Here is a 71,874-nt window from a genome sequence, read left to right on the forward strand (position 1 = left end):
GTTATCCCTCCTAGTTTCTCCTGCTGTCTTCTTCAGCTACATCTGTTTCTCTGCATTTCCTCATTTTATAGTGTGTGGGATGCAGTTATCTCTGAACAGGACTAGGCAACCGTACTCCCGTTACGCTGTGCTTGTGTGTGGGATGCAGTTGTCTCTGAACAGGACTAGGCAACCGTACTCCCGTTACGCTGTGCTTGTGTGTGGGATGCAGTTGTCTCTGAACAGGACTCGGCAACCGTACTCCCGTTACGCTGTGCTTGTGTGTGGGATGCAGTTGTCTCTGAACAGGACTCGGCAACCGTACTCCCGTTACGCTGTGCTTGTGTGTGGGATGCAGTTGTCTCTGAACAGGACTAGGCAACCGTACACCTGTTACGCTGTGCTTGTGTGTGGGATGCAGTTATCTCTGAACAGGACTAGGCAACCGTACTCCCGTTACGCTGTGCTTGTGTGTGGGATGCAGTTGTCTCTGAACAGGACTCGGCAACCGTACTCCCGTTACGCTGTGCTTGTGTGTGGGATGCAGTTGTCTCTGAACAGGACTAGGCAACCGTACACCTGTTATGCTGTGCTTGTGTGTGGGATGCAGTTATCTCTGAACAGGACTAGGCAACCGTACTCCCGTTACGCTGTGCTTGTGTGTGGGATGCAGTTCTCTCTGAACAGGACTAGGCAACCGTACACCCGTTATGCTGTGCTTGTGTGTGGGATGCAGTTGTCTCTGAACAGGACTAGGCAACCGTACTCCCGTTACGCTGTGCTTGTGTGTGGGATGCAGTTGTCTCTGAACAGGACTAGGCAACTGTACTCCTGTTACGCTGTGCTTGACGCTCTGCATTGATGTACACTGGACCCAGGTTTCCCTGGTGGACTGCTTGGGCCGTTCTTGTCATCTGGCTCTGAAGACTTTGTTCACAGAGGTGCACTTGCCCGATGGGGAAGCCAGAGATCTGGGGTCCTCTGCTGAGGCCACTCTCATCTGCTTATCTTCCCTGACATACCTAACAGATGAAGCTCAGGTGAGTGATGCACCTCAGGCCACAGTGTGGACCGTGTACAATTCTTCAAGCTCCAGCTTCAACTCTCCTTCTTATTGCTCTCTTAGGACAGTGTATTTAGACGGAAGTAAATGAAAATAATATTATTAGGGGATAAGATTAAAATCAATCCCATCTGTAAAAAAGGAAGTAGATTATTTGCAAACTGTAATACTTTATTTTTAATGAAGAATCACCTTAAAACTTGGAACCCAGATACAAGATAATTACTTCATTCCGCAAATGTTTAGTAGCAAACTCTATGCCAGGACTGTACTAGGTACTAGGGATACATGGTTGAATACATAGTATAAGATGCCTTGGAGTGTCAGGTAGTTTCATATAAATGGCTCATGCAGTATATAGACGTTGTGGTAAAAAGAGACTTCTGAGATGCACAGAGGACAGACAATAAAGGGTCTTTGAGTGGTGGATAAATGTGTTTGGACGTTTCACTCAGGGCTGCTGAAGTTTTTGAAGGTCAGTGGCCTCAGGGTTTTGGCGTTTTCAGGCCCTGCTAAGTAGTTTGTTTCTAGCTGGTATCGGTCACCATTACTACTCATCTATTGGCTTTGTCTGATTCAGCAATCCCACCACTGGGTATTTACGCAAAGGAAAAGAAATCGATGTATCAGAAAGATACCTGTACTTGTATGTTTGTTGCAACACTATTCACAGTAGCACAGATATAAACCAAACTAAATCTCCATCAACAGGTGATTGGAGAAAGAAAATGTAGAAAATATACACAATGAAATACTATTCAGGCATAAAAAACAATAAAATCATAACTTTTGCAGACACATGGATGGAACTGGAGGCCATTATTGTAAGTGAAGCAAGCCAGACACAGAGTAAATATCATATTTTATCCCTCATAAGTGGGTGCTAAAAGATGTGTACGTATTGACGTAGAGAGTGGAATGATAACAGAGACTCAGCAGGGTGAGGGGATGGATGGGGTGAATAGTGAGAGGTTACTTAATGGGTACAATGTGCATTATTCTGGTGATGGATACTGTAAAAGCCCTGACTTCACTATACAATCCATGCTGACAGCAAAATGGCACTTGTAACCCATAAATTTATACACAAAAATCTTAGACCTCTCTCTTCTCTCATAAGCCTCAGAGCTCAGTGATCCCCTTGGATCTCCTCAGCCTGCTGAGTTTTGACTTTCCTACCTAAGGTGATTTGGGGCAGAGACAAGGGGGTGTTTCAGGAAGACGCTCTCAGGCACGCTGCTTCTGAAGAAACATTAGAGACTCTTCTGGTGGCCTTTATCTAGTCACTGCTTTAAGCAAGGAATAAAACATCTGTGGCTAACATTTTAAAAACTGTGTTTCCCGCTCACCCTTCAGACCTGACAGAAGAGATTTTTAGAGTTTTAAGGGAACAACTTTTTCTGGACCCAAAAGGGCACAGTCGTGCAAAGGCCAGTGTCACGTAAGTACCTCTTCCCCATCTGTAACATAACTCTCAGATACTGTTCCCACAGCTGGAATCAGTACAATGTTTTGACTGAGGTATTGGAAAAGCCTATGAACTCGTTATCATTTGAACATATGAGTAATGTAAAATTTAGACAGAATTTTGTTTGAAAGGATTATTTATGCAATTTTTAGTTAACTGATTTATACTGTAGTTATTTCAAACAATAAAAATCAGGTTGTTGTGTTATAAGCTAGAAATATTTACAATAACACATGGTCTTGATTATCTCACATGATGAATTGAGGATTAAAGCAAAATAATTAATCTTAGGGAACTTTGTGACAGTTTCTGTTTCACTTTGTCTAATAATGACTTCAAACTGTTGTGCATATACAGAGAACTCCTGACTAAAGAGACTTGTTTCGACTATTGCACTATGTTGTTTATTGTAACTTTTTAAGATCTAGAGGAACATACATTTAGTCTCAGGTGACCAACTAAATGTTATGGAGTCAGCTTCTGTGTTATGTGCTGAACGTTGAAGGAACAGTGGAGACAAGGCTGCTGCCCTCGCAGAGTCTGGGGGAGAAAACCTGATGGAGTGTGTCAGGGAACATGCTGGGAGCATCCCAGGACGCCAGAAGCACACACAGATGAAACACCTGCCTCAGACCAGGGGAGGGTCAGACAAGGAGAGGATGGAACACCTGCCTCAGAACGGGGGAGGACCAGACAAGGAGAGGTGTCAGGAAAAACTAGGAAAGTGGGAGAAAACCTGATGGAGTGTGGCACGGAGCATGCTGGGAGCATCCCAGGATACCAAAAGCGCACACAGATAGAACACCTGCCTTAGACCGGGGCAGGGTCAGACAGGGAGAGGTGTCAGGAAAAACAAGGAAAGTTTGATCTGCAGGAATAGAAACACACTTGAGAAATCCATGGGGAATGAAAAGAGAATGACTGAGCAGCAGCAGATTGTCAAGAAGGAAACCAAGAAGGAGCAGCCAAAGAGGTTGATGGAGAACCAGGAGAAAGAAGGTGTCACTGAAACCAATGGAAGGAAAGTGTTTCAACATTTCTGGAAAAAAAAATGACATGCTCTGTCTTAACCTTGCTGTTTTATGAATCAGATAGCCACATTCCAGGTTCTGAGAAGTCCAGCACTAAAGATGTTTCTTTTAGTTTGCTTAACCCAGCATTTGCCAGAATAATCTGGGCTCAGCGTGAGTGTGTGTGAGTGTGTGTGTGTGTGTCCGCCTGTGTGTTCCACTAATATCTCACTGGGGCTACTGCTCTGTACAACATAATTTTTAAAACACTGGTTTTATCCATCCTATGTTCAGCTGCAGCAATGCTTATGAAGATCAACTTTGATCATGTGTCTAAGTTACTAAAGAAAACAAAACAAACTAATTAATAAAGCTCACCATGCAGTGACTCCTCATACCCGTACGACGGCGCCCACCTGGCTTGGCCTGGGTGCCTGTGCTGACCTGGCCGTGCTGTCTTCTGCCTGCTGCTTTGCCTCCCGTTTCCTCCTGGAGAATGTAGAGGTTCTCTGAGCTTTGGCGTATCTGGAACATGTGTCGTTCTCATAAAGGGGACCATGTTTTCTGAGTCCACTTTAATCTCTTTTAAGGGTATGGAACTTTCCTTAAAGCTTTTGGTCAGGTCTCACTCTCTATGCAGTCTTCCTGCCACTTCTACAATGTACATACTTTTACCGATACATTAATTATGCTTTACCAGCCCAGGTTTTTTACTTATATGTCATTTTAGATCATCATCTTTTTTTCTTAGAGCTTAGTTCACTTATTTATTCAGTCTTTCCACAATATAATTGTATGTCATATAATTTTATACTTATTTTCATTGGGGTTTATATTATCTTTTCTGTAAACATGGAGGCTTTCTAAATAGATCTTCATTAATGTTGAAAGAACAAGGTTTTACATCTTGGTCTCAGCCAAAAGTAGTTCCTCGTATGCCCAGGAGGGATAAAACAGTTGCATTGTTGTATTAGATATTCTTAGAGAGAAAGAGAACCATGTGAAATGGAAAACTGCTAACTTTGCCTCAGGGATACCAGGTTGATTCACTGAGAAAGTTTGAATTGGTTTAGAAAGCATGGTTCTGAGTTTTCTAGGAGAAGGAAAAAAGTTGGGGTAGGTAGGGCATAAGAAGTAATGCCCACATCAAAAAGTTAGAAAGATCTGAAACTAACAACCTAACATCACAACTGAAAGAATTAGAGAAGCAAGAAGAACTCAACCACAAAACTTCTAGAAGACAAGAAATAAGTAAAATCAGAGCTTAACTGAAAGAAATTGAGACATGAAAAACTGTTCAAGAAATCACTTAATCAAGATTTTTTGAAAAAAATAAGATAGGGCACTAGCTAGACTCATAAAGAAGAAAAGAGAAAAGATTCAAATAAACAAAATTAGAAATGAAGGGACTGTTACCACTGACCCCAGAGAAACAAAAGTAACCAGCAACTACTATGAACACATCTACACACACAAACTAGAAACCCCAGAAGAGATGGATAAATTTCTGGCCACATACACCCTCTCAAGACTGAACCAGGAAGAAATTGAGTCCCTGAACAGACCAATAACGAGCTCCAAAAAGTGAATGAGTAGTAAATAGCCCACCAAAAAAAAAAAAAAAGCCAAGGACCTGATAGATTAACAGTCAAATTTTAACAGATGTACAAAGAAGAGCCAGTACCATTCCTACTAAAACTACTTCAAGAAATAGAGAAGGAGAGACTCCTCCCCAACTTATTCTATGAGGCCAGCATCATCCTGATACCAAAGCCTGGCAGTGACACAACAAAAAAAGAAAGCTTCAGGCCAGTGTCCTTGATGACCATCCATTCAATAATCCACAACAAAATCCTGGCAAACTGAATCCAGCAACACAACGAAAGGCTAATTCACCACAGTAAAGTAGGCTTCTTCCCTGGAATGGAAGATTGGTCCCTCATGGGCAAATCAATAAAATGTGATTCATAACATAAATAAAACTAAAGACAAGAACCACGTAATTGTCTCAATAGATGCAGAAAAGGCTTCCAGTAAAATTCAACAACGCTTCATGTTAAAAACTCTCAATAAATGAGGTATTGAAGGAACATACCTCAAAATAATAAAGGACACCTATGACAAACTCACAGCCAACATTATACTAAATGGGCAAAATCTGGAAGCATTCTCCTTGAAACCCACCCAAGACAAGGATGCCCTCTCTCACCACTCCTATTCAAGATAGTATTAGAAGTCCTTGCTGGAACAATCAGATAAGATAAAGAAATAACGAGTATTTAGATAGAAAGAGAAGTCCAACTACCTCTGTTTGCAGACAACATAATTCTCTATCTAAACCCTGTAGTTGTGACCCAAAAGCTCCTTAAGCTGATAAACAACTTCCACAAAGTTTCAGGATACAAAATCAATGTACAAAATTTGCTAGCATTCCTATACACCAAGAAGAGCCAAACTAAGAGCCAAATAAGAGAGGCAATTTCATTCACAATTTCCACACAAAGAATAAAATACGTAGGAATACAGCTAACCAGGGAGGTGAAAAATCTCTACAATGAAAATTACAAAACACTGCTCAAAGAAGTCAGAGAAGACACAAATGAAAAAATCATTCCATGTTAATGGAGAGAAAGAATTAATATCATTTAAATGGTCATACTTTCCAGAGCTATTCCTATTAAACTACCAATGACATACTTCACGGAAGTAGAAAAAGGTATTTGAAAATTCATATAGAACCAAGAAAGAACCTAAGTAGCCAAGGCAATCCTAAGCAAGAAGAACAAAGCTTGAGGCATCACATTACCTGACTTCAAACTATACTACAGCACTACAGTAACCAAAACAGCATGGTGCTGATGATACTTAAACAGACACATACACCAATGGAACAGAACAGAGAGCCCAGAAATAAGACTACATACCTACAACTATCTAATCTTTGACAAAGCTGGCAAAAACAAGCAATGGGGAAAATATTCTGTATTCAATAAATAGTGCTGGGATAACTGGCTAGCCATATGCAGAAGATTGAAGTTGGACTTCTTCCTTATACCATACACAGAAATCAACTCAAGATGGATTAAATACTTAAATGTAAAACCCAAAACTATAAAAGCCCTGGAAGACAACGTAGGCAATACCATCCTGGACATAGAAATAGGCAAAGATTTCATGATAAAGACACCAAAAACAATTACAACAAATGGAACTATTGACAAGTGGGATCTAACTAAACTCAAAAGCTTCTGCTCAGCAAAAGAAATTATGGATACAGTGAACAGACAACCTACAGAAGGAGAAAAATTATTTACAAACTACATATCTGACAAAGATCTAATATTCAATATGAGGAACTTAAATTTACAAGAGAAAAACAAACAGTCCTATCAAAAAGTGGCTAAAGAATTGTCTATTCATGTCCTTAGTCTACTTTTTGATAGGATTGTTTTTGTCTTGCTAATTTGTTTGAGCTCATTGTATATTCTGAATATTAGGTCTTTGTGAGATATACAGATTGTGAAGATTTTCTCCCATTCTGTGGATTGTCTGTTTACTCTGTTGACTGTTCCTTTTGCTGTGAAAAAGCTCTTTAGTTTAATTAAATCCCACCTATTTATCTTTGTTTTTCTTGCTGTTGGGTTCTTGATCATGAAATCCTTGCCTAAGCCAATGTCTAGAAGGGTTTCTTTGATGTCGTCATCTAGAATTTTTATAGTTTCAGGTCTTAGATTTAAGTCTTTGATCCATCTTGAGTTGATTTTTGTATAAGGTGAGAGATGAAGATCCAGTTTCATTCTCCTACATGTGACTTGCCAATTAATCCCAGCACCATTTGTTGGGTAGGGTGTTCTTTCCCCACTTCGTTTTTGTTTTCTTTGTCAAAGATGAGTTGGCTGTAAATATTTGGGTTAATTTCTGGGTTCTCCACTATGTTCCATTTGGCTGTGTGCCTGTTTTTATACCAGAACCATGCTGTTTTGGTGACTATGGTCTTATGATATAGTTTGAAATCAGGTAATGTGATGCCTTCTGATTTGTTCTTTTTGTTTAGTGTTGCTTTGGCTATGCGGGCTCTTTTTTGGTTCCATATGAAGTTTAGTATTGTTTTTTTTTTTGTTCTATGAAGAATGATGATGGTATTTTGATGGCAATTGCATTGATTTTGTAGATTGCTTTTGGTAGTATGGTCATAGACAATTCTCAGAAGATACACAAATGGCCAACAAACATATGAAAAAATGCTCAACATCACTAATGATCAGGGGAATGCAAATTACAACCACAATGCAATACCACCTTACTCCTGCAAGAATGGTCATAAAAAAGAATAATAATAGATGTTGGTGTGAATGTGGTGAAAAGGGAGCATTTCTCCAGTGCTGGTGGGAATGTAAACTAGTACAATCACTGTAGACAACAGTGTGGAGATTCCTTAAAGAACTAAAAGTAGAAGTACCATTTGATCCACCAATCCCACTACTGGCTATGTACCCAGAGGAAAAAAAAAAAGTCATTATACAAAAAACATACTTGCACACACATATTTATAGCAGCACAATTTGCAATTGCAAATGTGTAGAACCAATCCAAATGCCCATCAATCAACGAGTGGATGAAGAAACTGTGGTATATATGTACGATGGAATACTACTCAGCCATAAAAAGGAATGAATTAGTGGCAGTTGCAGCAACCTGGATGGGACTGAAGACTATTATTCTAAGTGAAGTAACTCAGAATGGAAAACCAAAGATCATATATTCTTACTTACAATTTGGAGCTAAGCTATAAGGATGCAAAAGCATAATAAGGACACAATGGACTTTGAGGACTCAGGGAGAAAGGGGAGAAGGTGGTGAGGGATAAAAGGCTATAAATTGGGTTCGGTGTATACTGATGAGGTGATGGATGCACCAAAATTTTACAAATCACTAATAAAGAACTTACTAATGTAACCAAATACCACCTGTTGCCCCAAAACCTATGGAAATAAACAAAAAATTTTTAAGTGGGCAAAGGACAGGAATGCTTTTCAAAAGAATACATATGTGTGACCAACAACCATAGAATACAAAGCTCAGTATCACTGACCATTAGAGAAATGCAAATCCAAGGCACAGTGAGACACCATCTCACACCAGTCAGAATGGCTACTATTCAAGTCAAAACACAACAGATGCTGGCAAGGTTGTGGAGAAACAGAACATACACTGTTGGTGGGAATGTACATTGGTCCCACTGCTGTGGAAAGCACAACAGTGCTTTCCTCGAAAGAGCTAAAAGCAGAACTATCACTGAACCCAGCAATCTCATTACTGGGTATACACCCAGAAATCTCATTACTGGGTATACACCCAGAGGTATATAAATTGTTCTATTGTAAAGACACAAGCACATAAGTGTTTATTGCAACACTATTCTCAATAGTAAAGGCATGGAATCAACCTAAATGCCCAGTGATGACAGATTGGATACAGATAATATGGCACATTGTGGAGGAAAAGTTAAATATTAAATTTGACCTCAACTGAACAGGGACACAAACAATGGTCACTAAGTCCTGGAACGAGTTGTGTGAGCCCCTTGAGGCATCCATCCAGTGCTGTTTCGGAGAAATAGTTATTGAAAAACAACAGACAATTGCAAAAACTAGTTGACCTTTTTGTGTTCCTTGAGCCCAGATGCAAAGGGCCCTCATGACTGGGTCTCATGACAAACAATTTGTTACAAAAAGAGCTAGTTTCCCAGACCACACCAAAGCTTCATGGGACCTCTCCTCATCTATGCACGGACTAGTGGCCAACTCTGGAGCCCAGGCTCTTGCTTCCCAGCCTGGTGATGAATCCTCCATAGTCTGGTGAGTGTAAATTTATATATATATACACACACACACACACACACACACACACCCCTTTTCCCTTCTCCCCTTCCCATTACAATTTGTTTATTATTTATATCATTGGTTTATTAGGTGATTTGCTTATTATATCTATATTGTCATATACTTGGGATAAAGTCTGTTTACCCTTAAAAGTATTGTGTGTTTCTTTTCTTCTTTCCTCACACATTTCCCATACAGAACACACATATGCACCATGGAATACTACACAGCTACATGTTCTCACTTATAAGTGGGAGCTAAATAACGAGAACTTATGAACACAAAGAAGGAAACAACAGACAGCAGACACTGGGGTCTACCTGAGGGGAAGGTGGGAGGCGGGAGAGGAAGAGAAAAGATAACTATGGGGTACTGGGCTTAATACCTGGGTTATGAAATAATCTGTATAACAAGCCTCTGTGATATGAGTTTATGTAACAAACCTTCACATGTACCCCCGAGCCTAAAATAAAAAAATCCTTTATGAAAGCTATAAGATCTGCTCCTATGTGTTTGTATGTCTATATGTGTTACATGTATGTGATAATATTTTGTAAATAAAGCTCGTTCTTAAGTCAGTAAAATAGAAATGGCTTTACAATTATCATATATAATTAGATACTTGCTTGATTTAACTATGATCTTATGTCTTTTGTTGAGAATTTCTGGATTCAGGGGGTCTTGAAATGTGACCATGATGAAGTATGGAGACATGTTCTCAGTGCCTAGACCAGCAGCTACAAGCCAGAATCAAGCCCAGTCGGCCCCTTCTTTCTGTGCTTTTCCTGTTCTGCCTTCTGGCTATTTTAGGAGGGGTTGGATCCTCCAGTTACAGCCTTCACAGCTCTGTCTTTAGTCCTGATGGACTCAGGCAGGCCCTGATCTTCATAGTTTTCCGGGGTGCCATGTGGCTACTTGGGACCTAGAATTACTGAGGGAAGGCATTAGGGATGCTGCCTGTGTCACATTTCCAAAATTCAGTTCAGTAATTTAAACTCTTACAGTCATGTTAAATTAAGTAATAAATAACCATAAAATATCTGGAGTCAGTTGTAAGCTAAAATAGTGAAATATTAACCTTTAAAAATGAGTTTAGGTCTATCTACCATGACATGTTACTTGTATATGGCATAGAAAACCTAAATATCTTTAGTTCTGTTAATAAACAGCAATTTGAAGAACTATATTTCTTAAAAGCGATAAAAGGGTTTTTATCTAAAAATACTGATGTTTAAGATAGTTAAAAATCACTTTTTAGGGTTTTCACTGAGAATTGGGGCTCCTAAGACTTGATTACTAGATATGAGAGAAACAATTCTGCATACACAGTATATAAAAAGCAAGATATGCTTTTTTTTTTTTTTTTCTTTTTTGAGAACGAGTCTTGTTCTGTTGCCCAGGCTGGCATGCAGTGGCATGATCTCAGCTCAGTGCAACCTCTGCCTCCCCAGTTCAAGCGATTCACCTGCCTCAGCCTCCCAAGTAGCTGGGATTACAGGTGCCCACCACCACACCCGGCTAATTTTTGTATTTTTAGTAAAGACGGAGTTTCACCATGTTGGCCAGGATGGTCTTGAACCTCTGACCTCAAATGATGCACCCGCCTTGGCCTCCCAAAATGCTGGGATTACAGGCTTGTGAACATATGCTTTTGATGATAAAACTTATAAAGACATAAAAGTGTGTTTTAATTTTTTTTTTTTGTTTGAAGTTACTTAAAGGTTTCAAATTGAAGAAGTGAAAAAAAAAAAACTAGATAAAACCAGATAAATATGGAAAGTTGGGGGAAAATGCAAAGCATAGGTTCACAAAAATCTGGGATTAAAAGATGACAACATTTGATAAATTTATTTTATTTTTTAAATATCTTTTTTTTTTTTTTTGAGACAGAGTCTAGCTCTGTCGCCCAGGCTGGAGTGCAGTGACCGGATCTCAGCTCACTGCAAGCTCCGCCTCCCAGGTTCACGCCATTCTCCTGCCTCAGCCTCCTGAGTAGCTGGGACTACAGGCGCCCACCATCTCGCCCAGCTAGTTTTTTTGTATTTTTTAAGTAGAGACGGGGTTTCACAGTGGTAGCCAGGATGGTCTCGATCTCCTGACCTCGTGATCCGCCTGTCTCGGCCTCCCAAAGTGCTGGGATTACAGGCTTGAGCCACCGCACCCGGCCTTTTAAAATATCTTAAATATCTTTTAAATATCTTAAATATCTTTTAAATCTATTTTATTTTAAGTTTAGAGGCTGGGCACTATGGCTCATGCCTGAAAATAATAAAATGTTCTTGTCAATTGTGTCTAACTAGAACAACTTAAAGTCATTTCCACTGTAAATTGCTTAATTCTGAGGCAGTTTCTGAAAACTTCACAAGCTTGCAAAATCCTAGAGTATTGTGTCTTTAATGAGGTTCATGAAAGTATGGAGAAGGCCCTGAGAAGCACTCTTGAATACAAGTTTTTGAGAAGTTTAGAATTATTTTATTTGAACTGGGTAAGAATTCCCAGAACTTTAATGAAGAGACTGACTGGTTTATAAAACTGTTAACCCAAGCAGAATAAAAATCAATTGAATACCAAGAAAATACTTTGCCAGATTTTCATGCCAAATCAGCCAGTATTCAAATTGTCTGGATAAAGAATTTGAATGAGCTGCAGAGTCCAGGTCAAATGATCTATGATAATCCCTGGTTAGTCCGTGCCATGCACCGAAGTTGAAGAAACAGTCCAATGTTAAGCATGGAGAACCAGGATGTCTTCCTTGTCCTTCCCGAGTTCTGAAAGCTTTTCTTATTAAAAGTTCTGCATTCTGCTTCCTGGGTGTGAGGGGAAAGCAAGCCGGCAGAAAGAAGGCTCCACTGCTCGTCCCTCCTGCAAGGACACCAGATGAACAACTATTAATATCCACATAGAAAAGACATTTATAAGAACCAAAAATCAGGTGAGTACTCAAAGTACCTGGTTTTAACCTCATATCACTGAAAGAGACACTAAAGAGAGAGAAAAAACAGTCCTGAATCACGGGTGCTACCATTTCCTCACCCCCAGCAATGATGGCGTGGTGCAGACATCACTCTGGGTTCTGCCGGAGGGAGACCACAGCAACTGTGAGGCACTGAACTCTGTGCTGTCCTATTAGAGCAGAAAGGAAAACCAGACCAAATGCAGTTAATGTCCATCCACAGAGGGATCATTTAAACCAGTCCTAGCCAGAGGGGAATCAGATTCCAGTGGTTGGAACTTGAGTGTTTGGAAACCTGGCAACTGAGGGCTCCAGGACTCTGTGTATCTAACAAAACTTGAAAGGCAGCCCAGGCCATCAGGACTGCAACTCTTAGGTGAGGCCTAGGGCTGAACTGGGCCCAGGGACAGTGGACTTGGTGGGGGGGGAGGGCATGCAACATACTGAGACACGAGCTGGGGCAGCCAAAGGAGTTCTGGCATTATTACTCCCCTAACACTAGGCTGCACAGCTCCTGGCTCCAACAGGGACCCCATCCTTCTGCTTGAGAAGAGGAGGCAAAAGAGTAGAGAGGAATTTTTCTTTCATCCTGGAGACCAGTTCAGCCACAGCAAGATAGTGCACTGGTCAGAATCCTGAGGCCTCCTTTCCAGGCCCTGGCTCCTAGACATTCCTAGACACACCCTGGGCCAGAAGGAAACCTGCTGCCTTGAAGAAAGAAACAAGTGCTGACAGCATTTATCACCTGCAAACTTGAAAACCTTTGGGCTCTGAATAACCAGCAGCCATACCCAGGTACTATGTCAAGGGCCTTGGATGACCCTCATCGACTTGCTAGATTTAGGGGACACTCAGCACATTACCAGCTGTGGTGACTAAAAGGCAAAATTCCTTCTTAGGAAAAGTAGAGGGAAAATTAAAGGGGACTTTGTCTTCTCCCTTAGGTACCAGCAAGGCCAGAGGTGGGTAGAGCACCAAGCGAGCTTTCGGAACCCCTGATTCTAGGACTTGATTCTTGGTTGACATGTATGAAGCTGCCCAGGGCCAGTAGGGAGCCCACTGCCCTGAAAACGGCAAGTCCCAAGCCAGGCAGCATTCATTACAAGCTGACAAGAGGCTTTGGGCCTTAACGGAACATTGGTGGTAGCCTGGCAGTACTCACTGTGGCCTGGGGTGGTGGTGGCTACTCTGCCTTTAGAAAAGGAAGGGAGGAATAGGAAGGACTATGTCTTGTGGTTTGAGTGCCAGATCAGTTGCAATGCAATAGAATGTCAAGTGGACTTCTAACATTTTTGACTCTATTCCGTGACCTGAATGGCACTTCTGGACCCAGCCAAGGACTGAGGAACCTCACTGCCCTAAAGGAAAGGACACAGGCCTGGCTGGCTTTGCCATCTGCTAATCGTAGAGACCAAAGGTCTTGAGTGAACATAGGCAGTCTTCAGAAAGTGCATGCAGCAGGACTTAAGCAAGACCCAGTGCTGTGCTAGCTTCAGGTCTGATCCAGGGCAGTCATAGTGGTGGTGGCCAGGGGTGCTTGTGTCTTTCTTCTCCCAGCTTTAGGTGGCTTAGAACAGAAAGAAAGACTCTGTATCTTTGAGAGAAAATAAGGGTAGGGAACAAGAGCCTTTAACTAGTAATCCAGAAAATTCTCCTGGATCTTGTTGAAGGCTGTCAAGGTGGTACTTCTATGAGTCTGGAAGAATTACAGCATTATTGGGTATAAGGTGCCCCATAAAGCAGATATGGCTTAGATCACAACACCCAAGTCTTTTCAAATATGTGAAAAGCCTTCCCAAGAAAGACAGTTACAAATAAGCCCAGACAGTGAAGACTACAGTAAATACTCACCTTTTCTCTTTTTTAATTTTATTTTTTAAACCTCTCATATAGTGCTGCATGCCTAAGATTTTAATGTCCAGACAATGAAGAACATTTACTAGCATCAACACCATCCAGGAAAACATGACTTCATCAAGTGAACTAAATAAGGCACCGGGGACAAATCCTGGAGAAGAAGAAATATGTGACCTTTCAGACAGAGAATTCAAAATATCTGTATTAAAAAAAAAAAAAACTGAGAGAAATTTAAGATAACAGAGTAAAGAAATTCCTAATTTTAACAGCTAAACTCAACAAAGAGATTAAAATACTTACAATAAATTAAGCAGAAATTCTGGAGCTGAAAAATGCAATTGGCATGCTGAAGAATGCAGTACAGCCATTTAATAGCAGAATGGATCAAGCAGAAGAAATAGTGAGCTTGAAGACAGGCTATTCGAAAATACGTAGAAGAAACAAACAAACAAAAAGAATAAAAACAACGCATCATGCCTACAGGATCTAGAAAATAGTCTGACAAAGACAGATCTAAGAGTTACTGGTTTTAAAGAAGATGTAGAGAAAGAGGGAGGGGTAGAAAAATTTATTCAAAGGGATGATAACAGAGAACTTTCCAAACCTAGAGAAAGATATCCATATCCAACTACAAAAATGTTATAGAACATGAAGCAGATTTAACCCAAAAAAGACTACTTCAAAGCATTCAATAATCGATCTTCCAAAAGTCAAAGATAGAAAAGTTCTAAAGGAAGAAAGAGAAAAGAAACAAATAACATACAGGGGAGCTCCAACACGTCTGGCAGCAGACTTTGCAGTGGAAACCCCACTGGCCAGGAGAGAGAAGCAATAAATATTTAAAGTACTAAAGGAAACAAACTTTTACCTTAGAATAGCACATACAGCGAAAATGTTCTTCAAATACAAAGAAATACTGACTTTTCCAGACAAACAAAAGCTGAAGTATTTCATGAATACCACACCTGTCCTACAAGGAACGCTAAAGGGAGTACTTCAATCAGGAAGAAAAGGACATTAACGAGCAATCAATGGTCATCCAAAGGTTAAAAAAAAAATCCTCACTGCTAATAGTATACAAAACAAAGCAGAATATTATAACACTACAGCTGTGTGGTGTGCACTCTTATTCAAAGTAGGAATGCTAAATAATATCTAACCAAAAGGAATAACTACAACATTTCAAGACATAGCACAATAAATATAAATAGACACAACAAAAAGTTAAAAAGGGAAGGGATGAGCCCACCCGTCCTGAGCCGGCCGGATGTGGTGGAAGCTCCGGAGCTCGGGAGCCAGGGGAAGGCCTGGAGCGTGGGCGGAAGGGAGGCCGCCCCGAGAGCCGAGAGCCGGAAGCCTGAGCGGGGGACTGAGGCCGCAGGCGCCCCCCAGCAACAGCAGGGCGGCGCCACATTGGTCCTGCCCTTGGCCTGGGCCCCTGCGACGGCGGGACGCTCCGGGAGGCCGGCGGAAGACGCAGCGCGGCTGCCGGGCGTGGAGAGAGACAGCTGTCCGGGGCACCGGCGAGCGGCTCGGGCGTCCGGGATCCGAGCCCTGCGGCCCCAGGGTGGCGGTGACGCCTGGAGTCGTGCGGGCGTGGCTGGGCCGGGCGCTTGGGAAAGCCAGGCGCCGCTGCTGGCGTCTATGCCGCACCACCCTGCAGGCGCCGGGTCTCCTCTGATCTCGTGAAGCTCAGCAGGGTCGGGCCTGGTTAGTACTTGGATGGGATTCCGCCTGGGAATAGCGGGTACCCTAGGCTTTTGGCTTTCGGCTCCCTCCCTCTTTCCCCCTTTTGTCTCCGTGCTTCCAAACCACCCCCTGACTCTGCTCCCCCTTGTCCGCCCCTGCGCCCCAGCCGCAGCCCAGGACCTCCTCCTGAAGGTCGCCACTGCAGCACCGCCAGGCAGCAGCATCCCACCTCTTCCACCCGGCTGCAGCCCCACCAGGAGCCCAGCTCCAACCCGGGCGGGAGGGGACCGACCCTGAAGGGCGAAGGCGTGGGTTCCCTGAGGTCCCGGGTGTCCTCCCGCTCCCCGGACGCCCGGGCAATTCAAACATTCATCCAGCGCCGCCGCCACTGTCCAAGCCGGGGGAAGGGGCAGCGGGTCCCACAGACGCCAGCCAAGACCTGCGCTCCAGAACCCGCGGGCTGCTTTCCAGGGGGAAGAACATTGTCTTCGCCCGCCACGAGGAAATCCGTCCCTGTGCACCTGGTTTCCCATTGCCACCGGCTTCGTGTGAACTGCAGTCCCGAGAGACCCAGGCCTCCGGCCATGGACACGCTCGGCGCAACGGCTCCCGCCAGACGGACGGGCGCACTCCACAAATTTCGGGGTCCACCGCAGCAAGAGGACAGGGAGAAGCAAAGGAAGGACCCTGTGACACGCACCCCCAAGGCAACCAATGAATCCAAGAAAAAACACGTCTCAGGGCTCCGTTGATTTTCCCGCATGGGGGACCCTGCCCCCCTGTTCTAGCCCGGCCCAAGCACCCTCCACCCTACCCTGGCCAGTTCAAAGGGACGGTGTCTACCCGAGCAGAGCCTCCCTCTCCAAGGCTCTGTCGCTCTCGCTGTCCAGCTACCTCACTCTCTCCCTTTCTCTCCTTCCCTCTCCCCCTTTCTCTCTCTCTCTGCCCCCCATCCCTCTCTCTGTCTCTCTATCGCTGTTTCTCTCTCTCCTTCCACTTATATCTCTACATCCCTCTGTCCCTTGCTGTCCTTCAAGCTGTCCGTATCTGTGTGTCTGTGCGTGTACTTGTGTTACCGCGCTTGCGCCCCTGTGTGTCTGTGTGTTTGGGATTGTGGGGTGTGTCTGGATGTCCGTCAGTACCTTTGTCCCGGGTTCAGGCTGCCGACTCTACTGCCAGCTCGTGGGTGTCACATTTGCCCTGATAGTCTCACACTTGCAGGTGTGTGGATCTCGTTCATTTTCATGTAGAAAACCAGAGCGAAACCACAGAGAAAAGAAACGTCCCGTGCATCACGGCCTGACGAGGGATTCCTGTTTCCTGCAACGTGGGGAGTCTCCACTGTGGCCGGTTTGAAAACTGGAAAGGAGAGCACCGACACGGTGCTGCTTTTCCACGCTTCCCTGGAGGTTTCTGTGTCCCCACAGAGCTCGGAAAACAGTCAACACGATCTCGCTTTTGGGGACCGGAGACACGTGAGCAACAGGCCCCCTTGCGGAGGGCAAAGGAACGTGGAACCCGAAACCACACTTCAGTCGGCCTGAGTGCGTCTCCCGTGTGGATAGAACTGTCCGCCTCGCGCTCTGTTGCAAGCTCAACGTGGGGCTCTGTCATCTGTGAACCATGTGGATGAAAAACGGGCAACCACCAGAGCCTCATTGCCCTCTGGGAAGTTCGCTCATTCCTTCGGAAACGGAATTCGTCTGAATTGCTCCAGGATGAAATAACCCAGGCTGGCGATTCGGTGAGCGCCCCGCCGGTCAATGGGGCTGTGGGCCGAGCACTTAGCCCGCACTGGGCACCCAACATTTTCCCGGAGTGCTGGGTCCTGTTGGTCCTGGAGGCAGAAGACCGTTTTTCTCTCTACCTTCCTTTCTCTGTTTCTTGCTCCTTTTGTCCCTCGGTCCATCCTTCCCTCTGTTCTTCCCTCCCTCCCTTGGTTTTTTCCTCCCTCTCTCCCTCCTTCCCTCTTTCTCTCCAGTCCAGGGTCCCTCCGTCCATCCATCCTTTCCTAGCTCCATCCTTCCGTCCCACTCTGTCTTCGTTCCTGTCCTTATCTCTGCCTGCCTTCCCTCTTGCCTGGAAAGGGCAGCAGGCCGGTTTGCGCCGGATCTCGGATCTACATTTAGTTGCAAGGAGCTCCGTGGTGATGGTGAAGAGGCTGGCAGGACGAGGGTTGGCAAAGTGATGGTGGAGCTAAGAGGCACAGGAGTCAAGCCTCGAAAAGGAGAACTGGCCTGGCTTCTGCCCGGGCCCAGTGTTTCGCGGACTGAGATCTCCGCCAACTCCACTGAAGAACGCGGGGGGAAAAGGGATGAGAACTCCGCCTGGGCTGATTGGAAAACCTAGGCGGCTGTCTATGGACCCGCGCATGCACAGTAGACAGTCCTCCTCCCGGTACCTGGCGGGCTCTGGGATCCCCGGGATGCTCAGGGAAGAATGACAGCCCTCCACTGTGTGGAGTCTCTCACCGGACCTGGAACTCAAGGATCCTAGACAGGTCAGCCGGAAGGGAAGAGACGCCTCTCCATACCCAGCCAGAGGTTCACCACGAAGGAGAGGCCGCCGCCCTGCCCCCACCCCGTCCCAACCCCGCGTCCTAAAGCTCCTCCAGCAGAGCCCGGTGTGCCTCCTGGTTGAGGAGTGATTCCAGCGGAGCGGCCTCTTCCACGTCCTTCAACTCCCCCAGTGGCGCCGGATCTAGGAAAGGTTGTGCATTTTGCTGAAACTCTGCGACAGGAGCTCATCTAACAGGCTGGAGCGGAGTGCAGACTAGCGCTGAAGCTTTTGGAGCGGTTGGGAGGGCTCCTGGATGGCTTGCATCTGTGCCTGACACGCGGAGGCCTCCGGGGTCTGGGGCTCAGGAGGTGGAGCTGCCCTGCAGCGACCTGGGGCTCCAGCCCCACCAGCGACTCCCCTGGGACGTGGGTGGCTCAAGCACACCTTGGTCCTGTGACTCAGCTCGAGCGGGCCCAGGCTCTCCCACCAAGCACGCACCCAGCAGGCCACCGCGCTGCGGGTCCTGGTCTTTCTGGCATTTGTTGGGGTGCAAAGGCCACCGAGGAGCCGGAGGGTGGGACAGTCCCACTTCCAGAGGAGCCAGGGCACCCAACACAAAGCCCCGAGTGCAGGGGCAGGTGCGGAGATTCCTGCTGCCTGCGCAGCCTGGCTGGGCTGGAGCAGGGGCCCCTGTCCCCTGGCTCACGAAAGCCTCCCGTGGGAGAGCCCCAGGCGCGCAGGGCATGTGGAGTGCGGGAAGCCCCGTTCCCCACGCCCCGAGGTGGGTGAAGGCTACTGACGAGGGAGCGGGGCGACACCCCCCGGGGGCCGCCTTGCACAGGCCGCCTGCGTGCGCCGATGCCCTGCCACCCTGGCCCAGATGCCTGGCCCTCCGGTTCTGAAACCAAATCTGAATGCGGGACTCCGGGAGGCCCGTCTCTCTGGCCAGTTCTTCCCTGGTGGCGATGCCTGGAAAGCGATCCTGCCGGAAGGCTCTGAGGAGCAGGGTAGTCTGGGACCGGGTGACGGCGGTCCGCTTTCGCCTGCCTTCTTGCGGGCCGCGTTTCCCGGGCCAGGGCCGAGATTCCCGCCAGTGCTGCCTCAGCTGGCGTGATCTCTCATTCTGAAACCAGATCTGGACCCTGGGCTCTGGAATGCCGATGGCCTGGGCCAGCTCTTCCCTGGTGGCGATGCCCGGGTACTGGTTCCGCTCCAAACAGGCTCGCAGGGCCTCCCTTTGGCGCGGGGTCCAAACGAGTCTCCTTCGCTGTCCTCGTCCTGTGGCTTCCGCGGGAAGGGTGCTGTCGGAAGGTGTCGGGAGAGCCATGGAGGGGAGACCTGGCCGGAATTTCGCGGACAGCTGTCGGCAGGTGTCGGGAGAGCCATGGAGGGGAGACCTGGCCGGAATTTCGCGGACAGTTGTCAGTGCTGGTCATGTGGAAGAATCTGAGAAGTAGCAGATCCTTGTTGTCATTCCCAGAGCTGCATCCTCTGCTGAACAGGATCAGGGTGTTCAGCTCAGCCTCATCTGATCCACTGAGAGGCTCAGTTATCTCCTGCCCAGGAAAGGGATGGGCTTCTCTGTCCAGGGCTGAATCCCCAGGACCAGGCAGTGTGGGTGGGACAAGCCAGCCCTCAGCAGGGAAGACATAAGCTGCCTGGGTGGCGGTGGAATACAAGGTCTGCACCTGGGCACACAGAGGCCCCGGATGAGCAGTGTCAGCTGCTCCCAGGTTAGTGGAGAACTGATCTGCTGGGCCTGCACCTGGGCTAGGTCTTGATAAATAGCCTCAGACATAGCTGGCACAGAGGTCATCAAGCTTTTTCGATGTGATGGTGTTTGGACTCCTAGGGCCCGAGACCTGTGCCGCTTGCTGTGCAAGCCCTGGAATGTCCCCTATGGTGGGCATCACGGGTCTCCTGGATTTCACTGTTGTGCACAGCAGTGGGAGGATCTTGATTTTTTTTTTTTTTTCCAACATCAAGCTGCACTCCTCTTCTGGACAGTTCCCTACAGAGAAAGCTTGTGAGAGACTCGCCAGAGCAGTCCCCACAGACCCTCATTTCCAGAACCTCCTGTGCACCCAGGTGAACCCCACTTGTTTCTCCCACTCCTTCCTGACCATCAGCACTGGAATGAAGTGAGGCTGAACCCCTTGTGAGTCCCCAAATATTCTCAGAGTGCTAAGATCTCAAAAATTTACTTGTCAGTAACTGCCTTTCTGCTCAAGTCTCATATGAAAGTTTCCTGATAATTTGCCTTTTGGGGCAAATAAAAAACAAAAAAACCACCACTACCACCAACAAGAAAAAACACCAAGATTCTACCTGCTCTGTCTTGGCAGCTGTCCTTGGAACTGATTTTTCTTTTCCTGCGGTTTTCCCGATATGAGTTGGACTCTGGTTCTGTGAATACAATGAGAGTTTGAGAAAGTGCCTCCAACTGAACACCCTGAAATTCCTAGTCCATCCTGGACACACAGGAGCTCAGGTTGCCACCAAACCCCAGCTCTCTTCTGTTCTCCAGTGTCCAGGATCTATACGGCCCTGGCTGCCAAGGAGCTCCGGGTTTCCTTGCCAGGGGAGCCTGTGTTGCTGCCCTGACCCTTCTCGCCTGGAAAGAGTCAAATCTTACTGGATCCAGCAGTGCTGTTCCCAGCCTTGAGGTTGGTTTCCTCAGAATTCTCCTCCTTGTTTGGATTGGGCTCCAATCCTGCTGTAAAAGGAAGTTTAGGTGACTCAATTCTCCCTAGGCAGAGTCCCATAGTCTATCCCTGATGCGTTTTTGCAGATCAGTCTTTCATGTGAAGCTCTTCTGCCAGCGTCACGAGTGAACACATTTCTCAAAGTCCCCTGAGGGCGCTAAGCCGTTTCCCATCCCCAAATCTCAAAATAAAACCCTACTAAAGACACATGGCTCAGTATCCCTGATTCCAACCCTCCTTCCAGCCTCCATGGGAGCAGCTGGAGGCCTTACCTTTGTATGTGCTTCTCACTGGAATGGGAAGAAGCCATCTTGCCTTTTCCTTTGAATGGTTTCTTCTCATCTGAGCCCTTTTCTGTAAAGACCTGTGGGGAAGGGGGCTGGTCAGTGGGGTGTTGGATGGAGGAGGAGTGGAGATCAGGGTGTTCATTTCCCATGTTGAGGCTCAAGTAAAAGGAGGCTGTTCTTACACGCCCAAAGGCGGACTGTGGGTTGTTCTGCTGGACCTGCCTTTGTATGTCCCTTGGCTGGGCGTGGCTGACTCTTATTGACTGAGCAGTTTTCTCCTTCCTGCCGCTTCTTAGCGCCTCAATAAAAAGTTTTTTGCTGTAGTCTACTGAGGACCTAGACACAGTTAAGGGGAGACAGTTTCAGGATTCTGTCATAGTGTCAAGAAAACAAAGAACCAGGAGCACAGGGATCAGAAGATCAGGGAATCATTTCTTCCCATTTCTGTCCCAGTTCCTGAAAGTATTTATGATCCTGTTCACCTTTCAAGATGCACAATTAAACATACCTACATTGACATATGTTATATATTTTGCACAGAAAGAGAATTTATTATACATAGTGTTAACAGTGTATGCATAGATATTATAATTTCTTAAATGCTTAGAAACAACAAATGTCAAATAACGGTTGATTGTATTAAATCCACATATATATGATGAAATAAAAATGCAGAGAAAAAAATACCAAATGAAAAGGCCCTTCCTATCTTAAAAATGGGGAAGATAATTAGACCAAATGCAATAAAATTGAATTGATTAGGTTGAGCCAGTGCTAACCTAATCAGCCCCTGATTACTGAGGTAGCAAAAAGTCTAGGTAGAAAACCTTTCCCCCTTTCTCACCCTTCCTCAGTCATCCTGGAAGCGCCATTGTGTTCTGTGGAATTTATTCTGAGCATTCAGCTCCTGTCGTTACACAGCATACACCACCTGAATCCCATCAAACCCACGTTGTTTCTCAACATCCATCATCAAGACATATTCCAGGGCGGCCTCTCAAAATTGCCTCAGTGAGATGGGACAAGGTGTGGGGGAGCTCCAGGTTCAGAACAGCAGCCTCATCCCTTCCTACTGCGGTGGAGTCTGTCTCTGCTGGTCAGAACCCTCAGACTACAGAAGGGTTAGTTCATGTGCCAGCAAGTGTTTCCTGAAAGGACCTTCTTGTCTCCCCATCTGCTGAGGAAAGCATGCAGGAATGAGACCTTCTGTGTTAGGGAGTACTCAGCCTCCAGTCCCAGATGACTTGATTGACTGATGAGCTGATTCCCTGAGGAGGAGAAAGAACCAGGGAAGAGACTGTGTTGGGTGAGTCTGTGTTTTCCCAGCTGTGCTGTCTGTGCAAATAGTGGAACCAAAAAAAAATTAGTGGTCGATAGACACTGCCTAGTGAAATCATCTGAATCTAAATGGAACTTATCATAATATCGTTATGTATTATAATATTATGATATATAAAATTTATTTGACATCTAAATAAATTTTGATATATTGTGATATCATAATATCATATAAAATTTGGTCAGGTAATTTTATAAGAAAATTGAGTTAAATTCTGTAACAACATTAACATATAACCTCAATAGAAAGCTAGGAAAATTGTCTGCTCTTGTGTAAATTACTGCTTTTTGGATGACTCTGTAAAGGTGTGAAGAGGGGTCTGCTACTTACTTGATAAGACATCGACATGCAAATCTTTGCTGTTTTTAACCAGTGCCCTCTCAAGATATGAGAATATTTTACTCTAAGAAAGTATTTTCATAGATATCATAATAGGAATTTTGTTCGTTTTAGTTAATAAATTATTATAACATTTATTGGCTATTAATAATTTATGTCATTGTTAAAATATACTTCTACAGACAACACATTACATACATGTTTTGATTTGTCCTTTAATCTCAAGTAAAATTTTTAAATTTTTATTTATTAAATTCTATTTATTTTAGATAAAAGAGACCTTGTAACTGTCATATGCTGTACTTTCTTAGAAAGAGACATGCTCAGGCAAAACTCAGGCCTGGCCAGGCATGGCGGCTCACAACTGTAATCCCAGCACTTTGCGAGGCCAAGGCGGGTGGATCACCTTAGGTCAGGAGTTCGAGGACAGCCTACCCAACATAAGGAAACCTTCTAGAGACATCCCACCTAGCAACTTGTTTTCCATTCCTGCAAATCCAGTGGCTGCTCCACAAGGCACAAGAAAGTAAATATAAATATAAAACATCTCTCTGAACAGTTCACTCTTTTTTCTCTATCCCTCTCATCTGTCGATATAGCTTTTATTCTGCACATTTTATTTTTCAGGTAAATAATTTTTAAAATGGAAGAAAAAATAGAAATGCTAGGCCCTTCATTTAAATCCTGAAAATTACAGAAAACTTAGCGCCTAACTCCCAGGGTGCTGAGGATTAACTCACATCATGCAATGTTTCCTGAACAGTGCTCAGTGACAGACTTCTGAACACATGGTATGTGCTCAATAAACATTGTATTAACTCAGGTGTATGTGTTTTCCAAATGCAGACTTACTCAAACATTGACGCCTTCTCTAGGCTTTCTAAACTGTAAAGAGCCAGCAGAAAATGACATGTTTGGAAATGGTGATTGGTGGTTTCCACTTTGGGCCAAAAGTATTTGTGTTGTGGTAAGAGTGTTGGGTGTCAGGAGCTCTGTGCTGTGCCTACTTTCTCTAGCTGAGTGCTACTATATTGGATGTAGTGGAAGAAACATCAGCATTAAGAGGAGACTTTTTAAAGAAGCCAATTCATGGACCCCTTCCAAACCTGAAGAATCACGTTACTAAAAGAGAGGCCTGGAATGGGAAATGATTCATATGCACGTTGAAACTTGAGAGGCAGCTGGGCAGAATCACATCACTAAGAGAGAGGCCTGGAATCGGAAATAATTCATAGACACATTGAAACTTGAGAGGCAGCCAAGCGTGGTGGCTCACTCCTGTAATCCTAACACTTTGGGAGGCTGAAGTGGGCAGATCACCTGAGGTCAGGAGTTCAAGACTAGCCTGGGCAACATGGCCAAACCATGTCTCCACTAAAACATACAAAAATTAGCCAGGTGTGGTGACTGGTGCCTGTAATCCTAGCTACTCAGGTGGCTGAGACTGGAGAATCGCTCAAACCTGGGAGACGGAGGTTGCAGTGAGCCAAGATGGCGCCATGGCACTCCTGCCTGGACAATGAGTGAAAACTGTCGAAAGAAAGAAAGAGAAAAGAAAGGAAGGAAGGAAGGAACTTAAAAACTTGAGAGGCAATGCTTAGCTAAGTGGCTGTCAGCCCAGGCTTCCAGCCATAATGACATGGCCAGCTTAAAGAAATACTATCACCTGTGCCCTCCCCAGAGACTCTGTCTGTTGGTCTTGGTGGGAGCATCTACGTGGTTGTAATGAGAAAGTCAAATTGTCCCTCTTTGATGCTTACATAATACCATAATATACAAAAAACCTAAAAACCACCAAAAAAACTCTTACTTTGATAAATAAATGTAATGTTTCAGGATGCAAAAATCAATGCACAAAAATTAGTAGCATTTTTATACACTAATGATGATCAAGCTGAGAACTGAATTAAAAAGTCTCTTCCTTTTACAATAGCTACAAAAAAGGTAAAAAGGTAAAATGCTTAGAAATACAATTAGTCAAAGAGATGAAAGGTCCCTACAAGGAAAACTACAAAACACTGATGAAAGAAATTGTACCTGACACAAATGAGAAAAACATCCCATGCTCATGGATTGGAATAATTGTGATCATTAAAATGACTCTACTGCCCAAAGCAATCTACATATTAAATGCAATTCCTACCAAAATGCCAATGTTATTTTTTATAAAATTAGAGAAAAAAATTCTAAAATTCACATGGAACCACAAAAAGAGCCTGAATAGCCAAAGCAAATCTAAGCAAGGAGAATAAAGCTGGAGATATTACGTTATCTGACTTAAAATTATACTAGAAGGCTTTAGTAACCAGAGCAGCACGGTACTGATATAAAATGACACATACATCAATGTTACAGAATAGAGAACCTAGAAATAAAGCCACATACCTACAAACAACTGATCTTTTACAAAGTCAACAAAAACATTCACTGGAGAAGTGACATCCTATTCAACAAAGTGTGCTGGAAAAATTATATTGCCATATGCAGAAGTATGGAATGGCATCCCTATGTCCCACCATATACAAAAATCAACTCAATATGGATTAAAAGACTAAAATGTAAGACCTAAAACCATTAAAATGCTAGAAGAAACTCTCGAATAAACTCTTGTGAATATTGACTTGGACAAAGAATTTATGACTAAGATCTCAAAGCAGATGTAACAATAACAAAAATAGACAAAAGGAACTCAATGAAACTAAAAAGCTCCTGAAAATGAGCTTTCTAATTAACACAGTGAACAGAAAACCTATGGGATGAGATAAATGTTTACAAGTTTTGCATGTAACAAAGATCTAATCTCCAGAATATACGAGGAACTCAAACAGCTCAACAAAAATAAAACAAGTAACCATTAAAGAGCAAGTAAAGAGTATGAACATTTTTTTTAAAAAAAAGACAATGATGGTCAACAAGCATGTAAAAGATGCTCAGCATTGCCAATGATCAGAGAAATGCCAATTAAAAACCACAATGAGATACCAACTTACACCATGCAGAATGGCTATTACTAAAAAGCAGAAAAATGAGCTATCAGCAAGGATACAGAGAAAAGAAAACACTTATACATTGTTTGTGGAAATGTAACTTTCTACAACCTCTATGGAAAACAGTATGGAGATTTCAAAAAAGACCAAAATAGAGCTTCCATTTGATTCAGCACTCCCACTACTTGGTATCTACCCAAAGGAAAATAATTTATTGCATAAAGAAAATACTCACGCTCACATGTTTATTGCAGCACTATTCACAATTGCCAATATATGAAATCAATTTAAATTTACCAATCAATAATCAAATAAGGAAAATGTGCTATACATTTATACCATGGAATGCTACTCAGCCATGAAGAATAAAATCATGTATTTTGCAACAACATGCATAAAACTGGAGGTCATTATTGTAAGTGAAAAAACTCAGAAACAGAAAATCAAATTCTGCATTTTCTCACTTGTAAGTGGGAACTCAGTTACCCATACACTTGGATATAGAGACTGGAAAAATAGATACTGGAGACTCAGAAAGATGGGAGGTTGGCACAGGGTTTAAGAATGAGAAAATAATAGGGACAATAAACAGCATTCAGATGATTGTCACACCAGAAGCCCATACTTCATCACTATGCAACATGCTTCTGTGAGGGAACTGCATTAATACTCTCTAACGTATTAATAAAGAGATAAAAAAAAGGCCTGGCTCTGTGACTCAAGCCTATAATCCCAGCACTTTGGGAGCCTGAGGCGGGCGGATCACGTGGTCAGGACTTCAAGACCAGCCTGGCCAATATAGTGAAACCCTGTCTCTACTGAAAATACAAAAATTAGCTGGGCATGGTGGAGCAGGCCTGTAGTTCCGCCTGTAGTCCCAGCTACTCGGGAGGCTGAGGCAGGAGAATCACTTGAACCCTGGAAGCGGAGATCTTGGTGAGCCGAGATTTTGTCACTGCACTGTAGCCTGGGGAACAGAAGGAGACTCCGTCTCAAAAAAAATAAATAAATAAACTTTGCCGGCTTTTATCAAGAGGGCAAACTGAATAGACCTCATAATGTTCATAGATAATTAGATTAGGCAAAAAAAATTTTTAATAAAAATAAAAAATAGTATTTTAAGAATGGTATAGAAAGATAATTTGATGAATTAGTACTTAGCACATACAATATGTTAGGCTAGATTCTAAGCCACTTAGACATTTACGGACACAATATCTAACAGAGTAAAATAAATAACACAAAGATTCATTGGCAACGACAAATTGACATATTTTCAATTATATTAGATGATATTAAAACCATTAACAAATTTACTGTTTTGTTTCATAATAAAAAAGAATGTTAAATAACTTCATGAAAAAGTTTAATTACCCATATAGATAAATGGGCAGCATTTTGACCAGTAGACAGAGGATACACATTTTCAAAGACCAGACAAAATTATTATTTTTGTCGGGGAGTGAACAGTTTTATTATCCAGGGATATACTGGGGTCCTCCCCCTGGGAGGTGCGCTCTTCCACTGGTAACCCCGCCAGTGCTCCAGGGGGCGCCATGCGATTCCGTGCTGCGCTCCGCTGGGGGCCGGGCCTTGGAGGAGGCGAACTGCGCCGGAAGCAGCAGTCGTGGGGTCCTCAGCGCCCGCTCCGACCTGCTGCACCTGGCCTCGTGCTGCTCCTCAGGCTCCCGCCGAGTCTGCGTCTCTGCAGGGCAGTGAACCATCCTGCCCAGAACCTTATCCTCACAGCGCAGTTTGACGCAGGTCAGGCATTTCTGCTTCCTGCCCTTGGGCTGGACTTTGCACTTGGGTTTCTTCCAGTCCTGCCTCCGGCCGCTTCTCTGTCTGCCGGAGTTTAAATTCCAGCCTCACACATGTCCCAGCTGGGAAGGGCGTGTCCACACTAGTCTCCCGGAAGGCCTGCCGCACGGGCGGGTGCTTGCAGATTCCTCCAGGGCCCCCTGCAGGCCCTGCCGGCGCCCCCGCGCCCACCCACGGGGCCAGGGAGGTCCGCAGCCGTCTCAGGCTCCCCCTGTCACCCCGGCCCTGCGAAGTGCGTGTGCGACCCTTAGTTCTCCCAGCCGCCGGGAGCCACCTCCTCCCCTGCCCTGCCCCTGGGGGCGCCATGCCCGAGGAACGCTGGGCAGAGGCGAAGGAACCGGGAAACTTCCCTTTCTCCACACTGTCCTTGGGGTCTGCCAGGTCCTCTCCACTCCCTCTGCCCTTCCCGCACTGTTCCCTGGGGCCCGCAGTTTCAGCAAAGTTCCTGCAGTGCCGGGAAACCGTCCTGTTGCCCACTCTCACCCTTCCTCCTTTACTGGCCCATCTGTCTCCCCACTGGGTCTCCAACACGACCCCCTCTCCTCCCTGCTGTCCCCGGAGCCCCTCTCTGCTTCCCTAGCTCAGCCCCCTCTCTGACCGCTTCTCCCTCCCACCCCCACCAAATCTCCCAGCTCTCACGGGGTGTTCCCAATCCCCGGGTCAGCCACACAAGATTATTTTAAATGGGAAGATTTGAATTCCATTGAATTCAGGAAAGCAGGAATCCATCTGGTCATATTTTAAATAATTTTGAAACGATAATAGCAACTGTCAGTTTAAAGTTTAACCAGAGTTCGGAATACCCACCATTTTACCAGAAAAAAAAAATATATATATTATAACTAACCTACGAATTCAGTAAATTTCCAGGATACAATATTAACATATGAACATCAGTTGCATTTTTTTTACAGTAACAGCAAAATATCTGAAAAAAGAATAAAGATAATTCCATTTACAATATTATCAAATAGAATGGAATACTTAGGAATGAGTTTAACGAAGAATATGAAAGATCTGCATACTGAAAACTATAAAATGTTGAGGAAAGAAAGTGAAGAATACAAAATGGAAAATATATCCCATGTTCATGGATTCTAAAAATTAATATTGTTAAAATATCCATACTACACAAAATGATCCAGTTAAATTTCTATCCAAATGTTAATGCCATTTTACTAAAAATGCAGAACAACAATTTTAAAATTAGTATGGAACCACAAAAGACCTCAAATAGCCAACTACTGAGAACAAAACGGCTGGAAGCCTCACACTTCCTGATTTCAAACTATATAACAAAGCTATAGTCATCAAAGTAGTATAGTACCTACATAAAAACCACTAGAACAGAATAGAGGGTGCAGAAATAAACTAAAAGATATACAGTCAACCAATCCCACATGGAGAAAGGATAAACACACCAAGGAGTGGTGTAGGAAAAACTAGATATGCACAGACAAAAAGTAAAACTTTCTCTCATACCATCACAAAATGAATTTGAAATGAAATAAAGACTCAAACATAAGAATTGAAATCATGAATCCTCTAAAAAAACATGGGGAAAAACCTCCTTGACACTGGTCATGGCAATAATGCTTTGGATTTGACACCCCAAGAACACAGTCAACAAATGCAAACATGAACAAGTGGAACTATGTCAAAGTAAAAAGTTGCTGCACAATAAAGGAAACAATCAACAAAATATAAAGGCATTATATGGAATGGAAGAAAATATTTGTAAACCATATGTAGGATAATATGTTACTATCCAAAATATATATCATACTAATTAATTAAAAAGAAGAACCCACAGCAGAATTAAAAACAATTTCCTGATTAATAATTGGGCAAAATATATACATAGCAATTTTTCCAAAGATATACAAATGGCCAACAGGTATATAAAAAAATGCTCAACATCACTAATGATCAGAGTAATTAAAATCAAAATCACAATGAGGTATCACCTTACCGTGGTGTTTGGATACCTATTATCAAAAAGTCAAAAGATAAAAGGAGTTAGGGTGCAGAAAAAAGAGGATACTTGTGTACACTGTTGCTGAGGATGTCAAATGGTGCAGCTATTACGAAAAACAGTATGGAGGTTCCTTACGTTTTTAAGCTAGAACTACCATAATCCCAATTGGGAGTATGTAGCCAAAGGACATAAAATCAGTATCGTCAAGGGTATCTGCACTCCTCTGATACAGATAAATAGATTAACTGAGAGATATATAATTTCAGCTTTAATAAAAAATGAAATTCTTTCATTTACAATACTGATAAATCTTGAAGACATTATGCTAAGTGAAATAAGCTGAATTCAGAAGGACTACTGCATGATCTCGTTTGTATGTAAAATCTAAAAAAGTAAAAAAAGAAAAGCCATGGAAACAGAGTAGAATGGTGGTTCCCATGAGCTAGGAAGTGGGGAAAGTGGGGAGATAACCATGGAAGGGAGCACACCGTCAGTTATAAGGTGAGTAACTGCTGGGGACCTCATGTACAGATTGGTGACTATAGTTAATAATACTGTGTACTTGAAATTTGTTACAAAAGTAGATCTCAGGTGCTCTCATCACACGCACAGAAATGTATTAACTATGTGAGGGGATAGATATGTTAACTAGCTTAACTGAGATAATTTAAAGACGTATACACATCTCAAAACACTGTTGTACACCGTAAAAAATTCACTTTTCAATTTGTCAATAATAGCTCAACAAATGGAGAAAAAAATACGAGTAACCAGCAGGTCATAGCTAGCCACATGGAAACTCGATATAAAACACTCTTGGCCATAGTTTCCAGCTCCACTCGGGAACGGCCGGAGCGCTTCTGGTCCCTGGACTTCGAGGCTCCTCCCGTGGTCCCCGTGGCTGGGGAAGGAACCATCGTTCCCGGGATTCCAGGTCGCGCAGATCGGCCAGGGCCATCGCCGTCCCCTTGCTCGTTGCCGCAGCCCCGTTAGGCTCCGTGCTTCGGGGCCTCCTGGCCCCGGGAGGCTGCCTGTGGCTGCCCGCTCGCCCTTGTGGCTCTGGCTCCGCCGGCCTCCGCTTCTGCCCCGCGCAGCCCCTCCGCGGCCGCAGCCGCCTCGCGCCCGACCTCACGGTCTCGGGCCGTCCTCGCCGCCGTCGCCTTCGCTGTGGTCGCCCCTCCTCTTCCCCGAGCCCGAGCGGGCCCAACAGAGGCGGCAGGCGGAGAAGCTGGAACGCGAACGCGGAGCTGCCGGCGGCAGGTGCGGGAACGGGAGAAGCTGGCCTCTCACAGGACGGCTGCTCAGAGCTGCACGAGCCACCGCCAGGAGCTACGCACGCAGCTGGAAGAACTCAGTAACACACTCCGCTGTGGGAGAAATGGAGGTAATGAAAGTCTGATGTAGAAGTACTCACAGAGAACCCTGCTCCTTGGTCAATCTCAGATTATTATTGTCAGACCTACTCTAATGATGTTAGTCTTCCAAATAAAGTGAGTGACTGAACTGTCAAATCAGCAAGATCAGGATATCAAAACTCCTTATCTTATGACATGCACCCTGGCAGTGATAGCTGTGTCAGATGTGAACCAGGGCAGGTTAGAGCTCACCTTTTCCTTGATGAGAAAGATGAATCATTTGTTGGTCCAACATTAACTAAGAAGGAATTGAGTTGGAAAGAAGAAAAGGATTTTTAAAATATATGAGTAAAATATGGGTTACAGAATACAGACTATAAAAATAAGATATTGGAGAATTAAAATATAAAGATAGAGCTGGAAAACATAGGAGCAGATTGGAAGTGAAGGAAATTTCCAAAGAGATGATGCTCCTGCATCTGTTCATTCTGAAATTACTGGTAGCGACAAAAATCAGAAGACGTTGAAAAAGATGTGTTGAAAACAGGAGAAGGCCTAGGGAACGATGGTGGGAGAATAAAAACTCCGATACAGCTTCAGCTTCGGCAAACACATGCAGATTGGAGACACACAAACCACCCTGAATTAAAGAGACTCACCTTCTCCAAAACAAGAACAGGAACAACAAATGGGAAAAGCACAGGAGAGGTTTGCTGAAAACTTTCCAGAAACTAAACTTCCAAAAGATGACCTAGGAACCACTCCTTGGGTAAAAGGGACTGAGAGTGAAGGTTAATCATAGAAGAAAACTCAAGTTTTTTTAAAAATGGAGTTTGGAAACTTATTTTATTGCAGAACGTTTCTCCCCAAAAAAGTCAGTGGCACAAGAAAACTGTGTCACAATTTACCCCTTCCTGATTCAGAAATGTGTAATAAAGAGTGGTTTGCAGCTTTTAAAAAACACTTTTTAAACTAATTATTAGTGACTGAATTAAGTTATACAGTAAGTGAACTAAATAGGGCACAGATAAGTTTATCAAACTTTACTATTTTATCTTGTCATTTACAACATCTATATAAGCAATTAGCCATATAAGCAAAATTCATATAGCCACTTAAATGTACATTTGTCCTTGTCTCCATATATTCATACCAAGATGCACAGAAAATACAGCAAAAGAAACGTTGAAAGTCTATAAAAGCCGGGTGCGGTGGCTCACGCCTGTAATCCCAGCACTTTGGGAGGCCAAGGCGGGCGGATCACGAGGTCAAGAGATCGAGACCACCCTGGCTAACACGGTGAAATCCCGTCTCTACTAAAAATACAAAAAATTAGCTGGGCATAGTGGCAGGCGCCTGTAGTCCCAGCTACTCAGGAGGCTGAGGAAGGAGAATAGCGTGATCCCGGCAGGTGGAGCTTGCAATGAGCAGAGATCATGCCACTGCACTCCAGCCTGGGCGACAGAGCGAGACTCCGCCTCAAAAAAAAAAAAAAAAAAAAGTCTATAAAAATAAATTTGATAGTACACATTATTTTTATGCCCTTCAGGACCTAGATTTAAAAAAGTTGAGAAAACATGGATAGTGATGCATACATTTTCCTGTAATAGCCTAAATCATATTAAAGAACTAATGAACAGGTGACATGTCATAGAAAATTAGTCTTTTATTGTTTTCTACTGTGACGAATCTGACTTTGTTGATATGTCCTATACATTCAGCATTTGTACTTGGTTTCATAGCTAATTAAATGTTTATGCATGAACAACTGAGTACAGTATCGAAATACAATGTGTGCTGGCATTCATACTTTTTATAAATGCCATTGCAAGCAATGAAGTTGTGCCAGGAAAATCTGATTTCTAATACAAAAGGAATACTTAGCCAGGGCCTCAAGATCATTATATTTATTGAAAATGTCCTAAATTGCCATAAAAACATTATAACGTAAAATAACCCATTTCAATAAATAATGAATTAAAAAATACAACTGATATCTTTTATGGATTGGGGAAGTGCTAATGAGACAGAATGGCAATTGAAGCCAAAAGATCTGAATTCAGGTAAATAATTTTACTCATATTAGGTTTATGTTAGAGAAAACAATACTTCTGATCATATTTATTGCATTGCAGTATTTCAAAAATATGTACATAATATATAATTAATTTTCTAATGGTATACAAGTAATCATGTACAACAAATTATTACAATATGATCTATTGATGGGAAGGGTGTTTCAAATGAAAAAACTTGGAATTTCGCGTGAGGTGGTGATAGATGCCATAGAAAATCTGTGTAAAATATTTCAATCATATATGCAACTATGGATATTTCTGCTTTTCAGAAAAATAATTTACTTTAAACATTTAATGCAGACAATTAAAATCACCAAGAAGTTACAGGAATTCACAGAATGCCTAATATATTTGAAAGGAAATTAAGAAAATGTCCAGGAACTGGAAGCAAATAAACGTGACAATGTTGACTGTTTGATTCCCGAGCTCTGCGGGGACCCAGAAACTTCCAGGGAAGCAAGGAAGGCCAGCTCGGTGTCGTCGCTCTCCTTGCCAGTTTCCAGAGCAGCCACAGTGGAGACTCCCCCCATGTTGCAGGATGCAGGAATCCATCCTCAGGCCATGAGGCCCGGGATGCGGCTTTGCTCTTGGGTTTCGCTCTGGTGTTCTGCGTGGAAGTGAACGCGATCCACACACCCGCGTGTGTGAGACTATCACGGCAACCGCGACACCCACGGGCACGGCCTCCTTCACGGAGAGAGGGCCCGGAAAGCTCAAGACTCTCAGGGAGGTTCAATCCCACACTCCACTCCACCCTTCCGGGCTGGCTTCTCCTTGCTGAAGAGGCGTGCGAGGCCCAAGAGCGGCTTCCAGTCCCCGCAGAATTCCTGGAGAGGCCGAGAGAGCCAGCCCCCGAAGACCGCCCCCCTCCCCCCTCCGGGGCTTCTCCGGCCCCACCCATACCCAGGCCACAGAGCCCTGGGCCCTGTGGGTCCCGGCTTCCGAGGGCGGGCTGACCCAGGGGTCCTCCCGCATTCCTGAAGGGGTGGAGCTTGGGGGCCTTTATAAGGGCCGCTGGCCGGCTGGGCCGGCCTCCTGGCTAGACCTGCGCGCGGTGTACAGGCCGACTGAGGGGCACGGGAGCCCGCCGGCCTCTCTCTGCCCGTGTCTGTCCGCGAAGTTCTGGCCAGGTCTCCCCGCGATGGCTCTCCCGACACCTGCCGACGGCGCCCTCCCGGAGGAAGCCCGAGGACGAGGACGGCGAAGGAGACTCGTTTGGACCCCGAGCCAGAGGGAGGCCCTGCGAGCCTGCTTTGAGCGGAACCCGTACCCGGGCATCGCCACCAGGGAAGAGCTGGCCCAGGCCATCGGCATTCCGGAGCCCAGGGTCCAGATTTGGTTTCAGAACGAGAGATCATGCCAGCTGAGGCAGCACCGGCGGGAATCTCGGCCCTGGCCCGGGAAACGCGGCCCGCAAGAAGGCAGGCGAAAGTGGACCGCCGTCACCCGGTCCCAGACCGCCCTGCTCCTGCGAGCCTTCCAGCAGGATCGCTTTCCAGGCATCGCCACCCGGGAAGAACTGGCCAGAGAGACGGGCCTCCCGGAGTCCCGCATTCAGATTTGGTTTCAGAACCGGAGGGCCAGGCACCCAGGCCAGGGTGGCAGGGCATCGGCGCACGCAGGCGGCCTGTGCAACGCGGCCCCGGGGGGATATCCCCCCGCTCCCTCGCCGGTGGCCTTCACCCACACCGGGGCGTGGGGAACGGGGCTTCGCGCACCCCACATGCCCTGCGCGCCCGGGGCTCTCCCACAGGGGGCTTTCGTGAGCCAGGGAGCAGGGGCCGTCGCCCCGCTCCAGCCCAGCCAGGCTGCGCAGGCAGCAGGGATCCCCCAACCTGCCCCGGCACGCGGGGATTGGGATTTTGCCTACGCCGCGCTGGCTCCTCCGGAAGGGGCGCTCTCCCACCCTCAGACTCCCCGGGGGTGGCCTCCGCGCCCGAGCCAAAGCCCGGGGGACCAGGGCCCGCAGCGCCACAGCCTGCCGGGCCCTTGCTCGGTGGGACAGCCTGGGCCCGCTCGAGCTGAGCCGCCGGGCCAGGGTGTGCTTACGCCTCCCACGTCCCAGGGGAGTCCGTGGTGGGGCTGGGGCCAGGGTTGGGAGATCCCTGCTGCCTGCGCAGCCTGGCTGGGCTGGAGCGGGGCGACGGCCCCTGCTCCCTGGCTCACGAAAGCCCCCTGTGGGAGAGCCCCGGGCGCGCAGGGCATGTGGGGTGCGGGAAGCCCCGTTCCCCACGCCCCGGTGTGGGTGAAGGCGACCGACGACGGAGCGGGGGGACACCCGCCGGGGGCCGCGTCGCCCGGGCCGCCTGCGTGCGCCGATGCCCTGCCACCCTGGCCTGGGTGCCTGGCCCTCCGGTTCTGAAACCAAATCTGAATCCGGGACTCCGGGAGGCCCGTCTCTCTGGCCAGTTCTTCCCTGGTGGCGATGCCTGGAAAGCGATCCTGCCGGAAGGCTCTCAGGAGCAGAGCGGTCTGGGACCGGGTGACGGCGGTCCGCTTTCGCCTGCCTTCTTGCGGGCCGCATTTCCCGGGCCAGGGCCGAGATTCCCGCCGGTGCTGCCTCAGCTGGCATGATCTCTCGTTCTGAAACCAAATCTGGACCCTGGGCTCCGGAATGCCGATGGCCTGGGCCAGCTCTTCCCTGGTGGCGATGCCCGGGTACGGGTTCCGCTCAAAGCAGGCTCGCAGGGCCTCCCTCTGGCTCGGAGTCCAAACGAGTCTCCTTCGTCGTCCTCGTCCTTGGGCTTCCTCCGGGAGGGCGCCGTCGGCAGGTGTCGGGAGAGCCATCGCGGGGAGACCTGGCCGGAACTTCGCGGACAGACACGGGCAGAGAGAGGCCGGCGGGCTCCCGTGCCCCTCAGTCGGCCTGTACACCGCGCGCAGGTCTAGCCAGGAGGCCGGCCCAGCCGGCCAGCGGCCCTTATAAAGGCCCCCAAGCTCCACCCCTTCAGGAATGCGGGAGGACCCCTGGGTCAGCCCGCCCTCGGAAGCCGGGACCCACAGGGCCCAGGGCTCTGTGGCCTGGGTATGGGTGGGGCCGGAGAAGCCCCGGAGGGGGGAGGGGGGCGGTCTTCGGGGGCTGGCTCTCTCGGCCTCTCCAGGAATTCTGCGGGGACTGGAAGCCGCTCTTGGGCCTCGCACGCCTCTTCAGCAAGGAGAAGCCAGCCCGGAAGGGTGGAGTGGAGTGTGGGATTGAACCTCCCTGAGAGTCTTGAGCTTTCCGGGCCCTCTCTCCGTGAAGGAGGCCGTGCCCGTGGGTGTCGCGGTTGCCGTGATAGTCTCACACACGCAGGTGTGTGGATCGCGTTCACTTCCACGCAGAAGGGTTAGGGTTAGGGTTAGGGTTAGGGTTAGGTTAGGGTTCGGGTTAGGTTAGGGTTCGGGTTTGGGTTCGGGTTAGGGCTAGGGCTAGGGCTAGGGTTGAGGTTGGGGTTAGGCTGAAGTTAGGGTTAGGGGTAAGGATTAGGGTTACGGTTGGAGTTGGGGTTAGAATTGGGGTTAGGGTTTAGGGTTTGGGTTGGGGTTGAGGTTAGGGTTAGGGTTAGGGGTGGGGTATAGGGTTAAAGTTAACAATGGGGAATGGTTTTGGTTAGGGGTTAGGTTTAAGAGTTAGTGGTTATTGTTAGAGGTTAAGGTTATGGCTGACTCTAGGCTTGGAGTTGGGGTTGGGGTTGTGATTTGGCCAGTGTGGGATTAAGGGTTAGATTTATGGATTACGGATTTGGGTTAAGCTTGACGTTAGGGGTATCACCACATGCCCTGGGTGACCCAGGCAGTGAGTCATTGACAGCCCTCCTGTTTGACCCCTGGCACAGCGTGGAGCGAAATGGCCCACTGACCTTTCCATACACTCCGACAATTCGTGATATAGTTTATGCAGTCATGCCCAGTGATTTCTATTGTTCAGTTTAATAGAATACCTAATTATGTGTTTATTATGAATAAAGAGAGATTTCTTGTGGTTTTTTTAGAATATGAACCATATCTATTTTGCCTGCAAGTTGGAAGTTCCAATACTATAGGAAGCATAAGTGCATGGGTCTTTTATTTATAATGATGGGTCTTTTATTATAAGACTGAATTCACATCAAACTGAATCAGTATTTCCAGCTGTATGAACAGGGTGAGATATTAAACATTTAATGAAAAGAATTCCTTTCTTAGGTCACAGCAAGTACTAAATATGTCTAATTATCATGCCCACTAAGAAGATGTATTGTGATATTTGCAGTTAATCACTCATTCAGTTCCAAGGGTATTTATTAATTGCCTGCTCTGGGCATAACAACAATTGGAAGCAGCATGTTCACATGAAAAAAGCTTACCTGAGGCTCTAAGTCACAACTTTCCATGACCAGCACACATTTCTGACTTGAAATACATATCTAAAGCTTCAAATGCATGAATAGATATCCCAGTCTAGATCTAAGTTAATAGTTGCTTTGAATTAATTGTTTAAATTATCCTGGGAATCAGAAAGATATGTCTACATGAAACAATAAAGGTTATATTAGATTAATAAACTTTAGAAGATGATTTTAATATTAATATATAAACATACTACCTAAGCACACTGTTTAAATACATCTGCAACCTACTATTTTTAGATTTAGGTAAATCATTAATCCTTAAATTTGGAAAAGATTCCAGTGTTAGAGCTCTAGACTATGAAACTTGGATGTTCTTCTAAAATTTTTGAGTTTTTATCCAGAAATACATATTTTCCTGGCACTGAGAACTGCAAGAGATTTCACTTGGAGTCTCCACATAGTCAACCATGTGTGATGTCAACATCAGTGTAATAGACCTATCACAAACATCCTGTGACTTTTATTTTTTTTATATACTTTAAATTCTGGGATACATGAGCAGAACGTGCAGGTTTGTTACACAGGTATACACGTGCCATGGTGGTTTGCTGCACCTGTCAACCCGTCATCTATGTTAGGTATTTCTCCTAATGCCATCCCTCCCCTAGGCCCCGACCCTGCAACAGGCCCCCGTGTGTGATGTTCCCCTCCCTGTGTCCATGTGCTCTCATTGTTCAACTCCCACTCATGAGTGAGAACATGTGGTGTTTGCTTTTCTGTTCCTGTGTTAGTTTGCCAAGAATGATGGTTTCCAGCTTATCCATGTCCCTGCAAAAGACATGAACTCATCCTTTTTTATGGCTGCATAGTATTCCATGGTGTATATGTGCCACATTTTCTTTATTCAGTCTATCATTGATGGGCATTTGGGTTGGTTCCCAGTCTTTACTATTGTGAATAGTGCTGCAGTAAACATACGTGTGCATGTATCTTTATAGTAGAATGATTTATAATCCTTTGGGTATATACCCAGTAATGGGATTGCTGGGTCAAATGGTATTTCTGGTTCCAGATCCTTGAGGAATTGCCACACTGTCTTCCACAATAGTTGAACTAATTTACACTCTCACCAACAGTGTAAAAGCATTCCTATTTCTCCACATCCTCTCCAGCATCTGTTGTTTCCTGACTTTTTAATGATCACCATTCTAACTGGCATGAGTTGGTATCTCACTGTGGTTTTGATTTGCATTTCTCTAATGACCAGTAATGATGAGCTTTTGTTCATATGTTTGCTGGCCACATAAATGCCTTCTTTTGAGAAGTGTCTGTTCATATCCTTCACCCCCTTCTTGATGGTTTTTTTTTTTCCTTGTAAATTTGTTTAAGTTCGTTGTAGGTTCTGGATATTAGCCCTTTGTCAGATGGATAGATTGCAAACATTTTCTCCCATTCTGTAGGTTGCCTGTTCACTCTGATGAGAGTTTCTTTTGCTGTGCAGAAGCTCTTTAGTTTAGTTAGATCCTATTTGTAAATTTTGGCTTTTGTTGCAGCAGCCCTATTGCCTCAAGGCCACCACAGACTTGGTGTGGAGGGTGGGGCAAGGAGGGTGAAGAAGGGCTCAGGGTCTTCTGAAGATGAAGCAGAAGAATAGATGGCACTGACTTAGCAGAGTGGAAAATGTTTAACCCCAAGAGATGCCTACAGAGGCAGCTGAGCCACACCACAGACTCCTAGAAGGGCTTGTGTTAGGGTTCCCAAGTGTCTAGGTAAGCAGAGGAGATGGTGAGGCAGACACAGAGGGTCGGTTCAAAGCACATTGGGAAGACTGTGATCCCAAGATCCCTCAGTCCACGCTGGCAGTCAAATGCTCCTCCCTGACATCGGAAAAAGAAACAACTTATTTTCTTCAGACATTGAAACATAACTTTTCTAAGGCTCCAGGACACTGGATAATGCTGCTTATGCAAAGACAGTATTTAGTGAAAGCCAATTTACTGAGCAGGGAGATCTGCAGACTCTTTCTCCCTCTTGGCTCCCAGAATGCCAGGGTCAGGCTTGCAGTCTTAGGAGATTGGTGACCTCTTTTTGGAGAGGATCTGCAGATACCAACGTTTTCAGGGTTTCCTCAGGTCCAAGAGTGCCAGGATCCTGTGGACTCTTCCTTTGGGAAAGCAAAGGAAGACTCCATCTGTGCACACAGAATGCATTCATTATATTTTCTCGTTTTCTGTTTTCTTGATGCTATAGCATCTGGTGTTTACTGGGAAAAGATTGCCTTTCCCAGGGCCAGACAATTAAACTACCAATTGAGAACCCATACTCCTAACCACCTACTTTATCTGGCTCTGATACTGTAGGAGACAATACCGCCCTTCCTTAATCACCCCAGGGTGAGGTACTAGACAACTAGAAATGGTCCCTATGCCCCAGAGCCTGCTGAAGCTATTAACGCTGGGCAGCCTAAGCCTGCCTGCCCTGCCTGCCCTTGCTGTCCCACAGAGACCACAGCAGAGTCTCCTGCTCATGCCTTCCCCTCTCTCCTTCTGCCTCTGCCTGGGGCATCCCTGTGCCTCCTATTTCTAGGGATCTGTGAGTATGAACATATTTCCATGGGACAGTCACTTTCATGTCTGCAGATCTTAACATCCCTGATTAAAACAAATTCTGAGTACATTTTAAAACATAAGGCTTCCAATGGAATTTTTAAAACCCTTATATGGAGAATTTTAAACATATATGTAAATAAACAATGAATATAACAAACCCCTGTATATCTATAACCCTTCAGAACAACCAGAAACACATGGGCGATTCTGTTCCGTCTACATTCCCAAATAAAATTCATACATTGTGATTAGCTGATGTGTTTTTAAGTCTATATAATTTATACATTTCCCCTGTATCTCTTGTATATCATTTTCTTGTAATTTATTTGTTGAAGAAGCTGCGTTGATTTTCTTGATTCATCTTCAGAGTTTAAAATAGAATTTCACAAAAAGAAAAAAATAAAAGCAGACGGAAAGAATAAAAATGTCAGAAAAGAAATCAATGGGATTTAAATGGTACAGCTGCTTTGGAAAACAGTCTGGCAGTTCCTCAAAAAGTGAGACATAGAATTACTCTTTGATCCATCAATTCTATTCAAATCTTCATACTGAAGAGAATTAAAAACATATGTCCACACAAAAACTTGTAGAGCAGCATTATCCATAATAGCCAAAAGTAGAAACAACCCAAACATCCACCAACTGATGAGCGGATAAATAACATGAAGTATTTCTACACAATGGAATATTACTCAGCCTCAAAAAGGAATGATTGCCAGAGGTTGGAGGAGGAAAAAATGGAAAATGCAGTGTTTCTTTCTTGGGTGCTGAAAATATGTTAGAATTAAATAGTGGTGAAGTCTGTGCTACTTCCAGAAAGTGCTAAATTGAACACTTTACATGAGTAAAATGTAGTATGTGAATTATAACTCAAAAATCAAGAACATTTTCCAGAAATAAAGTTTATGAATTTTCAGATTTAAAAGATCTATTGAGTTCCCCTCAAAATGAATTTCAAAGTTCTTCTACACTAAAGCACATTATTGTGAAATTTGATAACATCAGAGATAAAGATCTGAAAAGCTTCCAGAGAGGTGAAAGAAAAAGATCACCTGCAAAGAATCAAGAACGAAAATGGCACTGAAATTTTTCGCTGAAATTCTAGATATAATAAGAAAATGAAATTTGGCCTTCACATTCTGAGAGAAATAAATGTATTTTAAACCCAACTAAACCGTCAACCCAGTGTGAGAATAGTGCACAGGCATTTTGGGACATGCACAGCATCAAAGCTTTACCTTAGATCAGGAAGCTACAGTAAAATGGCAACCTAAGAAATGGGAGAAAGGAATTCCAGGAACAGGTGATCCATGCAGGAGAGAGAAGCAGCATTGCCGAGAGCCAGGGGTGAAGCAATTCAAGCTGGAGACACTGAGACAAACACAGGAGCGCCTGGCATTCTCTGAGAGGCAGTGCAGTGGTTCTGCACTGTGTGCAGAACTAAATGTGGCATTTACCTCTTATTGGTTATAATGTGCCTTCCCAGGCCTGCCAGCAGAGATTCTAAATCCTGATGCAAATGATATGGCAACACTTGTGATTATAGACATGAGTGTTTGAATCACAGATCCAGGTCCAAACCCAAATCTTCTCAGTAATTAACTGTATGCTGTCATTTAATTACTTAATCTCTCCAGCATGCCACTTCCTCAGACCAATTCATATGGGAATATAAATTCATAGGAGTGTTATAAAGGGTAGTTTGTACAATGAATTCGTGACTATGAAATGCTTAGCATGGCATCCAAAAAGTCCTCAATAAGTGGTGCAACAATATCTTTTTATTACAGGAAACACCCAATTTAGAAAACAGCGTTAATGGGGGATTAAGAGAAGTAACTACAGTCAGGTGAGCAGAGGGAGCCAGCGTGTGGAGGGCCTTTCCTAGGTGAGACACCCACCACATTTGAAAGTGGGATGCAGAGCCAGAGCTGAACATCAACCAGGACGGGCAGGAGTGAAGTAAATAGCTCATACCTGTTTCTTCATGGGTCAGTTCCTTTCATTTTCACTTTTGACTCTGATGCAAAATTAGAACTCTTCTCTGCTCAAATGTCAATATTCTTAATAAAGTAAAGTAAATAAGTAGGATCCAAAAAATTCAATTGCATAAAATACATGCTCTTGTTATTGCAAGGCAAATGGGAAATATTTTGCAGTTGGTCATCGCCATCACAATAACACAAATTCTAAAACTTACACTGTTTACAACTGAACCACACCCTCAAATAATCAAAAAATGGTCCCTCCCTAACCTCTCTCCCCAGCAAGAGAAGGTCTTTGGCCGCCCCAACCTGAGCAGGAGAGCAGGAGGAAAGTGGGAGCCCACAGCTGCAGTGGCAAGAAGCCTGAGGGCTGATGGCTTTGACCAAATAATAGGGAATTGGGTTGACGTATTTGAATCATTTTCCAGTAACTGATTTAGAAAACAGATCAGACTCATTGAAGGAGTTGGGGAATGGGAGCCGACCCCTCAGTCTCCAGCCTCCTCAAACTGCGTGTTTCTCCAGAGTGACCTTGAGCCTCTCCCAGTACAGATTAAAACCCATGGCTCTTCCAGATCTAAAATCTGAGGCTCTACAATTTAAGTCATAGTTAGGCACTTCCATACCTGTGATGGTAACATGCTTATATACTCAGTCTATCATTGTTTGATATTGAATGAAAGATACACATTTTGTTTACTTATTATGCGGTAGGTTGGCTGTATTCACTTGCGTTGTCTCAGAGTCAGCTCTTTTTTTTTTTTTTTTTTTTAGATGAAGTCTCGCCTGTGGCCCAGGCTGGAGTGCAGTGGTGCAATCTCAGCTCACTGCAAGCTCTGCCTCCTGGGTTCATGCCATTCTACCGCCTCAGCCTCCCGAGTAGCTGGGACTACAGGTGCCCGCCACCATGCCCGGCTAATTTTTTGTATTTTTAGTAGAGATGGGGTTTCACCATTCACAGGATGGTCTCAGTCTCCTGACCTCGTGATCCACCCGCCTCAGCCTCCTGAAGTGCTGGGATTACAGGCATGAGCCACCACTCCTGGCCGGGTCAGCTCTTTATTTCCAAGAATACTGTCCCATTTCCTGGAGCCTATTGACTGGGGAAAAGATGTGTCAAAAGTTAAAAGTGTGTTGGGCAAAGCCTTAGAAACACAGCTTTTCTGACAAAAACAAGCAAGGGGGATAAGACTCCCTATTCAATTAATGGTGCTGGGATAACTGGCTAGCCATGTGCTGAAGATTGAGGCTGGACCCCTTTCTTACACCATACACAAAAATCAACTCAGGATGGATTAAAGACTTAAGTAGAAAACCCAAAAATATAAAAACCCTGGAAGACAACCTAGGCAATACCATCCTGGACATAAGAACAGGCAAAGATTTCGTGACAAAGACACCAAAAGCAATCGCAAGGAAAGCAAAAATTGACAAGTGGGATCTAATTAAACTAAAGAACTTCTGTACAGCAAAAGTAACTACCAACAAAGTAAACAGGCAACTTACAGAATAGGAGAAAATATTTACAAACTATGCATCTGACAAAGGTCTAATACAGCATCTATAAGGAACTTAAACAAATTTATAAGAGAAAAACAACCCCATTAAAAAGTGGGCCAAGGACATGAAGAGGCACTTCTCAAAAGAAGACAAACATGTGGGCCAGGCATGGTGGATCAAGAGGCTGGGCCCCCACCAGCTCTAAGGTACACAATCTCAAAGTAATCCTAGCACTTTGGGAGGCCAAGGTGGGCGGATCAAGAGGACAGAAGATCGAGACCATCCTGGCTAACACGGTGAAGCCCCGTCTCTACTAAAAATACAAAAATTAGCTGGACGTGGTGGCAGGCACCTGTAGTCCCAGGTACTTGGGAGGCTGAGGCAGAAGAATGGCATGAACCCAGGAGATAGAGCTTGTAGGGAGCCAACATCCTGCCTCAGCTTTCCGAGTAACTGGGACTGCAGGTGCCCGCCACCACGCCAGGCTAATTTTTTATCTTTTTAGTAGAGACAGGGTTTCACCATGTTAGCCAGGATGGTCTCGATCCCCTGACCTCATGATCCACCCACCTCGGCCTCCCAAAGTGCTGGGATTCCAGGCGTGAGCCACCGCACCCGGCTGGAAAATCTTTTCTTCTAAGGTGAGATGCAGCCCCCACTGAAGAGGAAAACACCAGAGAGTTTTAAAAAGGAAAAACCAAGGTAAACTGAGGAGCTTCTTGACAGGAGACACAGCAGAGTCCACCCAGCTGGGGTGAATCTCTGCAGTTCCCCAACAGGATAGTGAGCAGGACCCCCAAGTCACTGGTCCCTGCAGCATGGGAGCAGCATGAGCCATCTGTGGTCACATTGTCTCCTCTGGCAGCACACAGGTATTTTGTGGAACTGAGCATTTTCCAGGTCTTGCTGGAGGTCATTCTGTGTGAACTTGATGGAGCTCTTTCTCATGGGCTTTTTTTCTAAGTGTGGGAGAGCATGGCCTGCATGACTGCTGGCTTTAAGCATGTAGTGTGCAAACCCAAGCCAGGGTGTGTAATTCACTGTAGCCCTTGACAAAATAGCAGGGGATAAAAGTCATTTCTTAATCTTTTGTTTATTACTCTCAGCCAATTAACTTCTGTCTATAGTAGAAGATATTTTACCATTATTTTTCAAAATGGAGAAATACCATGCTCTTTAAAAATTCTTTTACAGGCGCAGACTTCTCAATTTTATTACTTTAAAGTCACTAAAAGATAGAAAAAAAGTGAAATTTACATATCAAAGAAATTTTCTTTTTGCAAAATATTCTATTTTTGTGTTTGTGAATTTTCCATGCATGTGTCCAGATGCATAAGGAGTTTATTCATTCAATTAAGTTAAAACATTAGATAACATGGTACATTCAAAAAGTAGTGAGGACACATTTTGTTTCTGTCTCTTTAACTGAGAAAACTGGCTGATGCCTCCTGTGTGCGAACACTGCGTAGCTGATGCAGATAGGGAAACCAAGGTTTTCTTACTTGCTGCCACTGGCCTGGGCACTGGAAGTTGACTCCAGGAGAGCAGGGTGTCTGTTTTTATTACCACTCAGCAAGTGTCACACAAATACACACGCGTGTGCCTGCCCTCTAGTGGATGCTGGAAGGCACTGTTCTTATTACCACTCAGAAAGTGCTGCACAAATAGACAGGGTTGTCTCTGCCCCCTAGTGGTTCCTGGCAGGCACTGTTCTTATTACCACTCAGCAAGCGACGCACAAATACACGCGGGTGTGTCTGCCCTCTAGTGGATGCTGGCAGGCACTGTTCTTATTACCACTCAGCAAGCGCTGCACAAATACACGTGGGTGTGTCTCCCCTCCAGTGAATGCTGGCAGGCACTCTTCTTATTACCACTTGGCAAGCGCCGCACAAATACACGCGGGTGTCTCTGCCTCTGCCCTCTAGTGGATGCTGGCAGGCACTGTTCTTATTACGACTCAGCAAGCGCTGCACAAATACACGCGAGTGTCTCTGCCCTCTAGTGGATGCTGGCGGGCACTGTTCTTATTATAACTCAGCATGTGCCGCACAAATACACAGGGGTGTGTCTGCCCTCTAGTGGGTGCTGGCAGGCACTGTTATTACCACTCAGCAAGTGCCACACAAATACAAACGGATGTGCCTGCCCTCTAGTGGATGCTGGCAGGCACTGTTATTACCACTTGGCAAGTGCCACACAAATACACGCGGGTGTGTCTGCCCTCTAGTGGATGCTGGCAGGCACTGTTCTTACCACTCGGCAAGCACCACACAAATACACACAGGGGTGTCTGCCCTGTGGTGGATGCTGCCAGGCACTGGGAGCAAATGTGACTATAAAAATAATGAAAGATTTTACAAGTACCTATTATCTCCAGAGGGGATTTAATTCTAACGGGGGGGCTTTTTTTTTCTTTGTTTCTTTTTCAAATGGGGTGATGGGTAAAAATAATGTATGACTGGAGATGTTTGAAAAAAGCACACTGCCTTTGCCTTTCAGCATCTGTGATGACTGAATCCTTCCTCAGTGCTGCCACAGGGAGCACATTCACACGTGTGTCACACAAATACCAGGGTTAGGTCAAAAAGCCAAGTCTTACCTGGAGGAAGCCACAGAGGCTGTGAGACCAAGCCTTCACCTAGAAGACCCTTGACAGTTCAGAAGCTGAGATCCTGCAAGGTGTCTTGGAGAGCTCAGCTGTGACTCCGCACTGTATGGAAGGGTGGGCAGTGGGGCCCAGGCAGGTGAAGAGAATTGTCCACTCTTGAGCATCATCAGCCTAAAACCCACATGCAATGCTGTTGCTGCAAAACCACCGACTGTTGAAGACACAAACCTCAGAAACAGACTCCCTTTATGATCCTCACTGTGCAACTGGTGACTTTTCAGAAGATGAAGATTAAACATATTAATCATAAATTCAAACTATCAGAAGAAATACTAGGAGATTTTCTAACCTCTGCTACCATGAATTTTTTTTTCAAGATTTGTGAATTATTGTAAATAAGCTCACAGAGGCCAAAGTGCTCCCCTGAAGTCACCCAGAAAGAGGCAGGCTGCTAATCCCCACGTCTGAGACATCTGTGTCTTCTTATGGTAATATAAAAATTAAAGGAGAGAGGCCGGGTGCGGAGGCTCACACGTGTAATCCCAGCACTTTGGGAGGCCGAGGCGGGTGGATCACGAGGTCAGGAGATCGAGACCGTCCTGGCTAACACGGTGAAACCCCGTCCCTACTAAAAATACAAAAAAATTAGCTGGGCGTGGTGGCAGGCACTTGTAGTCCTAGCTATTGGGGCGGCTGAGGTGGGAGAATGGCATGAACCCTGGAGGCAGAGCTTGCAGTGAGCTGGAATCGCGTCACTGCACTCCAACCTGGGCGACAGAGCGAGACTCCTATAAAAAAGAAGGGGGGGGGGGAAGAGGGACAGAAAGAATTGGAGCTAAGGGGAAACACTTTCATGTTTTGTCCCCCCAAATTCCCAGTGAACATTCCCATTGCCAGCAGGTGAAATCCAAGGCTCTGGCTCCAGGATCCTGCTCTTTTCTTTGGTGATTCTGGTTCACATTTGGCATAGAAACAATATTGAACTTGTCATACTTCTCTGAACAAGTCATTATGCTAGTGCTTTTGGCTCACAGACTCCACTTCCCCAGACACCCCTTCGCCCTTCAAGTAATTCAGCTTCACCCTTCAGAGAAGAGCTCAGCTGTCACTTCTTCTAAGGACCCTCCCTAGCTGCCTCTCCAGCAGAAGGCCCCCACCTTGCTCTTTGCACCTCTGTCCCTTGAGGTGCTGCTGTCCTCTGTGGAGGGTGGGACCCCAGGAACTAGAGCCCCTCTCATGCTGGGCACTCAGTAAGTGTGTGCTGAGTGGATACAAGTGCAGTGAGCTCTCACAGCCTTACAATGTGTACTCTCATGTCTGGAATAGATCCCCATTTTCATTCTTTGTAAAATGAGTAAATGGGCTGGGCAACCTATACTCTCTTTTTAACTCAGAATTCCACTATGAGCCTGACAGCAAATAGCTTCTCAGCCAGCACCAGGCCAGGACCTAGGTTGTTCAATGTGCCTGTGTCCCCCACAGAATGGGGAAAACATGGAGAAATGGGACCAGCTCTGCTGCCTGCTGCCCAGTGCCAGCCAGCAACTCCAGGCTCACAGAGCCAAGGCAAAGGTACCTGCAGGAGATCTTGGTTATTCATTACTGTGATTGGGCTGGGAGGGGAGTATGTTCACTTTTAATTTTCCAGGGACTAGCATGAAACAGTAAAGTTTGAAATGTGGTGTTTTTTTGTCTTGGCCAAAAAAAAAAAAAAAAAAAAAAAAAGGCCTTTTTACCTTCTCATCCTTGGAGCCACTATGGGCCTGATAGTTTAAGATAACTTGAAAATGAACTGTGTGAACCAGTATTCTCCCAAGTAATATTTTGATAAATAGTGTAATTCTTTATTACAGCAAAACCATTCCTTAAGTGGGAAAACTGTAGAAGATAGGAAAACACACTCTTGAAAAAAGGTGGTAATGCCCTGAAATTCAGCAAACTGCAGGGGCACGTGTTGTTCTACCCCAGGTCAGAGTGTGTCAGTCATCACTCAATGCCACTCACAGACCACCAACTTCAGAATACCTGGGTGTAAAGGTCTGTACAAAAGTCGTAACATAATAATGTAAATAATTTTGCATTACTGTTAATAATAAATTATATTACACTATTACATAATGTAAAGGCTATTAAAACATGTTTGTCTCCAAAGAATGACCTTGGTTTCTGTGGGCAGTGTCTCCTGATGGAAAGGTAGTGCATTCCTGCTAAATCATGGACAAAACGGGCCCCCTAGGAGTTCCAGGCTGCAGTAGCAGCTCCTCATCTATGTCCATCACTGCATGATACTGTTGTTGACTTTGAAAGCTTCTTTCAGTCTAGTTTTATCAACAGAGCTAGTATTTCAGGAGGATCTACTACATACCAGGTTCCAGAAAGCTAAATGTCTTCTGTTCATTGTTATTCACTAAATACAAATCACAACTCTCTTCTCATTACTCACACAACAAAATTTAGCTGAGGGAGATTGACTTTCCCAGGGTCACACAGCTACTAAGAGTAGAGTGGTGTTTAGATTCATGTGGGAATGCTTAACACAGAAATGAACCAGTGAAAATATCATACATTCCAAAAGCCTACTCAAGCCATTTGTTCTTATTTTAAGGAAAATCTTTATGCTAATTTTAAACTCCAAATACGTATGAATGGCAGAGATCTATAGATTTGATTCTGATGTAAGAAATGATGCTCACCAGCTGGTTACTGCTACCACCCCACAACCCTGAGCATACTGGACAAATGTCTAAGCCTCGTGGTTAGTGGGGACAATGCTGGTGGAGTCTGAAGTTGTCATGCAGTGAGTCATGCAAGCTTAGGCTGATTTGGTGATATATGACACAGAGATGCAAAAAAATGTCGTAGCTGACACACGTAGGATGGCTCTGGGAGATGCAGAAGGAACATGTCACCCAAAATAGAGCCAGACAGGCATCCTTAAAGAAGGAGCCAAGGGGCTGCATCTTAAAAAACGAAGAAGAGATCTGTCATGAGAGTTGGGACAGGAAGTTCTTGAGAGGCAGAGGGAGAGCATGATAATGTTGGAAGGAAGGAGAGATTCTCACACATCTGGGAAGCTGACAATCCATCAGCATGGCCAGAAAGAAAATAAGGGGGAGGAGCGGAAATAATAGATGAGGCTGGATGTAGAAGCAGAGCTGAAGCTGTGTCGATTGTGGTAAAGAGTTGTGATTCTACCCAGAAGGCAATAGGTAGCATTCTAAACAGAGATCTTTTAAAACAAGAGTCAGCAAATATTTTCTGCAAAGGGCTAAATGTTAAATATTTTAAGTTTTCCAAGCCTTATGGTCTCTCTCAATGACTCAGCTCTTCCATTGTACCATGAAAGTAGCCAGAGACGTCATATAACACACGTATGTGGCAGTGTCCCATTACAACTTTACTTACAAATGCAGACTGTGTCAGACATGGTCCATGCTTGGTAGTTTGCCACACCCTGTTTTAGAAAGCTCAGGTTTGTGATATGATGGAGAATGCCTACAAGAGCTCTTGTTTTAAATGGTAGAGTGAACATACACTGAAATTCTATCCTGCTTGACTCAAGCTCTTGATACCAAAAAGTAGAAAAGATAGATAGTAAATAAATAGATGATTGGCAGGTAGATAGATGATAGATAAAGAAAATACATAGCTGTTCCAGAAAACAGAAAGGGTAACTGCATGAACCAAAAGTAAAGTAATATACTTCAGAAAGGAAGCAGGCTGGAAAACCCACAGTTGCAAAGCAAATAGAATTTCCAACTGCCTCCTGTAGCCCCTTCCTGGAAGTAGTCACAGCCGACTTCCTCCTCTGTTTTTTGTTTGTTGTTTTTTTTTTTGTGGGGATTTTGTTGTTGTTGTTTGCTTTTTTAAAAAAAAAAAATCCTTTTCCCTGCTTTTTTGTCACAGCAGCCTTTGTCACTTCAAACACCGCAAGTGTTCTTTTAAAAAACTTATGTCAACCTTTCAATTACAATGCAACATGTCTGAAAGTTGGTATCTAGAGAAGTGAGATGGACAAAGAAGCCCTTGTTACTGCACGTTTTCTTGCCCCAGCCTTCACCTGGCACACAGCAACAGACAATGCACAAAGCCACTTCCTTATGGACTGAAATTCTGATCCTTTTATGACTGGCCTTTCCATCCTTCAACTTCCCCTCTCCCACGCTGTGAATGATTTTTATTGTACATTTTTGTTTTACTCTCAGTGACAGGGGAGCACAGGTAGCTCTAATATAACTGTGACCCAGATGTTTCTGTTTCTAGCATGTATTTTGTAGCAAACATTTACATCCATCATTTTTCACTGTCTTTTGAAAATAATTAGGCAATATTTCATCTGAGGTAGGATGTTTCTAGTGGTTGTGTTCTGAGGGAGAAAAACTAATCTGTTCTCTTTCCACTGCATTCCAGGAACAGTAAGAGGACCTTGTGCATGAATAATTTGTTTCCACACTATAGAGTGGATAATAAGCAGATTATGTAAAAACAGTTCTGCTTCACTTCAGTAACAGCCTCCTCCAACTCATTTTTTCTCAAAAAACTTATTTTTCCAGCACAAGAATCCCAGACTTCTTAGAGAACCCAGTGACTTTTTGCACCTTAAATCTGTGAAATCGTCATGTTTTCTTCTGCCATATCCATAGTTCAAAGATGAGGCAAAGCTAGACGCATTCCTGAAGGAACCCAAGAAATTCCTCTCTTTCTGTCTCTGGAATGAAATGAATTCTCTAGACCATCAGTTCTAACCTTCCAAAACCAAACCTGTTTGTGAGAGCTCCTTCAAATACTGCTGTAGACCCCAGTGTTTATTCTTATTCATTAAATTTTTAAAATGTTTGTTTTATTTGGAATCAATGTATTTGTAATTTTAGTATTTGTATTAATATAAGGGAGAAATGTTTAAATCTGTCTATGCCATATGTGCCTCTGGCTTATTGCCCAATTAATTTTAGCTTCAGGCTAAACTTTGGTTTCTGTCTTTAATTTTTGTCAGAACAAATATAAGTGATCTCAAAACATCTGCTTTTATTGTAGGGACTCATGCTGCCATCTCCATTTCTCTCTCTTTTCTTGCAGTCTGGGTGGAAGTTCTTTAATATGAACATTTCAACCATCTTCACTCTACCATGTCCACTATCAGCACATTCAAACTTATCCAGCCAAAGCTGTCATCTTAGGCCAGGCATTTTTTAGGAATCTATTTTGCTATGATGCAGCTGGCACCTCTTTGACTCACTTTATCACCCCAGGGTTCTTTTCATTTTAGGAACCCAAGAGGGCAGAAAAAGAAGTAGGTGAGCAATTAAACCCCAAGTCAGGAGCATCTCCATTTGTGTTAAGCAATGTTGTAGAATGTCGTATTTAGTAAGCTCCTAGCAGATGAACCACATGGCTACTGAGCACACATGCCTGCTTGCTGCTGTGAGCTCGGACACCATCATCATTAGTCCTTTCCACCTCTGGAGGGAATTATAAGGGCCACTTAATAACCTGTGAATCATAGAGAGTTAAAGGTATTTCACCAAAACGCTGATGACAGAATGAAAGGTGAGGAGTGTTAGCTACAGGTCAAAAGTGCAGGAAAGTCTCTCAATGTGGGTTGTTGAAGAAATGTAGGTCTTTTTTCTTTGGGAAGTCTCCCTAGAATGGGGTCAAGGACTCTGTCCATTCTAGGATGAAAAATTGGGATATTAGACACTCTCAGATATTTATCCCAGGTCTTCATTTAGGGCTCTTAATTAGTTTATTCAACCATCACAATCTCAAATGCTAAGTGGGGCATTTGAATCTCTCCACAGTCCAAATCAGCACCGTCTTTTAAAGTTGAGTTTCTCATTATTCTTGCCTGATATACCTTATTTATCCCACGCCCACCCAATAACATATCGTGCTTACTGTTATCTTTGAGACAACACTTGAATTTTACTCAGCCTGGAGTGCTCTTCACATGTCTTGTCCAGATCCAGTTCGGACTCATTCTTCAGCCCTACATCAGTCAATGGGGGCTAGGTTAAACTGTGGCGACAATCTCCAAATTTCAGTGGCTCAAAAATCTTCCTCATTTATATACATCTCATCATGGGTCAGGTGAGAGGTAGCTCTATGCTGTGTCATCCTAACACAGAAATAACACATCCTAACACAGACAGAAGGAGGGACCATCAATAAGATCCCCATTGCTATAGAAAAGAGAAAAAAGCATGCAGAGTAGAACTCGGTTTCTTGGAAATTTCTTCTGAAAAAGTGACATGTTATTTTCTTCTCACCTCCATTGGCAAAGAAAAAAACAAAACAAAACAAAACAAAACAGTCATGTGGCCATGTGAAAACTTAAGTAGGTGGGATGGAACAGTCAGAATGCATTCATAAAAAGTGAACTGAAAATATCTGGAGAATAGCACCAATGACTATCATGAATGCCAACATGCACCCCAAACAACCCAGTGCTGTCACCTTCCAAACCTTTTATGTCTTGCAAAGTATTAGAACTTATCTGAAGCCATACCACTCATAGGGACTGCAAAATACATAATGACATCTCCTTTCGGATGTCCTTAGAGAATTCAAGGAAAAGAAGTTAAATAATTTAAAAGTGCTTTTGGGTACAGCTATTTACCACTAGAGGGTAAGACTAGAGGTAGATCATAAACATAATAACAGGGATTATGCTCAGAGTCAGGGCCAGAAGTATGGTTTGAGGTGGGGTCATGGTCAGGGTCAAGATCAAAGTCAGGGTCAAAGTAATGGTCATAATTAGGGACCAGGGTAGGGATCAGGGTTTAGGTTCAGGGTCAAAGTCTTGGGACAGGGTTAGGGTTAGGATTAGAGCCAGAGGTTTGTTCTCCTCGGGACCCACCTGAGAGTGGGTCACCATGGCTTTGGAGCACCTAGTAGCATGTCCACCTTGAAGACCAGAGTTTCGTTGTCCTTAAGACTGACCTGGGGAGATGTGGCTGCAGGCCATTAAGGAAGGTGAGGCAAAAGGTTCCTGTCTGCTCCCCGCGTGCTGAAGAGGGAGCTCTGCTATGGGCTTTACTTTCACATGTGACATTCTACAAGTCTTGTTTTACAAAAGCCTCCCTGCCTTGAGGCTTTTGCTGCTCTTCGCTGCTCATCATCACAGCGTGCCAGAACATATGGTAAGATTTGGGTTTGTTTCTGGGGAGAGATCTTGGTACAGAGAAAGGAGCAATGCTTAGAGCCACCATCAGGACAGTTGGGATGAAACCTGGGGATGGACAGAGGCTGGAGGAAACATGTTCACCCCCTGTAAACACTTTTATTCATGTTTTAATTACTCATTTTTCTTACAATGTTAAAGTAATAAAAATAGTATTGAAAAATTGAAAAGTAGGCATATTAAAACTTGCAACATTAAGTTTAAATATATTATTTGTACCTCATCAACATATTTTATTTTGTTGAGAAAGTCTAAGGTTAATTGGTAGTATATTTGTAACAGTAGATAGAATAATGTCTGTTTTATAAACGTTGACATTCTACATTACATGTGTGAATCCTGAAAATCTGAGACAGCTCTCAGATTTTTTAGAAAGTTTATTTTGCCAAGCTTGGGGATGCACACCTGTGATGCATCCTCAGGAGGTCCTGACAACACGGGCCCAAGGTGGTCGGGGCTCAGTTTGGTTGTGTACATTTTAGGGAGACATGAGACATCAATCAATATGTGTAAGATGTACATTGGTTCAGTCCAGAAAATTGAGAAGGCCAGACAGGGGGCTTCCAGGTCATAGGTAGGTAAGAGACAAATGGTTTCATCCTTTTGCATTGCTGATTACTCTCTCCAAATGAGGCAATCAGATATGCATTTATCTCGGTGAGCAGGCGGGTGACTTTGGATAGAATGGGAGGCAGGTTTGCCCTCAGCAGTTCCCAGCTTTGCTTTTCCCTTTAGTTTAGTGATTTTGGGTCCCCAAGATTTATTTTCCCTTCACAAGGTCTATGTTTTCCTATGAGCATTAATTATTCACTGTGCATTTTATTACACAAATAAGGCAAAGATTTTTTAAAAATCATCAACTTCGTGGCTAGCTATATAGACATAATTACATAGAAGCTCAACTACATTTGCAAACATTCCAGAGTTTGGGTTTCCAATAATTCTTTGTGATTCTTTAAAGGTAAAGTATATTTTTCCCATAAAACATAGCAACATCTAAAATCACCTGTAGAATATCCTTCCATTTTTGTTTCTCTAGTTTCCTCATTTTCTGCAAAGCCTCACTGAGGAAACTGACTTTGAATATGCTTTTACACTCTTCTGTTTTAGAAAGCATTGTGGTAAAACATTGAATCATCATGGTCATAAGTTCTCTCCACATTCTTTCTTTCTTTGAATATTTTTTTCCCAGTGGCCAATATTTGATTCTGTTGTATTATGGCTAAAAGGTAGGCATGGGCACAAAATAAAGACAAGAAGTCTTTGGAATAAGTGATCCCATCACAATGAATCAATTTCCCATTGGAACATATTTTTACAAAGTCACTGTTTTGAAAATATTTAGCCATGAATTGAAACAGAGTCTGTAAGGTTTTTTTTCCCGGTCTAAGGCAAACAGCATTTTAGAGAATGAACCAGGACACAACTACAGCACAAGAAAAAAGTATGATAATTAAGTTTACACATATGTGTGACTACTCTAACAGAAAACATGTAAAGAGCATTTGTTTTGATTTATATATCAATCTGTACTGTTTAATTTTTTGTGTCATAAATGCTCTTATTTAAAAAAACAGGACTAGTTAACAGTGTCAATTACTAGTAATTCGTGGTATAAATAATTAAACAAAGAAGTATTCAAAAATTATAACTGTTTTCAATAAAGTTTTATTTTACATCATTTTTTTTACTTACTCAGAAATTGCCCCTCCAAAAATGCAGAGATTTCCCATGTAGCTGCAACCTAGTTTCATCTCTTATTAATATCTTCTATCAGTGTGTCTCACATGGCTTATTAATATCTTACATAATTTGTCATAGTTAATGAACCAATACTGATAGGCTATTATTAACTAAAGTTCATATTTCATTTGGATGCCCTTGGTTCTGTCTTACTCTGACCCAGGATCCCATCCAGGATCACGCATGACATGTGGTCATCACATCCCTGTGGGCTCTTCCTGGCTGTGACAGTGTGTCAGGCTTTCCATGTCATGATGACCTTGATAGTACTGAGGAGGATTGGTCAGGAATTTTGTAGAATGTCCCCCATTGTCACTGCATGTTCTCAAGGTGAACTGTCACCTTTTATGTTCACTTGAATCATTTGGAAGAGCTACTGTTTGTCAGGTTTCTCCACTGTGAAGTTATTTTTCCTCCTTGCCCATACTGCATGTGTTCTTTTGGAGCAAGTCACTGTGCAGAGCCCACACTTACGGAGTGAGGAGTTGGCTCCACATTATTGATGGCTGAGTGTCTACATCAATTACTTGGAATTCTTTTGCAAAGGAGATTTCTATGCAACTCTGTTTTCTTATTCACCTGTGTATACAAATACAGACACCTAGATAATTACTTTCAGCTTTAATTATTATTCAACACTACAATTCATTCCTGTGTTGGCCATCAGTAGCTGTTTTTATTGGCTATTATTTTTCTTTGGTATATTTTAATTTTTTTTAGTACTTACTTTCTGATACTTCAAGATTATCCCGACTCCTATATTTACTGTCCCAGTTCTAGTATCAGACATTTCTTCAAAGAGCCTCATTCCTTTCAGAATGGTAGGAAAACTTACATCTGGCTGCCGAATGAGCACATTGTTGAATGAGCACTTGTTCCTCATTAGCAATGCTAGGAAGTATATGTGTGTGTGTAACCTACCTATACACACCTAATTATAAAGTTTTCTATGTAGAACTGTGTGTATCTATATTAAACTAAACATAAGTTTACGTTCATGTCTCCACCTCTGATCTAATAGCACATGAATCATTCTAGCCTTCTCCCCTTGCTAATTTGTAACCTCCCACTTCAACAGTGAGAAACCTGGTTACTACCATCTGCGACTTATGTAAGTCATTGTTTTATTCCAGATACAGATACTGTGGTTTTACAATTGTTCACAATTGCTTCTGTTGGAAAGAATTTTATAAAATAGAATCCAGTGATGAAGTATAGTTTGTTTGCCTTCAGCATACGGATTCTATTAATTTTCAAAGTGACTTAGGTCAACACCATTTTCCCTACACCTTCAGTGAGTTTTTTCCTACATTTGTGTCTTAGTCTGTTTTGTGCTTCTGTAACAGAATACCGGAGGCTGGGTAATTTATAAATAAAAAAGGTCCTTTTGGCTCACAATACTGGTGGCTGGAATGTCTGAGATTGGGCAGTTGCATCTGGTGGAGTCTCAGTCTTTTTCACCTCATGGTGGAAAGTGGAAGGGGAGCAAGAGGTGCACCAGAGATCACATAGCAAGAACGAAAGCAAGAGGGAAGCCAAGGAACCCAGACTCTTGTTAACTACCTACTCCTGCAGGAATTAATCCATTCCTGTGAGAGCAGAACTCACTCATCCCCATGGAGAACATTAATCTATTCATGAGGGATCCATCCCCATGACCCAAACACCTTCCACTAGGCCCCACTGCCCCACACTGCCACATTGGGGGTCAAATTTCAACACGAGTTTTTGCAGGGACAAACCACATCCAAACCACAGTAATTTGTAGCATAGTTAAATTATTTTTCACATGATGTATTCTGTCCTGGGATACTCCACATCCTGAGTAATTTTATTTAATTTGAATAGAGTTTGATTTACCCATTTGGTTGTAAAATTCTGCGTATTTTGACCAGTGCATTGTGGTAGGTATCCCACTATTAAAGTATCATATGAAATGCTTGAAACCCCCACCCCATGGAGCCAGTGGTTTCCCATCTGTGTAGTTTGCTTTCTGCAGTGTCTCATTAAATGAGGTCACACTGTGTGTATTCTCCTCAGACTGTCTTCTTCCACTTAGCAATGTGCATACAAGATTCACTCATGTCTTTGTGTGAGTTGATAGCTTGTTCCTTTCTATGGCTAAATAGTATTCCATTGCATGAATGTACCACAGTTTGGTTATGCATTTTGGGGAGCAAAACCTACCTCCTCTAACTTTGTTCCAGGGTTGGAGACCTTCAAATTAACTGACAATAGATACATTAGTAGGAGAGACAATACTTGGCTTCTTATTCCACAAGTATCATTGTGGGACAAAATTCATCAGATGGCAGGATCCAGTTTACAAAGAGGTAAAAATAGCCCAAAAACAAGAAACAAGACTAGAATCTGATAACCCACAATAACTATAGCTTTCCTTAAAAAAAAATTTTTTTTCAAGACGGGGTCTGGCTCTGTCACCCAGGCTGGAGTGCAAAGGTGCAACAATCTCGGCTCACTGTAACCTCTACCTCCTTGGTGCAAGTGATCCTCCCTCCTCAGCCTCCTGATTAGCTGGGACTACAGGCACATATCATCGTGCCCATCTAATTTTTATATTTTTGATAGAGACGGGGTTTCCAACATGTTGCCTAGGCTGATCTAGAACTCCTGGCCTCCCAAAGTGCTGGAATTATAAGCATGTGCCACCATGCCCGGCCAAGTTATAGTTTTCCATTGAAACATAAAATTATTCTCTGTAGTAACCATCATTTTTGACCATAATCAAAGTAAGACTATTCTTGTTTTAAATTTAAGTATAGTTTTGTTAGATTTTGCTTGATTATTTACGTAAGTGCAGCAAGAACAGGAGACGACCACATAGGTGCTTTCAAGTTTCTTTGCTGGAAGTTTTCATACAGAATCTCAGATTTGACTTTTAAAGGCCTCATTCAGGCTAAAAGCCAAGCTAAGAACATACTATCAAATTTCAGCTGCAGTCCTTATAGCTTTGTGTGAATTCCTCTTTTCTTGAGTCCCCCCAAATATCCCTAAATTCCTGGGCCTACCAGGAAATGACCTTCTTTACTAACCTGTAAGGCTGTGAACCCTGTAATGTAAGTATCAGGCTGACTTTTCTCAGAGTGCTGTTGGGAACGAAGTTTTTGGTGTTCTAAAAAAAAAAAAAAAGAATTAACATGGGAACAAATAATCTCTTAGCAAGGCGAGCTTTACTTTCTGCAGAAAGGGTGCTACTCAATAGCTGTCCAGCCACAAGAGCACACTGAACAAAGGAGACAGAGTTACTTATAACCTGATGTGTCTACCCTACTGCTGTGTCCAGTTACCATTGGCTGGAATAGGACCTCACATTTTACACTTTACCCAATTGGCTATTAGTTTAAAACTTTCTTAATTAGGTAAGGGGAATAGAAAAAAGAAAGAAAAGGAAGTTGCCAGGGATAGTTAAGGAAGCATCTCCAAATAAGGAATGGCATACACTATGGGCTGGGGCTTGTCTAGTTCTGTCCAGGCATGCCAGAGCAAGCTAGGACAACTGATTTGGAACACACACACACACACACGCACAAATAGTGGATAGCAATCTTATAGTAAGAAATTGTGACTTTTTACAATCTTTGAAGAAGAACTTTCCCATTTCTCACAGTGCTTTGTAAGCATTGTCTCCATAATAGTCAACCTTACTTCCTTAAAATTGCTGGTCATAACTGATCTTAGGTACACTTCTAAAATATGATGTTCCAGTAAAAATCTTGATAATATAACCAAATTTTCCAATTATGTCCTGTTATAAGGTGAACAGATTCTTACTGGACTTTTGCTAATAACTATATCATCATGAAAAAAAGAGTATTCAGTAAGAATTTCAAAATTCTGGAGAGATTAGGCAGGGAAAAAAATGTAAACGCTTCATTTCTGTTTACAAAAGTATAATCTACCAAATTGTTGTAAGTTACAGTTAAATTAAGAGAAAGAGATTTCTTAAATTCAGAAACTAGAACATTAAAGAACCAGCAATGCTCTAAAAAGCTATAAAATTATAATCAATTTTCATCAGTTCATTCAGTGCCACGTAATCAATTCCAGTCTTGCTGGATCTTGGGTTAGCAGTCTCATGACCCCATCAATTTCTCCACCAGGCTTCTGGAGATCTTCACTGAGTCAAGTGTATGGTCTTAAAGTTATTTAAGCAATATCATCAGAAGTCTTTAACCAGAGTACCTGTCATACTCTTTTCCATGAGTCTCAGAGGGAGTCCTGTATCGGAGATGAACATTCTGACCTGTAGCTGATCGCAGGAGCTTTCAGGAAAGCATCAGGGGGAAATAATATCTAAATGACAAAGAGTATGAAATGGCTGTGATTATACCACAGTTGACAAGGATATTTGATTTTTTCTGTGGCATACAACATTTATTTATTTATTTATTTATTTATTTATTTATTTATTTAGAAACAGAGTCTCGCTCTGTCACCCAGGCTTGAGTACAATGGCGTGATCTCAGCACACTGCAAGCTCCACCTCCCAGGTTCACGCCATGCTCCTCCCTCAGCCTCCCGGGTAGCTGTGACTACAGGTGTCCGCCACCACGCCCAGCTAATTTTTTGTATTTTTAGTAGAGATGGGGTTTCACCGTGTTAGCCAGGATGGTCTTGATCTCCTGACCTTGTGATCCACCCACCTCGGCCTCCCAAAGTGCTGGGATTACAGGCATAAGCCACTGCACCCGGCACAACATTTAAAATAATAATTGGAATTATGACTCATAACTCTATACTGGCACATAGCATGGATAAGGAGGACATTGACAAATTTCCAGGAATTTTATATAATTTCTGAAAACAACATTTTACTGATACAAATATAACACAGGGAAGGTTAGATATCTCTTTTTATTTGTATTTTTTGTAAGGTTTTCCTTATAAAAAATACATCCTACTTTACTTGTGAATCATGCCCTACTTTTCTTGCATGCTTTGCATAGAGTTGTTTCTAGTTATTCTATTGCTTCTAGTAGTTTTATTTACACATATTGATTATAATGTTAATACTTAGTAATCTTTTATTTTCCAGAGAAAACTAACAAGTAAACAGTTATAAACTGTCATATATTAGCATTCCATAGTAGGTTAGAAAATGTATGAGTATACCATCTCCCAACATCTACATGGATGTGTTTCCTCATCGTACAATTTCTCATTGTGGTAGACAAAAACATGTTTATTAATGGTCCAAAATATCTTTAGTCTCTCTGTAAAAATAAGAAGCGAAAATTATATAAACTTTAATTATTTATGTTCAGTAATTAATGTTTTAGTATTGTATCTTATTTATAAATGGTCTAGATATTTAATGCAAATCTTTTACTTAGCTTAACTTTAAGGTTAAAAATTACCAGAAGTATTTTGGAAACTACTATTAAGCAGATTTACAGTAAACAAATTATTTTTGAAATAATGTTTTTCGCTTTTCACAAGATGGCACCGAAAGTGAAGAAGGAAGTTCCTGCCCCTCCTAAAGCCAAAGCCAAAGCCAAAGCTTTAAAGGCCAAGAAGGCAGTGTTGAAAGGTGTCCACAGCAACATACAGAAAAGAAGATCCGCATGTCATTCACCTTGAGGTGGCCCAAGACACTGCGACTCCGGAGGCAGCCCACATATCCTCGGAAGATCACCCCCAGGAGAAACAAGCTTGACCACTATGCTATCATCAAGTTTCCGCTGACCACTGAGTCGGCCATGAAGAAGATAGAAGAAAACAACATACTTGTGTTCATTGTGGATGTTAAAGCCAACAAGCACCAGATTAAACAGGCTGTGAAGAAGCTCTGGGACATGGATGTGGCCACAGTCAACATCCTGATTCGACCTGATAAAGAGAAGAAGGCATATGTTCGACTCGCTCCTGATTATGATGCTTTGGATGTTGCAACAAAATTGGGATCATCTAAACCGAGTCCAACTGACTAACTCTAAATATATGTATATCTTTTCACCATAAAAAAGAAATAATGTTTTTCATAAGAATGACAACTTAATTAGAATCAAATTTAAAAGCTTTAAGATTTTACGTTTCTAGTAAGTATAATATTAGCTTATTTGAGTAGAACTCAAGCAGAATAGGAATTTATGTTTGTTTTATATTCGATAGTGGTAACTTTGAAGACATAGTTGTTTTATTACACCAAAAATATTATATTAACCTTATTTAACTAAGTTTTATCCAAATCGTGTTAACTTAAAAAACATTTGACCAGTTCCTGTATTTCTAGGAGTTTGGTGAATATTTATTTATAAATGCTTATGTTTTTCCAAGCCAAGTTAGAATAGAACACTTTTAAAGAATTTTATAAATGAATTTTGCAACGCTAACCTGAGTTAAGAAAATATCACATATACATAACACACATTAATAGACATACAAACACAAATAGAGATTTCAGAGCTTTCATCCTGAAATTTCAGCCATGAATCAGGCATAAATATTCTGATGGTTAATTTTAGACATCTACTTGATTGGATTAAGAGACACACAGCTGGTAAAACACAATTTCTGGGCATATGTGTGAGGGTATTTCTGGAAGACACTGAGATAACCCTGACCCAATGTAGATGGGCACAGATATGGTTTTGCTGTGTCCCCACTCAGATCTCATCTTGAATTGTAGTTCTTATAATTCCTACATGTCGTGGGAGGGACCTAGTTGGAGGTGATTGAATCATGGTGGTGGTTACTGCCATGTTGTTCTCATGATAGTGAGTGAGTTCTCATGATCTGATGTTTTTATAAGGAGCTTTTCCCATTTGGCTCAGCACTTCTCCTTGTTGCTGCCATGTGAAGAAGGACGTCTTTGCTTCCCCTTCCACCATGGTTGTGAGGCCCCTCCAGCCATGTGGAACTGTCAGCCCATTAAACCTCTTTGTTCTTTATAAATTGCTCAGACTCGGGTATTTCTTCATAGCAGTGTATAAATGGATGAATACAGGCACCATCCAATTGGTTGAGAACCCAGATAGAACAAAAAGGAAGAGGAAAGGGGAATTATCTCCTTCTGAAATGGAAACATCCTTCTTCTCCTGCCCTTGACATCAGAACTTTAGGGTCTCAGGCCTTTGGCCTCAGAATGAGAGTTACACCATTGGCTTCCCTCATTCTGAGTCCTTTTGACCTGGACTGAGCCATGCTACGCTTTCCTAGTTCTCCAACTTGGCGATAGGCTATCGTGGAACTTCTCAGCCTCCATAATTATGTGAACCAATTCCCCTAATGAGTCTTCTCTCATCTATCTATCTACATATATCACATTGATTCTGCCTTTCGGGAGAACCCTGACTAATGTGATTACAATATTACAAAATTTACTAGTTTATACAGAAGACTTGGTTTTTGTCTTTGCCCCATTTTTTATTTGTATTATAACTGTGTTTCTGGAAAATGGAACAAGTTTTTACCTTCTTCATATGAGGGCTAAAGCTTTTTTCTCGCTAAGAATTTTGGAGATTTGTAAGATTTTCTTTTGTTTTGACATACAATCTTACAGAGGCTGAGAAATAATTTTTTTTTCTGTTTTATTTTTCAGCCCCAGGTGTTTGCTTTTGCAGATTCTTGAGCATGTTGAGAGCCTCCAAGGCATGGAGCAGGGTGCCTAAAGTTTCAGTGATTGTAGGGAGTTGAGAGACTCAAATGGGAAGGGAAAGATCTAAAAGGAGGCACTTTGGAAGATAAAAATTTTCTCAAAGGAGCCATTTAAATTCTAAATAATTCTTAGTAAAGTCATGCAAACAGGAAAGGAAGTAGACAGAATTAGCTCCATATTGGTGGAACACATAGTCAGCAGAGGTTTGAGAAGGGAGAATTTAGTCAACTGAGAAGTTCCCATGAAAAGAGCAAGATCAAGATCACAGAGACACCATGAAACAAAAAGCCAGGAATAACTTCCAACCCAAGAGGAGAACACAGAGGCCTCAAAACCAAAGCTAGGATAAGAAACTTGTATCCCAAGAGTTACCTTCCAGACAAAGAAGCCTGAGATTCCAACCCAGCTTCACAGAGTACTCACTCAAAATGTTACTGAAACTGGAGGCTTTTCAATGACTTAGCCATGCATGTAAAAGGCATTCCTTAAGGTGGTACAGAAGATGGAGCCCCCCTATCCAAAGATAGCCAAGGAGAAAGAAAGACCCCTGTTGGCAGAGCCAGTGGGCAAAGGCAACAGAAAAGGAGACAAGAATCCTAATGGGATGAGATTCTTTCAGATTTAGGATCATACAAACTCCTGAGAATTGGCAGGTTGACAGCCATAAATGGGCTACCAACATTTCTACTCATTGGATTACAAGTTCTTCAGCATCCAAAATGATTAACAAAATGACAATTTCATAAATTTGGAAAGGAGACATTTCTTTATTTTTATGGTTTTTTTTTTTTTTTTTTTTTTTTTTTTAGAGTTTCACTCTTGTTACCGAGGCTGGAGTGCAATGGTGCGATCTCGGCTCACTGCAACCTCCACCTTCTGGGTTCAAGCGATTCTCCTGCCTCAGCCTCCCAATTAGCTGGGATTACAGATGCCCACCACCAAGCCTGACTAATTTTTTGTATTTTTAGTAGAGACAGGGTTTCATCATGTTGGCCAGGCTGGTCTCAAACGCCTGACCTCAGGTGATCCACCTGCCTTGGCCTCCCAAAGTGCTGGGATCACAGGCATGAGCCACCACACCCAATGAGAGATTTATTTCCTATAAAGAGTTGCAGCCTGCAGGATTGTCCTTCTCACAGACTGGGAAGCATAGCCTCCAGCCAGAAGCCAGAAACAGATGCTTCAAGGGAGATGTAAAGGAAATAGTAATTTATGCTGAGTGGAATTGGCAAAAACATATATTTAATAAACTCTAGGAGGAGTCATGAATATTTATGAAAGGAGAAATGCATGCTTGTGCAATTGAGTTTCTTGCTTCTTCATGGGTCCCATGTACAAAAGATGGCAGTGTTAGCACGATCCCAGGGTAGAGTTTTCAGCCCTCTGACATTAAAAGGTGAAGCAGAGGACATGAAAACTCGCTCTGTGCATCCTCTGTACACAGGCCAGAACCTCTCCATCATGGGTGGTCTCTTATTAGGCAAGAAAGGAGAGGTTGATATCAGTGGTGGCACCTTTGAAAGGGCTGGTTTCTGTTTAATCCTTAGGGAAGAAAGCCTCATCATGGTTAGCAAACGAGGGGGAATAACGCGGTGTATCTGACCCCCATCATCCCATCCTGGCCAAGCTGAGAACTCAGTTTTGAAAGTTACTCTGGGGTTCCCTCAGCCAAGAGTTGGTCTGTTCAGTCAGTTGGGAGCTTAGGATTTCATTTTCATTTATCAATGCTAATGGGAAAGAGTACACTGTCTTCATGGCAGCTGAATTTGCAAGAAACTCCTTGGATGGAGTTAATGGCAGCTGTATTTTTCTGGGAGCTCTGCTTTAATTGGATAAAGTAAGTTCTGGTAAGATTTCTTCCTTTATCTTCAGTATCTCAAATGTTTTCGTTTAAATAATCTTTATAAGAACTCTTGATGTCTGAGTGGATTCCCACACAGTCATCTACTATAAGACTTTCTGATTCTTTTTTTCCTTTGGTCATTATGAATAGAGCTTCTGTATATAACTGATTGTTAGCTTTTATTTAGAGATAACTTCAAAGTAGTTGTCAAAATACTTAGGAATGTGATTTTTGGATTGTAAGGTGAGAGTTGTTTAGCTTTGGAAAAAACTGCCCAACTTGTAATAGGGGAGGACAAACAATTTTCTGTGTTTTTGGAATTCTTAGATAGGACCCTCTGTAACAAACAACAGATTAAAATGAGAAAAACAGAGAAGTTTAAAAACATGTATACCTTATTGATACCTTTAGTGATTTAGTTACCCTTCTCTTCTTGGTGCTGAGAGAGAGAGGTAGCTTTTAAATGGGGATTTCCTTTATAGATGTAAATTTTCCTTACACAAGGGTAACTTCTACTCTGTTTTCAGAACTTCCTTTGTTGGCTTTTTTTTTTTTTCAAAATAATCAGCTTGGAATAATTCTTAAGCCAAAGGGACATATTTTTGGGTGGCATATTCTGGTTTCCTGCCATTATATTTTAGGGTGGCATATTTTGGTCTTATACACAGTGTCCCACCAGCAATGAAAAGAGTTCTTGTTTTTCCTCCAGCAATTTGTCATTTTTTAAAGAGTTTAGCAGTTGTAAGAGGTATAGACCAGCTGTGCTATCTCATTGTGGTTTTAGTTATGTACTATATTGAGCATCTTTTGGTATGTTTACTTGCCTTCTGTAGATCATCTTTGGTGAGGTGTTCATTCAGATCTGTGTGCATTTTTAATTGGGCTGTTTAACTTATTGTTCAGTTTTAAGAATTTTGTATGTATTTTGAATACAAAGTCTTTCTCAGATCTGTATTTTGCAAATATTTTCTTTCAATATGTGACATGTCTTTTTGTTCCCTTCACAAGGTATTTTCCAGAGTATAAACTTTAAATATTTATAAATATTAAGAAATTCACATTGTCATTTCTTCTTGGTATATCAACCTTTTTTGCCATTTGTTAAAATTCATTACCAAACCCAAAGGCACATAGCTTTTCTTCTATAGTTTCTTCTAGAAATTGTATAGTCTTGCATTTTTAGTGTAAGGATGATTTTGAGTCATTTGTGTAAGTTGTAAAGTTTTCATCTACATGTATATCATTTGCTATGGTTTCCAATTTATTGTTCCCTCACTATTTTTGGGAAAGACACAGGATAGTGGGCTCTGTTAGAGTAGATAGACAGCTAGACATGAACAGGAGGTTGAGCTCCTGGAAAAGGGAAAGTCTGGGAAGGCTCACCTGGAGGGACCACCAAAAATTCACATATTAGTAGCATCTCTAATGCTGGAGTGGATGGGCACTTGTCAATTGCGAGTAGGAGGGAGAAGAGGTACCTATGCAGAAAGAAACACCCTACAACTCCTCTTAAGATGCCCCAGTCATCATTCACTCTGCAGTAAAAATGTCACAATATTGCTAGCTACATGCTGGTAAGGACAAAGGGGACATTCACCCCCCGCCACGGGGCTCCCAGAAGCCAGGGGGGCGGGCTGGGGGTGGCGGCTGGGAGCCCAATCGCCGGGGATGCCTGCACCCCCAGTGATGGGGCTCCCAGAAGCCGGGGGGGCGGGCCGGGGGTGGCGTCCGGGAGCCCGATCGTGGGGGGTACCTGCACCCCCGGCGATGGGGCTCCCAGAAGCCGGGGGGGTGGGCCGGGGGTGGCATCTGGGAGCCCGATCGCGGGGGGTGCCTGTACCCCCGGCGATGGGGCTCCCAGAAGCCAGGGGGGCGGGCTGGGTGTGGCGTCTGAGAGCCCGATCAGGGGGCGTGCCTGCACCTCAGGCGATGGGGCTTCCAGAAGCCATGGGGGCCGGCTGGAGGTGGCTCCTGGGAGCCTGATCTGGATATTTGGAAGAGTATCACAAGGGGTTGTACAGTGTCTGTGATACTGAGATTAATATCAGTCTCTCGGCCTTGGAATATTGAGAAGGATGAAACAGGGTGAATGTCCACCCTGTGCCACATTGCGAGTAATATCAGCCTGCCCCCTCCATGGATATTAGGAACAATATCCCAGACTGGGTGTACGCCTCCTGCTGTACAGAGTGCAATATCATCCTCTCCCTCCCAGGATAGTAATTACAATATCACTGGGTGTGAGCACACAGCCTGCGAATTATTATCATCCTCTCCCCCTCCACATACTGGGAACAATATCTCAGAAGAGCTGTACCCTCAGTGCCATATTCGGACTAATAGCATAGGCTTCTTCCGGGAATATTAGGAGCAATATTACTGGGTAGCTATCCATTCATTGCTATGTTTGGAGTCATGTGATACTCTACCCCCCTTTATATTAGGATCAGCATCACGTGGTGAGCGTACACCTACTGCGATATTAAAACTAAAATCCTGCTTTCCATCCCTGGATATTAAGAACAGCATCACAGGTAGGTTTACACTTCCTGTGGAATTAGGAATAATAATATGATTATTAATCAACAATGATCGATTTTAATAATTATGAATGATACTAAAAATTTATAGGATACCATTATTAATTATGGATAATGATTTTAAATACATGATTATGCATGCTTTCAATTAATTATTAATATTAATGTCATCAAATAATATTATTAGTTCCTAATACTAATTATTATTTGATTCCCAGCATCACTGGGTATTGATTTAAGTCACATTAATTGCTAATATCATAGTATTATTAATAGTGATATTACTAATGATTATTATTACAAATCATTAACATTTTAAACCAGTATTAATTTTTACTCTCCTTATTGTGATCATTAATATCAATAATTATTATTAATATTAATATAATTACTAATATTAATGATTAATAGACTTGTTCCTGGTATCCACCGGGGAGAGGATGATGTTAATTTCTATATCACAGACGGTGTACACCCCCCGTAATAGTGTTTCAAACTTCTGCTTGGGAGAGGAGGATATGACAATCAGTACCACTGGAAGTAGAAACAACCCTGGGATACTGTTCTGAATATTCAGGGAGGAAGAGGCTGATATGACTCCTAATACAGAGGGGGTTACTCCCTCTGAGGGTGTGCAAACTGGGGGTGTACAATCGTCTGAGAAGGAGTTGAAAATTTTCAGATGGGGAGATGATATTACTCACAATATCATAAAGAGGCTGTGAGTCCACAAGGCTTCCAGAAGCCAGGGGTGCGGGCCGGGGGTGGCGTCTGGGAGCCCGATCGCAGTGGATGCATGCACCCCCGGCGATGGGGCTCCCAGAAGCCGGGGGGGCCGGCCGGGGGTGGCGGCTGGGAGCCCGATCGTGGGGGATGCCTACATCCCCGGCGATGGGGCTCCCAGAAGCCAGGGGGGCGGGCAGGGGGTGACGTCTGGTTCAAACCGGATCAAACCGGATCAGACCGGATCAAACCGGATCAGACCAGATCAGACCGGTTGAAACCGGATCAAACCGGATCGGTCCGGATCAAACCGGTTTTGACCGGCTCAGACCGGATCTGATCGGATCAATCCGGATTAGAAGAGTTCAAAACGGTTTTGACCGGCTTAGACTGGATCAAACCGCATCAGACCGGTTCAAGCCGGTTGTGACTGGCTCAGACCGGATCAAACCGGATCAGACCGGTTCAAACCGGATCGAACCGGATCAAACCGGTTCAAACGTGATCAAACCGGATGGAACCGGATCAAACCGGCTCAAACTGGTTCAAACCGGATCAAACCGGTTCAGACCGGATGAAACCGGTTCAGACAGGATCAAACCGGATGGAACCGGATCAAACCGGATGGAATCGGATCAAACCGGCTCAAATCGGTTCAAACCGGATCAAACCAGCTGAAACCGTTTCAAACTGGCGCAAACAGGTTCAAAACGGCTCAAACCGGTTCGAACCGGATCAGACTGGATGAAAACGGTTCAGACCGGATCAAACCGGATGAAACCGGATCAAACCAGCTGAAACCGGTTCAAACCGGATCAAACCGGATCAGACTGGATGAAAACGGTTCAGACCGGATCAAACCGGATGGAACAGGATCAAACCGGCTGAAACCGGTTCAAACCGGATCAAACCGGATCAGACCGGATCAGACTGGATGAAAACGGTTCAGACCGGATCAAACCGGATGGAACCGGATCAAATCGGCTCAAACTGGTTCAAACCGGGTCAATCCGGTTCAGACCGGATGAAACCGGTTAGGCCGGATGAAACCGGATGGAACCGGATCAAACCAGCTGAAACCGCTTCAAACCGGCTCAAACCGGTTCAAACCGGATCAGACCGGATGAAACCGGTTCAGACCACATGAAACCGGATGGAACCGGATCAACCCGGCTCAAACTGGTTCAAACCGGATAAATCCGGTTCAGACCGGATGAAACCGGATGGAACCGGATCAAACCAGCTGAAACCGGCTCAAACCGGATCAAACCGGCTCAAACTGGTTCAAACCGGATCAATCCGGTCCAGATCAGATGAAACCGTATCAAACCGGCTCAAACCGGTTCAAACCGGATCAGACCGGCTGAATCCGGTTCAAACCTGATCAGACCGGATGAAACCGGTTGAGACCGGATCAAACCGGATGGAACCGGATCAAACCAGCCGAAACCAGTTCAAACCGGCTCAAACCGGCTCAAACCGGATCAGACCGCATGAAACCGGTTCAGACCGGATCAAACCGGATGGAACCGGATCAAACCGGCTCAAACGGGTTCAAACCGGATCAAGGCAGCTCAGACTGGATCAAACAGGAAGGAACCGGATCAAACCAGCTGAAACCGGTCCAAACCGGATCAAACCGGTTCAAACCAGATCAAACCGGCTCAATCCGGTTCAAACCTGATCAGACCGGATGAAACCGGTTCAGACCGGATCAAACCGGATGGAACCGGATCAAATCGGCTCAAACTGGTTCAAACCGGGTCAATCCGGTTCAGACCGGATGAAACCGGTTAGGCCGGATGAAACCGCATGGAACCGGATCAAACCAGCTGAAACCGGTTCAAACCGGCTCAAACCGGTTCAAACCAGATCAAACCGGCTCAAACCGGTTCAAACCGGATCAGACCGGATGAAACCGGTTCAGACCACATGAAACCGGATGGAACCGGATCAGACCGGCTCAAACCGGTTCAAACCGGATCAACCCGGCTCAAACTGGTTTAAACCGGATCAAACCGGATCAGACCGGATGAAACCGGTTCAACCCGGATCAGACCGCATGAAACCGGTTCAGACCGGATCAAACCGGATGGAACCGGTTCAAACCGGCTCAAACCGGTTCAAACCGGATCAACCCGGCTCAAACTGGTTCAAACCGGATAAATCCGGTTCAGACCGGATGAAACCGGATGGAACCGGATCAAACCGGCTCAAACGGGTTCAAACCGGATCAAACCGGCTCAGACCGGATCAAACAGGATGGAACCGAATCAAACCGGCTGAAACCGGTTCAAACCGGATCAAACCGGTTCAGACCGGATGAAACCGGATGGAACCGGATCAAACCAGCCGAAACCGGTTCAAACCGGCTCAAACCGGTTCAAACCGGATCAGACCGCATGAAACCGGTTCAGACCGGATCAAACCGGATGGAACCGGATCAAACCGGCTCAAACTGGTTTAAACCGGCTCAAACCGGCTCAGACCGGATCAAACCGGATGGAACCGGATCAAACCGGATCAAACCGGTTCAGACCGGATGAAACCGGATGGAACCGGATCAAACCAGCCGAAACCGGTTCAAACCGGCTCAAACCGGTTCAAACCGGATCAGACCGGTTCAGTCCAGATGAAACCAGTTCAGACCGGATCAAACCGGATGGAACCGGATCAAACCGGCTCAAACTGGTTTAAACCGTATCAAACCGGCTCAGACCGGATCAAACCGGATGGAACCGGATCAAACCGGCTGAAACCGGTTCAAACCGGATCAGACCGGATGAAACCGGTTCAGACCACATCAAACCGGAAGGAACCGGATCAAACCGGCTCAAACTGGTACGAACCGGAGCAATCCGGTTCAGATCACAAGAAACCGGTTAGGCCGGATCAAAGCAGATGGAACCGGATCAAACCAGCTGAAACCGGTTCAAACCGGCTCAAACCGGTTCAAACCGGATCAACCCGGCTCAAACTGGTTCAAACCGGATAAATCCGGTTCAGACCGGATGAACCGGATGGAACCGGATCAAACCAGCTGAATCCGCCTCAAACCGGATCAAACCGGCTCAAACTTGTTCAAACCGGATCAATCCGGTCCAGATCAGATGAAACCGGATCAAAGCGGCTCAATCCGGTTCAAACCGGATCAGACCGGATGAAACCGGTTCAGACCGGATCAAACCGGATGGAACCAAATCAAACCGGCTCAAACGGGTTCAAACCGGATCAAACCGGCTCAGACCGGATCAAACCGGATGGAACCGGATCAAACCGGCTGAAACCGGTTCAAACCGGTTCAAACCGGATGAAACCGGATCAGACCGCATGAAACCGGTTCAGACCGGATGAAACCGGATGGAACCGGATCAAACCGGCTCAAACGGGTTCAATCCGGATCAAGGCAGCTCAGACTGGATCAAACAGGAAGGAACCGGATCAAACCAGCTGAAACCGGTTAAAACCGGCTCAAACTGGTTCAAACCGGATGAATCCGGTCCAGATCAGATGAAACCGGATCAAACCGGCTCAAAGCGGTTCAAAGCGGATCAGACCGGCTCCTTCCGGTTCAAACCTGATCAGACCGGATGAAACCGGTTCAGACCGGATCAAACCGGATGGAACCGGATCAAACCGGCTCAAACGGGTTCAAACCGGGTCAATCCGGTTCAGACCGGATGAAACCGGTTAGGCCGGATGAAACCGGATGGAACCGGATCCAACCAGCTGAAACCGTTTCAAACCGGCTCAAACAGGTTCAAACCGGCTCAAACCGGTTCAAACCGGATGAAACCGGATCAGACCGCAGGAAACCGGTTCAGACCGGATGAAACCGGATGGAACCGGATCAAAGCGGCTCAAACTGGTACGAACCGGAGCAATCCGGTTCAGATCACATGAAACCGGTTAGGCCGGATCAA

The 71,874-nt window shown here is 44.0% G+C and overlaps 3 protein-coding genes and 2 pseudogenes across 7 annotated transcripts; 2 read left to right on the forward strand and 3 right to left on the reverse strand.

Annotated features, from left to right (window-relative positions):
• Positions 1 to 11,851: 11,851 nt before the first annotated feature.
• Positions 11,852 to 16,195, reverse strand: LOC107129874 (uncharacterized). 4 transcript variants are annotated; one of them, XR_010587118.1, is made up of 5 exons: positions 15,462 to 15,556; positions 14,513 to 14,629; positions 14,207 to 14,363; positions 12,352 to 12,525; positions 11,852 to 12,264 (listed from the first exon to the last, which is right to left on the reverse strand). XR_010587118.1 is itself a non-coding variant. In XM_045389851.2 (4 exons), exons 1-4 carry the CDS (start codon positions 16,123 to 16,125, stop codon positions 12,069 to 12,071), a joined length of 1,107 nt encoding a protein of 368 aa, XP_045245786.2. In that variant the 5' UTR covers positions 16,126 to 16,195; the 3' UTR covers positions 11,852 to 12,068. The 4 variants fall into 4 exon arrangements, 2 of the variants coding, with proteins under 2 accessions (XP_045245786.2, XP_045245787.2); XR_006697105.2 differs by lacking the exon at positions 14,513 to 14,629 and having other exon boundaries at positions 15,462 to 16,195; XM_045389851.2 differs by lacking the exon at positions 14,513 to 14,629 and having other exon boundaries at positions 12,436 to 12,525; positions 15,462 to 16,195.
• A 1,902-nt stretch (positions 16,196 to 18,097) lies between these two features.
• Positions 18,098 to 36,613, reverse strand: DUX4 (double homeobox 4; the record flags this gene model as incomplete). The annotated part of the gene is given in 7 exon segments (XM_045389854.3): positions 18,098 to 18,393; positions 18,675 to 18,849; positions 18,851 to 19,090; positions 35,435 to 36,166; positions 36,168 to 36,222; positions 36,224 to 36,250; positions 36,252 to 36,613. Coding segments are annotated over 7 exon segments (1,887 nt in total), but the record flags the coding sequence as incomplete, so codon positions are not given.
• On the reverse strand, positions 19,519 to 27,781 carry FRG2 (FSHD region gene 2). Its single transcript, XM_074040919.1, is given in 9 exon segments — positions 19,519 to 20,108; positions 20,111 to 20,275; positions 20,278 to 20,353; positions 20,356 to 20,411; positions 20,729 to 20,806; positions 21,036 to 21,113; positions 21,397 to 21,469; positions 21,575 to 21,728; positions 27,549 to 27,781. Coding segments are annotated over 9 exon segments (1,503 nt in total).
• On the forward strand, positions 30,329 to 33,804 carry LOC102124992 (angiogenic factor with G patch and FHA domains 1 pseudogene; annotated as a pseudogene).
• On the forward strand, positions 33,243 to 35,410 carry LOC141410373 (uncharacterized; annotated as a pseudogene). Its single transcript, XR_012435301.1, has 2 exons — positions 33,243 to 33,274; positions 33,742 to 35,410. The product of XR_012435301.1 is annotated as an uncharacterized protein (transcript).
• Positions 36,614 to 71,874: the final 35,261 nt, after the last annotated feature.

This window comes from Macaca fascicularis, chromosome 5, assembly GCF_037993035.2.
Source record: "Macaca fascicularis isolate 582-1 chromosome 5, T2T-MFA8v1.1".
Taxonomy (NCBI): domain Eukaryota; kingdom Metazoa; phylum Chordata; class Mammalia; order Primates; family Cercopithecidae; genus Macaca; species Macaca fascicularis.

What these genes read in the sequence shown, in the direction of transcription:
- LOC107129874 (XM_045389851.2), bottom strand. Translation starts at nt 16,125, where the DNA reads ATGCTGCTGCCTGGCGGTGCTGCAGTGGCGACCTTCAGGAGGAGGTCC. An exon ending in AAAATTAAAAAAGAGAAAAG is followed by an intron (nt 12,526 to 14,206) that starts GTGAGTATTTAC and finishes CTGCTCTAATAG; the next exon opens with GACAGCACAGAGTTCAGTGC. An exon ending in CCACGCCATCATTGCTGGGG is followed by an intron (nt 12,265 to 12,435) that starts GTGAGGAAATGG and finishes GTGTCCTTGCAG; the next exon opens with GAGGGACGAGCAGTGGAGCC.